General features: G+C 41.9%; 3 protein-coding genes across 4 annotated transcripts; 2 read left to right on the forward strand and 1 right to left on the reverse strand.

The window, feature by feature from the left end:
- Positions 1-2192: 2192 nt before the first annotated feature.
- On the forward strand, positions 2193-26890 carry tubgcp6 (tubulin, gamma complex associated protein 6). Of its 2 annotated transcripts, XM_035642714.2 has the most exons (25): positions 2200-2513; positions 2831-3648; positions 3804-3967; positions 4351-4564; positions 5367-5525; positions 6266-6387; positions 6543-6606; positions 6708-6817; positions 7009-7100; positions 8877-9016; positions 11581-11730; positions 12299-12380; positions 13026-13114; positions 13427-13542; positions 14517-14655; positions 14760-14846; positions 14948-17066; positions 17546-17692; positions 19270-19438; positions 20378-20519; positions 22211-22405; positions 22983-23115; positions 23993-24206; positions 25714-25907; positions 26309-26890. In XM_035642714.2, exons 2-25 carry the CDS (start codon positions 2851-2853, stop codon positions 26398-26400), a joined length of 5931 nt encoding a protein of 1976 aa, XP_035498607.2. In that variant the 5' UTR covers positions 2200-2513; positions 2831-2850; the 3' UTR covers positions 26401-26890. The 2 variants fall into 2 exon arrangements, with proteins under 2 accessions (XP_035498609.2, XP_035498607.2); XM_035642716.2 differs by lacking the exons at positions 22211-22405; positions 22983-23115; positions 23993-24206; positions 25714-25907; positions 26309-26890 and adding an exon at positions 21931-22204 and having other exon boundaries at positions 2193-2513.
- A 1027-nt stretch (positions 26891-27917) lies between these two features.
- On the reverse strand, positions 27918-42194 carry appl2 (adaptor protein, phosphotyrosine interaction, PH domain and leucine zipper containing 2). The gene is made up of 21 exons (XM_035642626.2): positions 42049-42194; positions 40246-40344; positions 39427-39486; positions 38052-38123; positions 37066-37153; positions 36780-36821; positions 36614-36672; positions 36093-36239; positions 35445-35527; positions 35048-35200; positions 33429-33617; positions 33283-33325; positions 32961-33017; positions 32206-32300; positions 31209-31364; positions 30952-31004; positions 30603-30777; positions 29790-29826; positions 29541-29696; positions 29391-29438; positions 27918-29056 (listed from the first exon to the last, which is right to left on the reverse strand). Exons 1-21 carry the CDS (start codon positions 42103-42105, stop codon positions 28925-28927), a joined length of 2001 nt encoding a protein of 666 aa, XP_035498519.1. The 5' UTR covers positions 42106-42194; the 3' UTR covers positions 27918-28924.
- On the forward strand, positions 42172-54490 carry LOC118315377 (overexpressed in colon carcinoma 1 protein homolog). The gene is made up of 8 exons (XM_035642627.2): positions 42172-42307; positions 43157-43224; positions 46037-46337; positions 49757-49781; positions 51738-51773; positions 52619-52698; positions 53475-53505; positions 53594-54490. Exons 3-7 carry the CDS (start codon positions 46295-46297, stop codon positions 53477-53479), a joined length of 189 nt encoding a protein of 62 aa, XP_035498520.2. The 5' UTR covers positions 42172-42307; positions 43157-43224; positions 46037-46294; the 3' UTR covers positions 53480-53505; positions 53594-54490.
- Positions 54491-56072: the final 1582 nt, after the last annotated feature.

Raw genomic sequence — 56072 nt, forward strand, 5'->3', positions numbered from 1 at the left:
TACATTATTTTCTGTGCAATGCACAGTGCTTTATAAATTGCCGTGGCCTTCAGTGACTAGAAATCAATGATACTGCACAAGAAGAGTAATTGTTTAATGTCGGCCTCTTTGCAGCGATCTCAGAATAAATTGCGTTAAAATCTGCATGTTGCTGGCTCCTGTTCTCCTGCCTGTGATGTTTCACACACAGCAGCCAGCCTGTCCTTCAGAGGGAGATGGTTGTGTTTACCAGCAGGTTGTGTTGCACCTCCACGTGTTGCAAACCCTCTAATGAGATTTGGCTTTGATTTCCTCTGCCTTGGGGAGAGAGAGGGGGAGGAGGAGGAGAACTTGGTGAGCGTAAAAACAATGATGGTGTTGTGTCATTTTAAACAGTTGTTCTGATGAATAATTGAAAACCCCGCCAACAACTGACTCCAGGGCTCTCTAGGCTCAGTGATCACCTGAGAGCCAATTAAAGTAGGCTAACATGCATTTTAACACACTTAGACCCGCATGATTTTGGAGTGGTTTGAATTTAAACTCTTTTAAATTAGAGCGATTCAAGTAAAAATCAGCAGGCAGTTAAATTAATGGGCGAGTTCCAGCTGACTTGTTTTAAGTCAACTGTTCTTTGGGCGGTGCAGACTTACATGCCACAAATATACAAGCACAAATACCAAAAGGATAGAATAGCACACAATCTTATGTTAAATTGGAGGAAAATGACTGAAATGTACATGCACAATGACTCCAAACTGAAGATAATTATTAAGCAGACTTCAAAATACCTGATGCGTAATGTTTTACAATATTTAAAAGAAGTTAGATATATTAATTGCTAGGTTTTTATTACTTATTCTCAAGGAGAACATAGGCCTCAAGGAAAACATAGGCCCATGGTATTTGAGGTCATTTCTTCTAAGCTAATTCTGAGCAAAAGGTAGAACGCCAGCAAATCCAATATGGGTAGAGGTCTTATCAGTTTCAGAAGTCCAGATGAAGACTAAAGAGGGCCGAGCGTTTGCAGGCAGGGCCCCGAGGCTCTGGAACAATCTGCGAGTGGGAAATCAGGTCAGCTCACTCAGTAAATTCCCATTTTATATCACACTTTCATCTGAGAGCCTTTCTGGGTTGGCCTTTCATTTTATTTATTTCTTTTTTTGTCTCCATAATAAAAAACCCATTTGCGCTGCCTTCTCTGCATTGTTGTTTTTCACCAAGTTGATTAAATTTATGTTTTTTCTTTATGACATGATAAATGGGGACACACCATTTTCAATTACTAGTCACAGACCATATTCCCCATAGTAATAGCATACCCAGAGGAAACGGGCATTTGATGAATGGCAAAGGTAAAACATGTACTTTTGGTCTAGAGTATTACACATCCTCTGGATGTCTTTCTATGATTTCAATATATAAGAGAGCAGTAGGTTGTGCAGCCGGTGGGATGATACTGTACAAATAAAGGACTTCGCCGATGACCTTTTTACAACAAGAAGAGGGAATTTTATACTGAATTGCACAAAATTAAGACTGCTGATTTTGTCAGCTTTCACGTCAGTTTAACCTGAAAAAACTCGAACCTATCATTTGGATCAAACCAGTGTGTGTTTACGCAAAGTGCAATGCAAATGGAATGGAGAGGCGTCATCCCTCCCTCCATGAACAGGATTTGTAAATCCCGCGTTTCTCAATACTCTGCTGCTGCTGCATTCACTGTCCATGGGAGTGACGTCACAATCTGTCGAAAGCAACGGCGTTCAGCAAATTCTGTCGTTTTTATCGATTTGCCTGCTCACTGCGAACGTGTCAACAGTTAGAGAGTGATATATTTCATTTAATACCTCCCCCCGAAAAAAGCCAATAGTGACAGTGTCAACCATAAATTAAAATTCCAACAAATAGTTCTGTTATTTAAGATTTATTATAATCAAATACTGCAAAATCTCTGTTTGCTTATTTAGACTGATGTTGGTACAGAATACCATCATGTGACCCCCGCAAGTAAAATGTGTACATTAAAAACTTGTAGGAAGCTTGTATTTCCTTTTTTTTCTTGATCATCTGAATGCAGCAAGGCGCGGTGTCAAATAACAGGATGACCATGCTGCGATTGACAAAGACGACTGACCAATCACTGTGGTTGCTACAACATTTTAGAACCAATCGCCGCAGGTTCTGAATACTCTATTGTCCAATCAGATGCAATGGGGCCGGATACAATTTTTGTTGTAGCTCCGCGGCTGTTCACGGGAGATGAATGAAGCGACTAGCTAGTCTCAAATTAGCGACAACAACACCGCAACATGTAAACCAGATACGGGATAATAATAAAAAACACTCCCGGAGCTGCTCACAGTTCCAGCCCCCTCGACTCTGAATGTGTGGCGCATGAACTAAACGGGAAAACCTATTGCTCCAGCGACAGCCTGCTAATAACAGACGTTAGCATGTGTGGGAAGGAGCGGGTGGATGCAGAACCGCAGCTGTCGTAGCTGAATCGACTGACAACACCCCACCACCAGAGGGTAAACCATATTCAGGGACGTTGTTTTTAGGGAAATGCGAATTAAATGAGGCAGTGCGACATTGTGGACGTTAGCTAGCGTAGCTGAAAGTTAGCTTTGCCATTGACATGTAGCCGTCTCCGGTGCAGCGCGTCTACCCAAACTAATGACACGAGGTAAACGTTGTCCTGGATGATGAGCACGTCCGGAATCCCAGAGCTGATACTGTATACAGTCTAGCTAGACGTTAAGTATGATATTCATACACTACTCTGTGTCCTTGTCCTGTGCTTCTTGTACAAACCAACTAACACCATTGTGTTGACCTACTACTACAGGCTGAGGCCACAGTGGCACCATGAACCCGGGCCCGACACACCCCATGAAGCCCAGCTGCGGCGGCAGCAGCAGCAGCATCACCGAGCTGCTGTGTGCCCTGTGCGACAGCAGCCTGTCCGGGGTGTCGTGGAAGCGCCGAGCCCTGGGAGGAGTCTCACGAGAAGGTTTCCGCAGATCTCTGAAGAGGCGCGCCTACGGTGCCCTGCTGTCCAAACTGTTCCAAGACGGCACCAAAGGGTCGTCGTCTTCGTCGGGGCCAAGCGCCACAGCTCGTACGCCGCCCAGGAACAGAGTCCTGATGATAAGTTTTGACCTGCGGGTGGCAGGGTGCAGAGAGGAAGCAGAGAGGTTGGAGGAGCAGCTGGGGCGGCTGCAGGGGGACGTCTCCTCCGGCCTCAGTGAAGTGGACGCAGTCCTGGAGCTCCTTGTGCACCTGGCTGGTTCGGCGCCTCCGACCGCGACGTCTTTCAGCAGGGACTACATGAGGAGAGAGCGGGCCGTGCTGCGGAGGCCTCCACCCTGGGGCTACCAGAGCGAGGAGCTGCAGAGGCTCGAGGCCAGGGCGTGGGGGCTGATTTGTGGGGAGGAATGGGGGGCTTTGGAGAGATCGTACGGAAGTCAGAGGTTGATGGATGCGCCGCCGGGCACAGGGCTGCTGGCTCTGAGGACTAAGTTGGAAGCGGAAGAAAGATTTGAGAGGGAGACCAGGATGACTCTGTTTGGAGCAATGCAGCACACTCGCACTGCAGACATCGACATAAGACTGGACCTGCCTCCTATTCCCAGTAACATTGATGTCACTGGGTTGGCTATCAGGGTAGGACACTGTGGCTTACTATAGTATCAAAGCCAATACACATAGTTTATCTGTATATTTTGTTGTCGTATGGCTAGATAACCATTGCTTGATTGAAATAGAACCTCAGTGTTGTGCAGTGATGTCACAATCAGTTTTATTGGCTGCCCCTGCAGGTCCCCCCCTGTTTAGATCAGTCTGAGGATGAGGGCTTCCAATCAGCCTCCAACTTGACCCCAGACTCTCAGTCCGAGCCCAGCCCCGTTCCAGACATCGATGTATGGGAAGCTGTCCGCACTTTTGAGCCTGGAAGACGCCGCTGTTGGGAGTCTGTTGGATGGTAAGTGGAATGTTGCTTGTGCTGCTGGAGGAAGTTTAAACGCACCTTTATCACAAAGATGTCAAATAACTTCCCAGTGAAGATTTGACCTTAATGTAACCAATTATGTCATCTGCGAAAGGACTGCAACAATTTTCATCACCGGTCAACCTATTATTGATTTAAATGGATGAAGTACATGCTTTATCAATTATCATAATATCAAAAAGAAGTTGGCAATACATTTTCTGTTGAAGCCTAGTAAATATGCTACTATACAAAAACACGGGTATTTTAAAAAACAGTTTAGCAGTTTAGATGTAACATGCAGATACAGAAAAACATTGTGTTGTATCAGAGAGCTCCTCTTGTTGTCACAAACGCCCCTGTGTTTCTACCAAAAGCCCACCAGGGAAAAGCGAGTCTCTCTATCTAACGGAGCGAGGCAGGGAGGCCTTCGACCAGCTCTATCGTCTCTGGGAGGGGGAGATGAGGGTGGTGAGCACTGGTATGCCCTCGCCTGTCCTCCCACTGCCCCTGGACTCTCAGTCACAACTGGTGTCTGACCTCCTCAATGTCCTGATCGGAGTGGCTTCCACAACATTCCCTCTTAACCAGGTGCATTCCATTATCATCGTTTCTCAGGCTCTAATATGCAATAAAAAGAAAAACGATTTGTTTCTTCTACGGCTCCGTCAGACAGAGGAGATACAGTGAATGAAGTCATAAAAGCTCTGATGATAGCATATACTTTTAAAAAAGAGACAATGAGAATCAATGGACACTTCATGCATGTGTGATCATCAAACAAACCCAGATGATTTATAATCAAGTGTTTTTACTTTGTCACAATAAAAATAAGACGTACAAAGTGATCGTGTCAAGCATGTACTCAACTCAGTGGCCATACTGAAATGGATAAAAGATTCTCAGTGACAAAAAAAACAAGAGATGGACACAATACCATGAACACCTTCACAACACAATTTGATACATAGGTCCTTCATCAAGTTGATTTTGTCAGAACTTTCTTCAGATGAACACAGACGTGTTTATTAAACCAAAAGGTGATCTTTGAGACTGTGGATTGTGGTGGTGCGTCATACTGTCTGTGTTGTCTTTGTCCTCCCAGATGGTTTCTGTCTAGGAAGTTCATATCCAGTTCTAATTAAAAAACAATAGGAAGGACAAAAATAACAAACACCTGGTTATGTAATACAGTCTGATATAATACCACCACCATGCCTTCGGGAATCACCAGGGAGGCGACTCTGTGACAGCCTCAACAAAAATTTGATTTATATGAGCTTTACTATGACGGTCTTCACCGCAAGGCTATTTTTATTGGATGTTATTAGCCAGTACGGTTATTCGCCTTTTTTTGTCCACCGTCTGTAAATGTACATAATCTCGTCCCCAGAGTGTGCAGTTTGATGTGAGGCCCGGTGTGTGCGTGTCGGGAGCCTCTCCAGAGAGCGTGTCCCGTCTCTTGGGGGAGCTGGCCCAATACGGCACCTACTACCTGAGGCTCAGTCGCTTCTCTCTGCAGAGTGCCGAAAAGAAGGGCCTAGTTTTCCAGGTTGGTTTGTCTGATCATCATTAACGGCACAGAGGCAGCACATTGTACACCTCCCTGTCTCCATGTGTGTTCTGCATGGAATAGTCGCTACTGGTGTTCTGCTCTGTTCACTTGAATTCAAGATTCTTTGTTTGCAACCAAAGATGCACATAAGCAATTAATTAAACATCTAATATAAATTTAAAAAATAATGCATTATTCAATTCATAAACAATATCCCAAATAATGAAGGTACATTGATATCATTAAAGTCTGCCCATATGCACACTGGAACAGATTTTGCTCTCTGGAATCATTCCTGTGAATACTAGCCATAAAAAGATCCCCCATAAAGTGATGTAATTTATTGGAAACGTTTAAAACAAAAAAGGCCTCGTTCTTTTCACAAAAATATTCTGAATGGGCTTTCAGCAGTCTCATGTAGACCATTTATAAAGCCCAGTTTCCTCAGCTGTTTCTTTTTGAGCAGAACACTCTCCACTTTACTTGACTAATTCAGACTGATTACCTTATAAACTGGAACGAAGACTGCCCCCCTACACTTAAATTGGAAGCATATTAAGACGGCATCACTTCATGGCCTGTATGAACAGCAAGAATGTTGAAAAATCACCTTTCAAGTAAGAAAATGCACAATGTGTAATAAAAAAAAGGGCTTGTGCGTTTATCACACAAGGTAAACAGAGCTTTTCAGTGGTTTTACATCCTAATTGAATTCTTCACAAGTGTTTCTTTCAAAGGCTTTTACAGGTGGTCTGAGGAAGTATCTCCATTACTACAGAGCTTGTGTTCTCAGCACACCACCCACACTCAGCCTGTTGACTATAAGCTTCCTCTTTCGCAAAGTGGGCCGCCAGCTCAGGTGAGGTGAAATCCTTTTCTCTTGTTGGTGTCTCGCGTTCGTTTTCACACTTTTGATCCTCACCCAGTCAAACGCACAGTCGCTGTCCTGACAGCGAGGACCTTGATGCAAATATCATCGGATCAAATAGGATCTCTGCTTTCTTTTAATCTAAGGTACCTGTCAGAGCTGTGCTGTGAAGACGGGCCTTTGGGTGCAGGCCAGGCTACCTTCCCCGTGGTGAGTGCTCTTTTATCTGCTAACTGCAATATGTCATCCATCATTGCTGTGTTTAGCCTATCAGATGGGATGTCAGCTCAGTGCCATGTGGCTCTCCTCAGGGTGTTAAACTGCTGTCCTACCTGTACAATGAAGCGCAGAATAACTGCAGCAACGAGAACTATCCGGTCCTGCTGTCGCTGCTAAAGAACAGCTGTGAACCCTACACAAGGTCAGTCGGTCTCTGTTGCTCATACAGACGTGTCCTACACACAAAATGTATAACCCAATCATGACCTTACCCACTAATATAACCCAAGGACATGACTTTTCTTCACCGATTTGTGGAACTTGCAGCATATTGATCTCTTTTCAACAGACTGTCAGGACTGTGTCTGACTGTTTTCACTGTGCGTCACTTAGGTTTGTGTCTGACTGGGTGTATAACGGCGTGTTCCGAGATGTTCATGGAGAATTCATGATCCAGGTCAACGAAGACTACCTCAGTTTCAGAGGTGAGACAACACACACACACGGCAAAGCATTAACACTTTGGCTACAGTCAGCAGGTTCTGAAAAGGAAAAGCCTGGCCGACAGATTGTCTAGCAGGAAAAAAATAGATTTCATTACAGACACTATTGCCCAGTTGAAGTCGTCCTTGTGTCTATAAAGGACGTCATGAAGTTATTGGATGATAATCAGTGGGATACAGAATCAGCTACCAGAGCCATCTCCACTCAGCAAGCCACGGGGACGAACGCAAATTAATACGGTTCAGTTGGTACACCACGCTGAGTAAAAACAAAACATCTCACGACATAAATGAGTTTTTCCTACATTTCTTCTCTTGTAATTGTCCTTGACAAATCTAATCTGATTGAATATATTTTTAGTCCAATTAATGACTTGACTCCTTGCGGAGTTCATAGGGAAGCGTTGAGACAGGAGATGAGGCTTACAGGGCAGATAAATCCAGACTCGTCTGCTCTCTGCAGGAGCTGCCTGGTTATGTTGCCTTGGTCTCACTGCTCCTCAATGCCACGTCCTGTTTCCTGTCTAGAATAGTTTTTCATTATGAAGACCAGATATTATGGATTTTAATATTTACTGCTTGATATGAAGACATAAATTTGGAAGAGCTAAAGTTAAAACGTATTGAATGTTATGATTAAAGCGGCAACTATTCACTATTTTTTATGCTCAGTTAAACTGATGATTCCTTTTTTTTGAGTTAACAGATTCATAATTTGGTCTAAATACAGCAGAAAAGGGGGGGGTCCCATGATGATATAGGTATAGATATAGATATAAGTGTCTTGTTTTGTCTGACAACAGTCCAAAACTCAAAATAATTGAATTACTATAATGAAACGCCAAGATAAGCAGTTTATTCTGGAAACGTTTGTCATTTTTTGCTTGAATAATTAGTTAAATGATTATTCAATTATTAAGATGGTTAAACTTGTTGCAGCTCTAGTTGCAAAAATAAAACCGTATTGTATAAACATTCTGTCCTAGGAAAAAAACAAGTTTTGTTTGGTAACATTCGTATATCTCATATCGTCTGTTGATTGAACAAAACAATATTTTAGAGGGATGCAGAATAATTGATGATGAAAATATCTTTTAGCTGCAGCTTTAAATGAGTAAATTGCTTATTAGTATAGAATCATTTTATTTGAACCCTGTTACCCAAAAAAGTGATCGCTTTGTTTTGACAGGACTCAATAAATATGGTTTTATATGAATTATTATAGCCTGTCCAAATACTGTGTGTCACGCAACACCCCATTCAAGGTCAGACCATCACCTCGGCTTTGTCTGGCTAAGAGGTTCATTTGCTCATCGGTTACACCTCATCAACTCCTGCAGTGAACCTCTGCACTTCTCGCGCCTGCTTTTTGGAGGACACACAAATGTCATTGTTCTGCTCGAAGTCCGACGGCCAGGGAGGCAATCAGCGGCTAAGCTTCCTTGGCAAGCCGCAGGCTTTCTGTAAAGAGCTCTGGAAGCTCGGTGCATTCATGTTCTCTTATGCTTTTTGCCCAGGATCACTGAGCTAAGCACTAACAATTTCCAAGTGTTAATTCAAGCAGCCAGAGTTTTGCCATCGGCCCGTAAGTCATACTAATAAGGAAAAGTTTTAGGCCCGGTGCGGGCTTGCTATTACTCCACTACTGTTCCATTTTGTGAGAGAGTTGTAATGTTGTCGGAGGCAGAGTGGGCCGGCAAAGAGCTTTGGTCTAATTTCTAGAACAGCATGTAACGGGGCCTCTTCAAATTCCTGCAGACAAACACTTCTGGGTCCAAGGCTACACTCTAATCTCAAAGGATGTGGAGGATTGTGTTCCCATCTTCCTGAAACACATCGCCAATGATGTGTACGTCTGCGGAAAGACCATCAACCTCCTCAAGATCTGCTGCCCACAGGTTTGTTGTGCACATGGCATATAGATACATGAGGTAAATAGGGTGTAAATGGTATTTTATATTTATTCAGTACAAAGAGAATTAAAACTGTTCTTTGTATTGAATAATGCAGCACATCAAGTGAAGTGGTAATCCTTAAAATTACCTTCTTTTTTTTGTCATCTACTGATTCTATTGTACACATGCACATGCAGTTTGGCTCTGACATCAGCAAAATCCACATGTACTCCACCAATGATCCACCTGCCACAACAGTGATTCTACATATTTGGAATTCCATACTGCCTGTAAGGGGTGGGACAAATAATTAATACTGACACATGGCAGATGGGCTCCTGCGTTTTATGTCAATGTAAACTGAATATTTTTGGGTTGTGGACGGTTGTTCAATTTAAGACACCACCTCTGACTTTTTAAAATGTACAAAATGTTGTGTTATAGACAGGTTGAATAATAGATGAATCAAGAAAATGATATCTAGATTTAAGACTCAATTATGAAATGCGTCATTAGCTGCTGCAGTATTGTCTTCAGTGCAATTCAATTTATTTGGATAGCGGCAAATCACAACAGGCATTATATCAAAGCTCTTTGCAGAGGAAGGTCGAGACCTTACAATTTCATAGAGAGAAACCCAAAGGTTCCCATAATGAGGAAGCACTTGGCCACAATGAAGAAAGAAAAAAACTCCCCTTTAACAGGAAGAAACCTCGAGTACAATCAGATTCAGGGGGAGTTAGAAACAGTGGAGAGTGGAGAAAAGGGGGAGGAGTAGAGGGTAGAGAGGGGAGAAAATTATTAATTTCTTATCATGTAAGACGAGGAAGAATTGTCATATAGCCAATAGCCAGGATCATTATTTTTTGGGGCATTCTTTAAAAATTAGATAATCTAATTTACTTAAATGATTAATTGGTCATCAAAATAGTCGCTTAAGAATTTTCTGTCAATTTACTAATTATTCAATTGACAATTCTTTTCAGATCTAGGTATGTTTTTCCAATAAGTAACACAAATTTTAATTGCCTGTGTGACAATGCCATTTGTATTGTGCACAATATATTATTAGTGTATCATTATGAGTCCCCCTGTGATTAAAAAACCCCAAAACAAAACCCTGAAGCATTGGAGTTATAAGCATACGAGCATACAAGTTCTAATGTATGGGAATGGACCCCTCACTGTGGCAGTAGACTTTGCAAATGGAAGTTGGGAGTTTTTATCTAATCTAATTGTGTTCAATTTTCTCACTTCACTCGACTCACCTGCTCTTTTACGGCACGTTTTTCATGCCTCGACCTACCTGACCTGAACCGCAGGGCCCATGCTCCTACATAATTGCCATTGTGTAACTACAGCACTGCTTCTCTGTCTGCTCATTTCCATTATCGCCGTGCGTTATTCTTGGAGAAACTGCTGGATGGCTATGAATACATGTGAAATTATGGATGGAAATATGTGAAGTGAGAAGATGGTCACTAATGTGATGTCTATTGGATAATATAGCAATATGATATGGGTAGTGATATTGTATTTATCTTTTTCAAAATTGAACATTTACAAAATAAAACAACACTTAAATAAAGAGACCCTAACTAATGTAGACGAAATAGGATGAGTGAACAATTAAAATGTTTTAATTAGAATAATACAAAAAATAATTCAAGGGTATTTCACTTATATTGTAAAATGATAAACCATACTGACAAAATCAGACTTACACAGAGGTCCAGTGAGTGTTGGTAAAATGAATGGTTCTCATACAAATTGATATCCAATCACTCATTGGTGGTCACATCTTTTTGTAGTGTGTCCTATGTTCCTGTGACGAAATACGTACTTATTCACACTCAAATCCTGTAAGATGGCTTTGTCCACAACATCTGAAACCCCCATAGAGATTCAATCACCTCACACTATTGGGACGTCAAGGCCAATCCATTTGTTTTTGCTGTTAACTTAAGACATTTTGGTTTAAAATCAAAAGGTTCAGAATTGAGACAAGATTTCAGAATTTCATCTTTTATTTTCTGGTGTTGAAGACCTTTGGACATAGCAACTTTTGTATCAGACCGCCCAATTTTTAGGTAAGCAAAAGTCAAAGATTTATTTCGCTCTGTAGTGCCAGTTGTTTATTTCATTTTAAGGATGTTCCAAATTGTTGTACGCCCAATGTTTGTGCAATGGCTCTGATTCATTTCCCTTCTCTTCTCAGCTTCTGAATGGCTTGTTTGTTTCCCCACAGACAGCTCTCTGGTCTTCGTGTTGGCTCATTGTAACAATAAATGCAGTCTTCACCGGTGAAAGCCAAGGCTGAAACCAAGAGTAACTTGAGGTTACTGTTATCAAAAGAAGTTTGATTACTTATTAAATTGCACAAGAGCATTATAAATGTTTGTGTGTTATTAGCTCAAACACATTGTGCTTGTCTTTACTTGTGATCAGATCACATCTTATGAACAATTTTAATACAAACAAAAAAACAGGTAGTTGCAAAATGTTCACAAACTTTTTGTCTTTCCTGCCTTCATGCTACTGACTTTCTGTTACATCTGTGTCCGCAGCACTACATCTGCTGGTCGGAGCTGCCGGTGCCTCCCATTGCTGTCACGTTCTCCCTTCAGGAGGTGGAGGAGATTGAGAGGGACTGTGCGGTGTACCGCGGACGCATGGAGAGGATCGCCAAGCATAGCGCCATCAGCAGGGAGGAGCAGGTACAGGCAATCTGACATTTCTTTGATGCATTTCTCTTTTTTTTTCTTCGGAAGCCTGAGCTTATGTTAAAATTGCTGCTCCTCCATTTTGTTAGTGAAGACCTTTGCTCACATGTACATAAAGATATAAGAATTTGATTAATGTGCATGTAATGTTAGCAGACATGGCAATCAACATGGTGTATTACCTCAATAAAGACACAACGATGTCTCAGCTTGCTGCTTTAATTTGATTTTTTTTTTTAAATCAAGGGGAAAACTGCAGTAAGAAAAGTCATTACACAGGAATTGTCTCTTATGACAGAGAGATAGGAGTACCTTTTTTAAATTTTTTTTACATAACATGATTCATGATTGTGACATCACCCCTCGAGCACGGAGAATTTCACCAGCAAGTCATTAAAATGATTCAGCTGAAGTGTGAGGCTCTCAGATGCATGATTTGTGTGGCCCTGTGTGGTGTGTGTGCTTTTCGCTGTGCAAGCTGACAAAGGTGAGGAAGGAAAGATGAGCTACAAGGCAGGTGGATGTATTTGTTAATGATGATTTCTTGTCTGTCTATTATTAGGCCCTGCGCACAGAGCAGGCACGCCAGGAGCTGATCAATCAGGTCAGGGAGTCCAAAGCCAAAACTCTGGAAAGCATCCGAGGTTAGTACACACACACACACACACACACACACACACACACACACGTTGCATAAATCATATTTGCCTGTCGACTCTTGACCACGAGAGCTTCCATTTCCGCTTCATTCATTCCTCTCAGGAAATCAGAAGACATTCACTGGAGCAATTGCAAATAGCTTCCAGTACTACAGAATGTAGTCATTGTTGGTACAGCTTTGCAAACGCCTCACCTCATCAAAAGATGTTTAGCAAAGTTGGTCTACATGGGGAAGCTGTGGCTTGGGAGATAGAGTGAGTAATTGGACCAGAGACCCAATAAATGAAAGGTCTGGGGTTCGATCCCAGGCTCTACTTGCTGATATGTCCTTAGGCAAGACGCTGAACCCCTAAATGCCCCCGACAGCCCTAAAGATCTTTGAGTCGTTTATAAGACCAGAAAAAGACTATTCACATGCAGACCTTTCACCAGCACAACTGTGAAGTGATGATATATGAAAATAAATTCTTAGTTTTATTGGAAATTGTCTTAAATTAATGGGTTCTTTGTCCCTTGAATTTGGGAAAAATGAAAAAAACTTGAATTTGATGTTTAAGAAGGTGGGTGGTGGGGGTGGTGATTTGGGGAGGGGGTAAGATGTCCATTGTAATCTCTCTTGCCTTGTGTAGGGCGCCAGGTGTCACAACGTCTGGCTGAAGAGGCCAAGAAGAGGGAGCGTTTTGAGGAGCTGAAACAACACCTGGAGCAGGAGCAAGAGGTAGGAGAATGTGTTTTAAAACTGTATATGCGTTTACAAGAGTCTCATATTCTATATATTGAAAGCAGTTAGATATTAAATCTTTTTTTTTTTAAATCAAAGCAAATTTGGCTTTGTTTTAGAAGCTTAAAGGAGTTTATGTTTTTCTGTGTGTGTGTGTGTGTGTGTGTGTGTGTGTGTGTGTGTGTGTGTGTGTGTGTGTGTGTGTGTGTGTGTGTGTGTGTGTGTGTGTGTGTGTGTGTGTGTGTGTGTGTGTGTGTGTGTGTGTGTGTGTGTGTGTGTGTGTGTGTGTGTGTGTGTGTTTGGCACCAGTGGCGAAGCTCAGCCAAGAAGAAGCAGGTGGATGACGATTTCAGCTTTGCCAGAGAGCTGAGGGACAGAGAGAAGCGGCTACAAGCCCTGGAGGAGCAGCTGGAGCAGAGAGCCAGGTCCAACTGCCTTTACAGCCCCCGACAGAGATGATAATGTTTTATTGATGACTGATTAATCTCTGTTTAGATTTTATTTCATACTTGAATATATTGGCTATTTGCACATAGCATGACGGGACATCATTTCTGCCTTTTGGGGATATTTCATTGGGTGGACCTTTGCCAAATGTCCATGCAGTTGGGATAACTGGGATGCCACCACCCCCACCCCACCCCACCACCATGAGCTAATGTTATCAGAGCCTGTAATGCAAACACTACATTACTATGCATGTGGGACTTTCCATACGAAGGCTCAGAGCTTCTGTTTAGGTTTAAGTAAACATCTGTCATCTGCAGGTTTTCATCCAGCCCGTTGCCGCCCCTCCACCATTATTTACACTCGTAAAGATTCAACATTTAAATACCAAGTGTATTTGAGAAATGCTGAGTAAATATTTCATGTTTGGTGTAAAAATGAAACGTTTGTAAAGGAAGTGCTTAGATTTCATGTTTGACAGACCTCTGCTGGTTAACTGATCATAGATCACCAAAGTGGCTGACAATAGGTTGCTCAAAGCAGAGTCATACATATTCACACACTGACATATGGCAGGTCAGTATGCAGGAATCCCCCATAAAGCACATGCTCAAGTATGAACTGATTCCCGAGAATATTCACTGAGATTTTAATATAAGTTATTCAGTATTCAGAAAACACCTACAATTTTTGTTGGCAAAATTTAAGAACATAATCTGTGCTAAAGAGAATAATCTTCGTGATTTTGAATGGATACTAATATTTTTTTTATATTTAGTCTTTATCTGAGTATGAAGGTAACAAGAGCAAAGCCACCCAATGGCTGAATGGTGTTGTTTGGGGTAAAAAAGGGGGAACAAACCCATGAATTGGAAACTCAATTTACATAAATCTGAAAAAGAGCTCAATTATTGACTTGTCGCTTGTGTGTGTTTCTTCTCTCAAATTGTAGGAAAGAGCTGATTGCTCAGTACAGCCGCCTTTCAGAGGAAGCAGCCCACAGAGAGAGGCGGGCCATGTGGAGGGTGCAGCGAATGAGACTTGACGAAGCCCGTGCTCAGTTCTTCATTCACGACAGACAGCGCATCGAGGTCTGAAGATCACACACACAGAAGAAAAAATTTTGAGGTGACTGAATAGATAATGTGGTTATGGTAAGTCAGGTGATTTTAACTAAAGCTCTTGTGACTTGCAGGGAATGCTAGAGAAATATCCCTTAGGCCAGGAGAGACCTCCTGTGGAAGTATTGCCACCTGTTCCCTCAACACAACAACCAACACTGGTATAACTACACTTTGGTTCTTGGACATTTTTCTCCACATTTCTACGCACTTCTAAAGTCCATCCTTTACGCATCCTTAAGTTATTTTCTATTCTTAACAGGTATCTTCCAGTCAGGAGCTGCCAGAGCAGCAGCCAGCTGAGACCCAAGAAGCTGACGCTATACCATCACCACCACCTGACCCATCCTCATGTGACCCTGCCCTCATCTCTGACGACGTCGATATCAACGATTTTCTCCCCAAGTCACCAAATCCTGACAGTCAGCAAGTGGATACGGCCCTACAGGAGATTGGGTCTGACCTACCTGAAGTGTGCCCTACAGCACAACTAGTTGACTATGACTTCTGCGCCCCCTTTAGTCCACTTGAGGGTATCGCTGCCCAGGCCCCAGTTCAGCCCCGGCCTCGCTGGGGACCTGCTGTCCAGCCTGACCTGATCCAAAACCACCCCTCTTTTTCTCACATCCCCATTGGAGAGAATATATCTCAAGTCCAGGAGAATGTCCCCAAAACCAGTCCCTTTGGTCAAGCTTCTAAATCCAGCTTTCCTCTGGGCCAGTATACCCCAGAGGAGACCCAAAACACATCTAAAGCCAGTGTTTACAGACGTCCTTCTCGAGCTGCCGCACATGAAGTAGACGGTACCGGGTCAACCACAGACGACAAGCAAAAAGAAGTTGCCCCTGTGGCAGAACAGGACACTGAAATGGGCCCTTTGGAAAGGAGAGTAGGCATAAAAGAAGTTGAAACTGTTGAGCCTAAAAAAGAAGATGATGTGGTTGTTACTGCGCTCTCCACCACACCAGGGCAAGACAAAAGTGAGCACAAAGTAGTGACAAATATTTCTGACTGTGGTGATGGGCTGAAATCACTTGAGGCAAACACTCAGAACAGATTAGATGCTCAAGACAATGTTGATAAAAATATGACTTTGCCAAACATTCAGGGTCATGTCTCCAGTGCACACCTAAAGGTTGGAGAGCTGGTTTCTGATGTTGTTGCCCCTCAACCATCAGCCAGTGTCCACGGACACTCATCTGATGCTCACATAAAGGTTGGACAGTTTGCGTCAGAGGTGACTGCTCCTCTTTTGTCTCCTCACATCCATGGTCATGCCACAGATTCCCACATCGAGATTAGACAACACGTTTCAGAAGTCGGTGCTCCTCTGCCCTCCCCCAGTGTTCACGGCCAGTCTTCTGATGCTCACATAAAAGTTGGGGAAAATGTCTCAGAATTTATCGCTCCTCTTCCTACTCCGAACATCCACGGCCATGCCTCAGATGCCCACCTCAAAGTCGGGGGCCTTATTTCAACCGTAGTCGCCCCACTGCCCTCGCCTAATGTCCATGGTCACAGTTCAGATGCTCACATCAAAGTTGGGGAAAATGTTTCAGACGTTGTTGCACCACTTCCTACTCCGAGTATCCACGGTCACTCTTCTGATGCCAATATTAAAGTGGGTGAATTTGTTTCCAACATATCTGAAGCAAGACCTCTAGGCAGTAAGCATGGGCACGCCTCAGACTGCGCGCTTCAGTCCGGCTGTGTGGTGTCTGGCGTTGAGCCGACCGTGTCCCCTCTGCCTGGAAGCTCTTATGGTCACTCCTCTGACTCAGCGTTAGGTACTGGATGTGCAGTTTCAGGGGTTGAACCCAAACGTCTCCCTCTACCTGGCAGTGCCCATGGCCACTCCTCCGACTCAGCGTTAGGTACTGGATGTGCAGTTACAGGAGTTGAACCCAAACGTCTCCCTCTACCTGGCAGTGCCCATGGCCACTCCTCCGACTCAGCGTTAGGTACTGGATGTGCAGTTACAGGAGTTGAACCCAAACGTCTCCCTCTACCTGGCAGTGCCCATGGTCACTCCTCCGACTCAGCGTTAGGTACTGGATGTGCAGTTTCAGGAGTTGAACCCAAACGTCTCCCTCTACCTGGCAGTGCCCATGGTCACTCCTCCGACTCAGCGTTAGGTACTGGATGTGCAGTTACAGGAGTTGAACCCAAACGTCTCCCTCTACCTGGCAGTGCCCATGGTCACTCCTCCGACTCAGCGTTAGGTACTGGATGTGCAGTTTCAGGAGTTGAACCCAAACGTTCCCCACTACCGGGCAGCGCCTACGGCCACTCCTCAGATTCTTCACTCGGAGTGGGATGTGTGGTGAAGAGCAAAGATTGTGGAGATCAGCAGAAAATGGAGGACAATGATGGTGGTAAAGGTATTGAATAATACTATGTGATGTACAACACCTTCTGCAGTTGTAAGGTTGACTGAAGTGATGCTGAAGATCATATTGCTTTATTACCCATTACCTTTATCTAGCCCTAATGGTTATTGTCAGTAAATCTGTTGATTATTATTTGATTAATCGTTAAATGGCTTCAATAGAAAATGTCAGAGGATACAGAAGAACAAAGGTGTTTTGTTTCCAGTACAGTTTATAACGATGCAAAAATCCTCACGTTAAAGAACCTTTACCCCCCCAAAAATTGTGATTTTTGCTTCATGACTGAATTAATTACCAAAATAGTTGCCAATTAATTTTCTGTCCATGCAATAACTAATAAATCAGCAAATCGTTTCAGCTTTTGATATTTGCTCTGTAATCTAACCAAAATCAAACGCCTTTTCAAGACTTAGGAGACTTTAGTCCCTAACAAATACGACGTCACTGTCTATGTCTCTCGCTCTCTTTAGGTCCTGGTGAGCAGCTGGTCGAGGGCCTGGGGTCCTGGGCTGCTGGCTTCGGTCTGTCGCCTGGAGAACAGTCTGAGCAGGAATACCTCTTGGCTTTGTCTGCTCAGTACGAGGTGGACCTCTATGAAGACTGCTACAACCTAATGGGTGAGTTTAAATCATATGACTGGCTCAAACTTAATAGTGTACGTGGGTAAACAACCCGAGAACTGTAGTGCCCATAAAGGACAACTTATAGTTTACAGCCATGATGCTGGACAGTTGGGTCCGGACATTTTCTGTAATTTGCCATTCACATATGAGGAACGCAGCAGGAGATTGTCCGAGTCTGATGTGTTCATAACAGCAGGAACATTCAGGCAAGAGGGGCACCTGGGTAGAGCGCCTACTCGCTTGCCATGGATCTTATGGAGATTTTCCTGCTGTATTCTATTATGTTTTATGAGTTATTATTGATAAAAAGAATACAATTAAATAATTTTCCCTCTTCAAAAAATGTCATCTTGCTCATCCTGTCTGCATTATTTAATGAAAGACTTAAAAATAAAGCATGAAATAGAAAATAATAATTCAGATAAAACTAAATTAGATGCGGAGCACTGAACGCCTAAGCAACACGGCAATATACAGTAAATGTCTGTTAGTTTACGTCTGGTATGAAAAATAATATGGTGCCCTGATCTTATTAAAGTAATTGAAAATATTTATGTGGTCAGGCAGAAATAACTTAGTGAGAAATTACATCTTCTGAAATACAAAATATCAGGTCATATTGCAGAGAATTAAAAATGATTCATCTCAACAGCGCAGGAGCGTACTTTGTGTAAATGTAAAAAAAAAAGAAGCATTTTTTTTACATGCCCGGGAGTGATGCTTTTCTAGAGGCTGTTAAATATTCACTTCATCAGCAGGTACAGGCGTTGCATAAAAAGCAGTGATATTTCATAAAGGTATTAAGTCTGGCTCATGTTAGAATGCATCATGCTTCGCTGAAGTAATATTCTGTCTGTTTGTAGTTCAGTCATGCTGCTATTATTCATGTCTGTTTCCAAGGTCTCTGTGAAATCAATCAGAATCTACTTAGCCAAATACATCTTCCACATCGCTGATCAAAGTCGAAGCCCTAATTATTTAGGGAGTTTTGCTATAAATATAAAAAAGTCAAGACAAAAATAACTGTAACAACTTGTGTATCTAATGCTGTTCAGTGAAATCACCTCCTGGTAAATACTTTTGTATCGTATTTGTCTTGATGGTGTCAGATCAATCTTGATTCAAATCTAAGCTCATTTTAAGTTCTTAGTTTTATGGTTGTAACTAATGGCTATTTTCATGATAAATTAATTGGTTGTGTCTATTTTTTTAATTCAGTATTTCTGACCTGGAAATATTGAGTTCAATGTTACAGAAAACAACAAATATCAGCATTTGAGGAAATTACATTTTTTGGCATTTTCACTTAAAATAAATTAAATTATCAATAAATGAGTTACAGTGTTTACAGATTAATAGTTTTAGCTCTGTATCTGTAATCATTTAATAAATGTTTCTAAAATCCACCATCTATTCTGGAAAAATAAATGACTTACTCATTTCAAGTCTTCTTTTTCGTTCGGCTACGCGAGACCATATTTTCTTTGTGGGATTATAAACCAGCAGAGTTTTCCACAGTCGTGAAAGTGATATGTATTCAGCAACATACCTGTCATCTCCCTCTCACACAGCCTCGTCTCCCGAGTGTCAGCTGCTGAAGCAGGTGACTCGGGGCCCCTGGGGCCTTCCGATGGACCCCACACTCCGCAGAGCTACAGACACCACCGCGGTCCAACTCAGCGAGATGGTGTCCCTGCCAGTTCTGATAAAACACTCTGTCACCGCACCGCTCATCACACAGTGAGTGTCTGTCTGACAGAAAGCAGCAGGAGGAGAGAGCTGGTTTAAACACATTGTATTTGTAAGTGTTGAGCAATTTGAAACAGAGACCCCGCTACATTGCCCCTCAGAAGACCCCTCCATTGTGCCAGCTTACACTGCGACAGACAGAAGAAACCACACTGCTTTTTCGGACGGCATGCCGACATTCTGGAATTAGAGGCACGATTTGAAATACAACAGCGTCATCGCGCTTTTACACAGACACCAATTTGGCTCTGTGACTACCTCCGCTGCCGGCTTGACGGCAGATTTAAACATGGCCCTCACCTCCCCAGCGTCATCGATTTGACACAGAATTTAACTTAAACTGTAGCTAAGTGCATATTGTGCAGTGTGGAAATAATTTAAATTCTTATTACATCCCATCATTGCAGGATCCTTGTTCTGTTTGAAATTCCATCAGAAGTCCAGATAAGCTTGTCAGTCCTCCTTACCCATAATGTTTCTGCACACTATGCAGTTTAGTGTGAGTGTGTGTGCCCGTGTGTGTGTGTGTGTGTGTTTGTGTAAAAAAAAAAGAAGCCTTCTCATCCCTTTCTTCACACTATATTGTACTATATTGTATACTGTATATTTAGCATTGGAATTCATAACTCTAAATTGTTGTTAAAACCATTTTATCCTATGCCCCAACTCTATTTTTTATCTCTTTCCCGCTGACTGGTCAGTGAAAAATGAACATTCCGTAAACCCATCCTCTTATAGAAATGTAAATTGCGAAGGAATAATTTAAAGTAATGGGATGGAGGAGGTCATGCTTAAAGTAGAATAAGAATATTCCCTGAGCTTCCTACGGATCTGATGGCTATCATTCCCACAACCTGTATCAAATTTTGTGAGTCAGCATCATTTTCATTTCTAATCTTGGTCATTTTCTCCTCCACCTTCCTTCTCCAGTGTGTCTTTGGTGAACAAAGCGGTGGTGGACTACTTCTTTGTGGAGCTGGGAGTGGAAAGACACTTTGAAGCGCTGCGTCACTTCCTGCTGATGGAGGACGGCGAGTTCGCGCAGTCCCTCAGTGACCTGCTCTTTGAAAAGGTGAGGTTCTTTCGGAATGAGGTGACGTGGTATTTTTCTTAAGTTTATCGCATTCTAGGAGAGGACAAGAAATTATGTCTTTGAATACAACACCTGGAGAATATTTACAAACTGTAATACCTTTTTCTAGAGTCCAGGAGCATTGTGGTTATACTGCAACCACAAGCTTAAGAACTAGCTATACTAGCTTAAGAAAAGGATGGCCATTTTTAGAGCCGTTTAATCAGTATATTCTTGTTAATGATAAATAATAATGTCTGAGAGGTGTCACTTACAAACCACAGAGTTATCACCCCCAACTCTGCAGTTCTCCCCAGCAACAAGAAGCATTTCACTTCATCGTCTTCGCTTTGCCACCTGCAAAGCTCTAAAAACCAACAGTTTATCTGAGTGCAGCACATTTCACATGAGCAGGGGAAGGGGGTTAAAGGAAATATCTGAACTAGTTGGTGAACATAGTATAGTGTTTAAGCCCCAGTGTGTAATTTTCTGGCGGCATCTGGTGGTAAAGTTGCAAACCGCAACCAACTGAGCGACCGACATGGGACACTTTATGGTGGCCCACCGTTGATTTAATTTCCGGTTTTCGGCAGAGCTGGAAATCCAACGAGAATGCAACGTATTGTGCAACAACCGTATTCAACGCGACGTAGCAATGGAGACTTAAACATAGGTTGGGTCCACGTCATGTAACTATATTTAACCCGTCCAAGTCAAAGAAAAAACATTTCTTTCTTGCAGGTGATTATACATGTATGAACACGTAGTTATGGACCAATATATTCAATTTCTGTGAACAAGTTCTTCTAAATATTACACACTGTAGCCAAAACGGAGCCAAAATGAGATTGAGGAGTGTATATACTATTGTTGGATGGATGTAAACAGACTCCAAATTAATGCTAATGTTGATCGGTATCTGCCAGATGAGCATGACATTAACCATATGAATTTTACACAAATGGCCAAAAACTCAAGTAGTGCAGGTTTAATCCTTATCGATGCTCAGACGTGTTCATAGTTATTGTATTTTTGTGTCTCTCGCGCATGTGTGGACAAAACTATGAAGTCAGAAAATGGTGTCAAACAGTGTAGTGCTGCGTTAACTTATGCAACTAATGAGGGTAGAGACACACTCTGCGACTTATTTTGACAAACCGAGAATTCATCATCACATGGAATAAACAATGTAATGAGATGTTATTATGACGATACAAAAGCAGTTGGCATTGCCTTGTATACAGTGTGCAGGGCATCGCCCCTTTTCTTTTATGTACGACTTCTGTTTTTTTTCTTTTGCGTCATGTGATGCGTCGCTGCCAGATTTCTCGACTAGGTACGTCACCTGCCAAGCTTCCTGGCTTGAAGTAACAATCGCAGCTTTTGCTCCCACCTTGTTGCCGCTCTGCAGAAACATTCATGTACATCTGTCTCGAGAGGCCCAGAGAAAACAGAGACAGCTTTTGTTGCAGCCAAAGACCACAGCAGCCGATTTCACTGATTGGCACGCCATCAGTCGGAAAGGGAAGTAATCATTTGCAATCAGCGGCCTGCTGTGTTTGTTTTCAAATGATTACTTGCCAAGTTGAATGTGCCGATCGCACATTTTGAAACTACAGGTGTGCAGAGGTACGGGCTGTTATCCTTGTTTGACTTTGTGTTTTTATCTGACGCGTCTCCTTCCCAACCAGCTGGGCAGTGGGCAGACTCCCGGTGAGCTGCTGACCCCCTTGGTCCTGAACTCCATCCTCAGCAAGGCCCTGCAGTACAGCTTACACGGGGACACGCCCTTGGCCGGCAACTTCACCTTCGCCCTGCGCTTCTTCCCCGAGACCTTTCACCCACATGCCCCCGACTCTCTCAACTGTCTCGAGCTACGCTACAAGGTGAGCCGTGTGTTTTACAGTGAGTAAGAGTGTGTGTGTGTGTGTGTGTCTGAGAGTGTGTGTTTGTGCTTCAAGAGCGCCATCTTGAACGTGACAAGCTGTCATCTTTTGACAAACTGCTCTGGAAATGGAGAATTAGCTTATCGCGCTCTTAAAACAGTTGAACCCAATAGATTGATCGGCGCTGGGTCTGTTGGATGACATGCAAAGTGACTAATGCTGCACACATTGTCCTTGTCCCTCCCTGTGTTCGAACCCCTGCCCTCTCTCTCTCATGACTGTTCTCTTACCCTCCTGAATCTCTCCCTCCTCTCTCCCATCTTTCTCTCATGTGTTTTGCGTCACTCTTTCTCGCCCCATATGTTTGCCCCCCCCCATTCCTCTTCACTTCTACCCACATCTCACCAATCCTCTCACCTCCTATAACAACATCTCTACTTTCACACCTCTCCATCGCCTCCTCCGTCACTCTCCCTTTACCTGTGTCCCCCTCCCCCCTTCCCAACTCACACTCAATCGCTCTCACACCTTCACAAACTATTTTGTTTTTCTTTCTTTCCGTCCCGTCATCTCCCAGGTGGACTGGCCGCTGAACATCATCATCACGGACAGCTGCATGAACAAGTACAACCGCCTGTTCTCGTTCCTGCTGCAGCTCAAACACATGGTGTGGAGCCTCCGCGACGTGTGGTTCCACCTCAAGAGAACAGGTGAGGCGATGGGAGCAGTCGATCCAGGCTCGGCTCAGACTCCGCCATACCTCCTGAGAAGGACGAGTTCCGATTGGTTCTTTCGGGGCCTCAACTGTTTATGAAATATTCATAGAGGGGGATTTAGCAATTCCTTTGTTTTATTTATACGAGGCAACTCTCACACCAGTGGGACAGTTGTAAAACGGTGCACTTCAGTGGGTTACATAATATTGATCAGCAAAACGCTGTGTACAAACTCAATAAATATGTGTCCTCGTGTGTAAAAACATTTCAAGTATTTACAGGTTTAGAAGGATGTAAACCTCACCGATTATAGCATTAACATTTCTGATCATATGGGGCAAATGTGGTCGATTCTTTTTCTATAAACTCAGAATCTATAAGGAGAACTAACATGACCACACTAGGAAACAAAAGTGCATGAAAACACGATTAACGAATGTCTGACTGTATCTCAACTATAGCCTAAACTATCGCTTTCATTACTTATTCATTTTTTATTGATTTTAGCCTTAAAGTAAAAATAAATGCTACATGAATGTTTATAAAAGAAAAGGAAATGAATCATAGTCAGCAAAACATTTTGATTAATGATAAATTAGTGGATAAAAGAAACAAGAGTAACAGATAAAATCCGTTATTGTTAGAAAATAATTAATGGATAGTCATGCAAGCTTTTAGAAATGATGTAAAAGTGGACTGAGTTCTCTAGTAAGTACTAAATGTCTGTTATGCCAACACAAACCCTTTTTAAGAAGAGCCCAGAGATATTTCATTTACAACGGTACGAAAGGGAAACGCAGTGAATCATCACATTTCTGTTTGTCACGGAGAACCGACCGTGACTCGCTCCCGTGTTCGCCTCCTCCCTCAGCGCTGGTGAAAGGTGCCGGTCGCTCAGTGCAGTTCCATCAGCTACAGCTCTACAGACACGAGATGCAGCACTTTGTCAAGGTGATCCAGGGATACATCGCCAACCAGATCCTGCAAGTGTCGTGGAGCGAGTTCACCGCCAAGCTGGCCGGCGCCAGCGACCTGGACGCCATCCACCGCACACACGCCGACTACCTCAACAGAGCCATCTTCAGGTTAGGTTCGGGACTGCGCAGGTTACAGTATTCATTGCAGTACAATGCTTGCTGTCATCGCTGGGCACACGTGATTTATTGCATTCAACAAGAAGACAATTTGGAACAGGACTGAGTGTCCTTGTCTCCCCTTGAAGTCGATGCATTTTAAACTGTTGAGCATTTTAAATAATTGCACATGCATGTATTTTCAAATTATCAGCTTTTAGCCTGTGTACCCCATGTGAGAGAACAGACTGTATGTACAAACAGCATTTAAAAGTACACGCTGTATTCTGTACAACAAAACTCATCACAAAGCTTGGGCCGTTCACTTCGGGGAGTCGCACCACACTCATGACTCATGTATTTGGCCCCTTTTTAAATTGTATTTCCCTAGAATTGTGTTACTTTTATGGGATTTTGCAGTAACACATCAAACATCTCATGTTAGTGTATGACGATCTGTTGAATGAACGTTGTGACACATGACCATCAAAAACCTCTGGTGTTGTCATCAAGTTAATTGTTTTGTTTTCCATCAACCAAATCTGAACATGGTCACAAAATGACATTTTTACCTTAAAGTTGGCTAAGTTGATTAAACCATGAGTTAACTAAAAGAAAACATCTACTAGCCACAGCTCTTGACTAATCGATAAATCAAGATAGTTATCAATAATTGCAGACCCAGACCCTCCGCATGCAGAGGGAGTCAAATGTCTTCACAGGGTTTTGTGAAGAAGTGTTGTTAACAAGACAATCCAGTCCAATATCGGTATTGGTAGCTGATACTCACATAAAACTGATGTTTGTGATGAATTATAAATATGTATTAATGTAATATTTTAAGCCCATAGCCGACATGCTGTTGCACAAATGAGTGAAATAATGAATTATGATTCAAACAGCTATCTCCCTCCATTCTCTTGTACTTTTGAACTCGTGTATAGCAATCCACTTTCTAGCAGTTGGTCAACTGCTTAGAGATTTAAATCTAATGCATTTTTCTATGGATTCTTTTCTCCCCTTCTGATAAAAGGTGTTGTGTGGTTTTCTACAGCCTCATGTAAACTCATAATACCACCAGTGATAATCATGATAATAATTATCATGAAAAAAAGCTTTAGTACCAGCATTGGCAGATGCTATTGAATCAGAACTGGAATAAACCGTATCGCTGAATCTATACCTGGTTTTACATCAGGAAGCAAATTTAAATCAGCAGGAGTTTTAAGGTGAACAACGCAGGAGAGTGAAACGGTTTCTTCAGGCTCTGCACGTGAACAGCAAGTCGAAGAGGCACGATGTGCACCCGCCATTTCACATTGAATTGATTCCGCCTCATCTTAACAAGTCGATCAGAATTCCAGTGGGATCTCGGTGGGAAACTTTTGAACCCGATGAACGATTCAATCTCATTAAGGAGACGTTGTCACGATCACACCCTTCTGTGTGTAATGTCAGGACGCCTGAAGAGTCATTTCAAAGCCCTCGACTCTCTCTCGCTCTCTCTTCGCTTCACCAGGGGTTTGCTGACGGAGAAAGCGGCTCCGGTCATGAACATCATCCACAGCATCTTCAGCCTGATCCTCAAGTTCCGGGCGCAGCTGATCGCGCAGGCCTGGGACAGCCAGCACGGCGAGGCGGTGCACCCCAGCTTCGTCGCCATGCAGCAGTCATACAACACCTTCAAGTATTACTCGCACTTCCTTTTCAAAGGTGAGGACGCCGAAAAACTGTTTCACATCTGGTTTAATGGCTATTTAGTCACGTGTTTTATTTGCATTCGCCCACTTAAGTTCTAGTGGGAAGCGGTTTCGTCAGATATATTTTAATTGAGCAGCTTTAATAACAATCAGACATTAATGACTTTAGAAATAACTGCAGCTGCAGCTTTGAGGAGCTCCTACAGACTTGAGGCAGAAACATTGAAGTAGATTGTGTAGTTTTATTTTTGTAATGTTTTAAACAATGGCTTTCGTTGTTTGAACCGTGTACATTAAAGCCCTTCCTCTCTGTTCTGTTTTTTTTGATAAGTCACCTTTTGTTCTCGTTTGCGATATCATTTTTTTGTATGTGAGGAAAAACTGATTCAACCACCGTCTCTTTTCTTCCCTCAGTGGTGACCAAGCTGGTTAACCGAGGCTACCAGCCCCATCTGGAGGATTTCCTCCTTCGCATCAACTTCAACAACTACTACAAAGACTCCTGATCTCTGTGCTGGTGTGTGTGTGAATAAGTTTCACATGAGCTTAATGTCACAATTTCACCTAAATTTGATTTCTGTTAAATACCTATCCAATGCACGTCAATACAGATAATCTGACGTATGTGATGAATGGAGTTATTCTGGCCATCATCCGTCTGCAGGATACATTAAAACCCACCTGGATGGTGTGTGTTGAGGAAGGGTTTGACATTGAGAGCACATTATGTAATCACCTCACATCGCCGTGCATGATGTGAACTCCAGGCCCGCTGCTTGATTAATTAGACTGCTTCTAAAATTTGTATGCTGCCAAAGTTTTGTAATTGCGACGAAGGTAACGCCTGTAATGAACCGTAATGCCTCCCGTGCTCAGGTGCGTCTCCAGCTGTGCAGATTTAAGTTGCGTTAAAAAAGAAACATTTGTATGTATGCAAGTATATGTAAATAGTGAAGGCAAATGCTTTGTTTAATAAATGCTCTATTCTTTGCCGTTGATCTTTTAAGTTCTTTTGTGATGTAAAGGAAAGAATTCCATTTGGAAAACTATGACAATATGAAGTGCGTGGCCTCATAGGCAGTGGATCTATCAACTAATACTATTTACAAAAAGACAGAGGTCGAGGAGAACATGTATTCTTTGCTATTTTTTCCATAATGACTCCCAGATTTTTTTCTGCATAACTTACAAAGACAAACTGCATGAAGACTGTGCAGCACCGGGCCACATCCAGAGGGTTCACCACCTCAAACACCAGTCAAAGGGACAACACAAGCTCCAGCTTGTGCTAAACCATCAGACTGGAGGAAAACAAACAAACAAGATTTCTGTAGGATGATTCTCTGAGCATGTGCTGTAATTTAATTTGGGTTATTGAAAAATCTAAGCTACGCTACAAGGTGAGGCCGCGTGTTTTACAGTGAGTAAGAGTGTGTGCGTGTCTGTCTGTCCGTCCTTCCTACTGGGCACTTTGTGTTTATCTGTCAATCTGTGGTAAGATTTTGTCAAAACTTTACTGCTTTGTAGAGAACATCTAGATAAAAGATGGTGTGGTCAGACCCATTAGTGCTCTTGACAGGCAAACTGTTCCAGTGGTAATCAGATACTCATCCGTTACATCTAGTAGCCATAATTTAGGTGCTGTTCAACACAATGTGACTTTCACGGTCAACGTCAAGTTTGTGGCTTTCACCTCGTCTGTATCACATTTACTCAGAGCACCATGGGCCCATTGCGATGATGAGCGTTACAGCTCAAATGGTTTGAAAAACTCCAAACTCCTCTGGGATCCGGAAGATAAATTTACCAGACCAGTAACTTCCCCATGTGATTTTTGCTCATATTAGTATTGATATATTTTTATGAACAAAGAGAGGATTTTCTTTTTCAGTGAGAACATAATATGCGGCCGTGGTTTCCAGACGTTACTGTAACATTTATTTAGTATTACTCAGTCCAGGGTAGGTTTTAATACTCTGCAAAGGGAAAGAAAGAGAGACACTCATTTAATCAAACCAGTACATTGACTCTCAAAGTTTTTTTAATGCAGCCGACTGATTAAACACCAGAGACACTCGGACAGATCATATTTACACAGGCTTTCTAGAGACGGAGTGCAAAGAAGTATTTTAATTGTACAAAAGAATATGTGGGCTGCTCAGGGAGGATGTGAAACACGGATCATCTTAACTGAACTTCACTTGGGCGAGAATCTTGTAAAACATTACATTGATTCAGTTTCAGTGGGAAAACCTTCAGATATGTCAGTATGCCAGGTCTGAGTGACCTCAATCGCCCCTACTGTCTCCACTGCTTCAAGACACATGCGCTCATACGAGTCATAATAATTATCACAAGCAATTACGAGCAACGCAACAGTCGCTGCTCTGCAGAGAAAACAGATCCTTCAGACGTCTCCATTAGTGCATTCTGCGGTCTCAAAGTGTTGTTGTTAAACACATACAACTCTTGGAAGTGCAATAACGTTTTTGTACATGACAATTAAAAAGTAGTTGCAGTGAGAGCTTTACGTACAAGTTAAACTAGGAATGGAAGTAAAGAAATAAACTCTCAAAAACAAAGTATGTAAACCTACAAAATAAATGTAAACCTAAACTGAACAAAATTATTTCACCACCTCGTGTCGGGTTGCCGGAGTATTAGTAGACGGTGAAACACAATCAGTACCTACACAGTCCCTTTTGATGCGAGTACCAGCCACAGTGGGTTAAAAAACAAGACTCCAGAAGACTCACGCTGCAGTTTGAGCGTAGAAAAGCAGATCCCACGGAGCGTCCACGAGATCTGCTTTTAGGTGCAAATAACCCGCCCTGCCTATGTCGTCTTCTTTCATCACAGCAAAAGAGACGGATATCTAGTAACACAGGGTCAGTGGAGGTGAACTACTCTCTCTAATATGGCTGTTACAGTCGCAGAGTTGGGGCTTAAGGGGTCGTGATGACACGTTCACCTAGGGAAAGGCTTCTCTCTCTCTCTCGTTTCTTTTTTTTTTTTGTGTTTGTTGTTTTACTAGGCCTCAGACTCCAGGTCTTCTTGTCCCGCTCCGTTGGTCATGTCGTCCGTCTCAGGCTCCAGCAGCAGGAACTTGCCATCATTGGTAAGCGGCATGTTCTTCATCAGCTCCGCCAGAGCCTCGGGGTCCTGGGAGGGAAGAAAGGAAAGATGAAGGACTGAGTTGCAGATGCAAGTGGGTGTTTAAATTCCTCCCTGCCACCGTCAATCTAAATGTACCTGCTTAGTCACCTTTCTGCAGTTAAGGCTACTGGAAGCTAAGTGTTGAACACTGCCCTCTGGTGGTTACATTCCTAATTATCTTCATTAATACATCAGATTTATGTTTTCACTTTAAATGATTTTTTTGTTCTTGTCCCCTTAAAAAAAAACCCTGTTGTGCAACTTTTTAAAAAACAACAACTCTGAATGGGTTTTTGACTTTAAATGTGATGTGTAACATGTCACCACATGGTGCCGTTACCTTCTTGGCCTCTGTAATGTCCTTGGCCAGGCTGATGGTGTAACATATCTGCGAATAAAGACCAAAAGATGAACACGTCAGTAAAACGTCCGTGCGACAGTCAACAGGGTTCCCCCTCCTTAACGAAGCGTCGTTTTTAAGGGCGTCAACCTTCTCGCCCTCAGTGTTGCTCTCGAACACGAAGGCGCTGAACGAGGGCTCTCCCTCCTCATCTCCGTCACTCCAGTCTCTGCCCTCGACCAAGAATCCCATCAGCCTGCCGTTCTCCTGGTGGGCAGCAAACTGGCACACCTCTCCGAGCTGGAACTGAGGAATACAGAGTTTAAGGATGTTGAATTACAGTGAACACGACTGAGATTCTTTAAGTAAAATGCTGATTTGTTCTTTTTTGATACTCACGCTTATTCTTGTAACTTGAGTCTGAGGGTCAATCAGCCTGTTGTGAGGACAAAACAGAGACTTAAAAAAACTACTGCAATGATACTTTGAACAATCTTTGTTGTGCTCGTGTCTCTTTCTGATCACCTTCAATTTTAGCACAACCTCTTTCTGGAACTCAATCTCAAACATTGAGACGTGTCCTTATTGTCTGAGTGAATGTGTCTCATTCTCTCTGAGGACATAGCTTACACAAGGACAAACTTTTTTGCCAATGGGAAAATCAGTCACAGGTTATACAACAACTCAACATCACGTGTTTGTTGGATAATGAGAGTGGCGTTCAAGCGCTCTTTATTTTTCTCTACAGGGTCCTTCCTCACTGTAGTCTTCATAATGTACAGCCAACTTTTAGCATCAGCTACTAATGATGGAGCCCGGTCACCTTGAGACCATATTACAGACCTGCTGGATTTGAATCAAAAGTCAGCATTACCATTTCATTTAGATGAACTGTGATACTGTGAATACTTGAGTTTATTCAGCTGTACAGTAAAACATTCTTTTGAACATTGTGTTTCTCTGTGGCACTGATCGGTTATCCACTTATCATGGACCGAAAAAGGTTTAAATGTAGAATGTATAATTGTAAAGGCAGAGGTTAAACCAGAATGAAACTAATTTTTTTATAGTTTATAATATTGTGAGGCTGGGTGGCAGACAATGTCAATGTCATCTTTTGTTTGTTTGACCCATATTGCTGGGAGATTTCTGAATATATCGCCATCTTCATACACTAAGCTCCGATCAGTCTGTTCTCGTGATGAGTTCTACCTGAGGCTGCTGCTGGTGACCATGAGGTGGGACTCTGTGGTCCTGAAGATGTTGTGGATGGCTCGGGCAGCCAGCACCTGCCTCATGGCCTCGTAGATCACCTCCTGGTTGTCGCCGCAGCGAACCGCCATGGAGCCGAGGAAGCGCACGGCAAACACCTGCTGCAGGAGGGAGTCTGCAGAAATAACCTTCAAACGTCACACGTACGAACACACAAGGACAGTAAAACAAAGAGGGAGAGTGTGTTCTCAAGGTACCCAGAGACAAAAGGTTTACGTTTAACTCAAACTGTGCTCGGGGTGAGAGAAAGTGGACCGTTGTGTAACAGACGGACGCGAAAAATGCTCACCGTCACTTCCGGTTGAACAGTCATCGTCCGTTTCTCCAAACGGATTTGTGCGTCTGTCAGGGAGGGAGCACAACAGCAGAAAAATAAATAATTGAAGCTCTGCACTGAGCCATTAGGAATAATTAATCTTCCTGGAAATAACATAATAACCACTAGGCCAACTTTCAGGAAATCTGCGTCATCGCCCAGCGGTGCCTTGTCCCCGTTTCTCACAAACATGCACCTGCACAAACCCCCTGCCCCAGTGAGCCGCTCACCTCCCCCCTGCTCTGTTCTGGTCCTGGAACTCAGAAGCTGGCAGCATGATGTCAAACTGAATGGGAGTACCGGGAGCTATCAGGTCCTCGGGTTCTGGAGCAGCCCCCGTCTTCTGCGAGCCGCTGCTGGCAGCATGTGTACCCCCCGGCTTCGCTCTGCAGGAATAAGACGGCCCGAATGAAAACCATTTAAACATCAAAACCACAACTGCTGAGTTTGCTTGGAAATGTCTTTAACAACTGAATGGATCTCCGTTAGGCTGAAGGCTGTGTTTCTCACATCCCCTCTCACCCAACATTAGATTCTGATTATACCGGTGCCCCCCCCCCGTGAAAGCTTTCACAGACACTAGTAATAATGTGCTTCACAATCAACACAAGGCACCAGATAAAATATAATAGGGGGAGCAGATATAAGACATATGACATATAACACATAAAATACTACATGTTACATTAATGCCAGTCTGAACAGGGTTTTTTACCTAAACTTTGTAAGCACAATCTCCCTGAGTCTTAAAACGCAATTGAAGTACACTGGTACAAGGTCCTTAAAAGCTTGGCTCGTATGACTTTGTAAATATATTAAATAATAGACAGTATAGTATAAGATAAGGCACTGGTGTAGATTAATGTACATATACATATCACCTAAAGATTGGCTAACAAATAACCAAGTCTGCCGAAAAACTTGATATGGTCTTTCACAGTGGCGGTGAGGAACTCTGGAAAAGCAAGATGTGGAAGAGCAGTAACCAATATCAGAGAGACATCATCTTTTCAGTTAACTGATCATCATCATCGTCATCAATAGTGATCATAGGTTGACATTTTCCTCCTCATTCCCTCCTGGAGCAAACTGACGTCATCTTGTCAAATCGCACTGCAGAAAAATACGCGTCGACAGTTTGTCGGAGACGTGACGGAAAACTCACAAACGATAAACCTCGAAGAAAAGACACAGTAGTGTACAGTAGTGTGGTGAATGTGGTCTGACCTGTCAGGGTTGGGGGAGCCTTCTTGCCTCTTCTCAAAGCTGGTGATGGGGGTGACGGCCTGGATGGCGCTTTGGTTGAGTCGAATGGCCACAGCCTAGACGACGACAAGAAACATTTTATAACAAGTTATAACAGTTCTCTTGTTTTTTATTTATTAAAAAAACTAACTGTATTGTAGAGGAGCTTATATATGTTATATATGAAGGATTTACTAGAGTGCAAGATTTCTCATTATGCCGAATTGTTTTAATCTATTTAGTAGAAAAAAATCTCCAGGGTTCGATTCCTTAAAATCAAACCGTCAACTCAGGTCACGAACTGACAAAATGAGACAAAGGAGTGGCCACAGAATACAGATAACTTACTAGTTTGTTTGCATTTTTTGCACAAAATATTCTGCCATGATAAACTAGCAAATGATGATGATGATGCAGGGAGAATAAAGAGAGAGAGACCAGGTGTGGATGCAGCTACAGTCAGTTTGTCTATAGACAAATAGTCCCAACAACTCTGGGACTGAAGCTTTTCAGTCAAGGCAACAAAAGCTGAGAGACACTTCAGAAACAGAAGGGAAGGCAGCCAACGTCACAGCAGTGGAGCAATGCCATCACCCTTTTATTCGTATTTCAGAATAAGAGTCTTATATTGTGTGTTAACAATTTAAATTGATCAATCAAAAATCGATGGGTGAAGGGTTTAACAAGGCCAATGAAAATGTTTTGGATTCAGAGTTTGGCTCGTACTGTAGATTTACCTCTGGGTTGTCGGTCAGGTAGATCTGTCTGGAGATGTTGTTCACGGTGCAAATCCACTGGGGAAAGAAACACAGTGGTCCACATTACGATTCCTTTTCCACCTCTGACACGAGCAGCCTGAAATCACTCGACTGATTCCAGCTGTTGCAGGCCAGTCGGACGTGTCCGAGCACAAAACCAAACATGATAACCACACAAATGAGTCTTGACAGCTCCTCCGTGGTTCCGTGACAGATACTTGTAGCGGAGGAAATCTTTGGTATGAAGATGTAAAACAATAAAAGGAGATGAAACGAAATGAGTTGCTCCTTTCACACTCACTTCTTCGTACTCCTTTTTGCTCTCGGCTTGCAGAATCATTGACCTGGAGGCATCAAATAAAGAGGATTAAATCAAATCCAATGCAATATATCATACATATTTCTGTACTGCTCTTATCGCTGGGTGTTTAGAGAAGGTGTACACACGTTTTGCCAGAGGGGGAGGTTATCTGGAAACAGTAGCGCCTGTCCTCGCACTCCACAGCCATGACGGAGCTGTTGTCCAGGTCCAGCACCATGCCCCCTGCTACTGCCCCACGTGGCTGGCACATGAGGTTCCCCCCCTGGGTGAAGAAGTACAGTCGATCCCAGGCTGTGGTCACCAGGCCTGTTTTACTGGAGCACAGAGAATATGAAGGGGTTATGGTTTGAGCTGCAGGATATGATTTCACAAAAATTCTGGCAATATTTTCTGAATCAAGTTGTTTCTTTCTTCAGGAAGAGCGTACCGTTTAAAAACAAACTCATCATTTGCGTTTATGCGCAGGACCCCTCTGCAGCAGGTTGTTACGATCTTCTCAAATCTATTTCCTTTTCTCTGGCGATGCTGCTGAAGTGCGTTTCATCTGAACGTCTGTTGCGATGTCATGTTCAAAGACTCTATGACTGCTAACAGAGCATCGTTCAAGTCAGTCCGTGATGACGGCACTTATCAGGCATTAGTGATGAATAATTTATCAGGTGCACTGAACTAAATTCCTCTGTGTAATAATTCATGAGAAGTTGAACCGGAAATATCACATACAGTTGCATTGTGGAAAAGTAACAGCCAGGTCAAAAGTATTACTTGTTTTTCCTCCTTTCCTCCTTATTTTGCACATTATTTTATTTTTCCACAATATTTAACATAGAGAGAATCTTTGCTTGAGGCGTCCTCAACTCTTTTTTATTTGTGATTTGATTATTATATTAATATATTAATAAATTAATGCTGAGTCACATAATTTCAGAACAAAGCTACCCGTGAATGACTCAGTATGACTCATACCTGGTAGCACAGTATGAGTCTACACCACTCATCTGTCGACCTTCTTTTCATACGTAGTGTTCAGACAATATTTCCAGATTAATTCCCTTTGATAAATATCAGCGTGTGTGGCCCGTGCTGTCGTCAGTGACTAGGATATATTTGTATATTGTATAATAATATTTGCGAAACCATTGGAAAAAGTAAATGTTCTCTGGTCTCAGCTCCATTTGACAGGCGTTGGTGGCTGGTTGCTGAGTGCGTGTCACAAAAAACCTTTTCTCTAGCTTCACAGACATTTGTCAGAGACTTTGGATCTATATGAGCGAGAGACAAAGTTTGACAGCTCTGACATTTCACTGAATCACATTGCAGGCTACGCTGCAGTTCTACTCCCTGCAGCCATTAAGGAAGTTTCCCTTTCTCATATATCCGCTCTGCAATGAGCTGACAGCGCACACTGTCGACACACCATACCTGACCCACCTCGTCTGCCATGACAGACTCATTGTTTACCGTGTTCAGGCGTATTTCTGAGAAGCAAAACAATATTTTATTTGTTGTGTTTGGTTATCGAGACATTCTAAATCATCCGCTGCTGCTGTGTATTCTTTGCACCAGACGCTTTTCTCTAAGGCCGAGCCATTTGTAAAATGAGGGTAGAGTCAAAATGTGTTCCTTAGCTGTTAAAAGTTTTTCCAAGACTCCCCTTGACGCACTGACAAGCTGGGAGCGCTACACGAATAGGAAATATCCTTGGATTTTAGATAAGGGCCATAATGAGTGCAATTAATCTTACTTCCTAATGTTGAGATAGCCGGCCTTCTGGATAAGTGTGCGATTGACAGGCTCAGTGTCCTTATCTGGCATATAGACCGTGTCCTCCACAGAGAGGAGCTCCCTCTGGGACGCACGCATGGCCTCCGCCTCCGTGTCCAGCTGGGCCTGGATACTAGACAGAAGGAAAAGTTTTAATTTAGGCAGAATCGGTCTGAACTGACTTTATTAATATTAATATGAAAAGACATACATGTGTGCAGAGCATCACAGTAAATTTATATCTGTTTAGGATCAGACACAACAACCCACAGTACTTAATATTGTTCAAACCAAAACTATGCTTCATCTAATATTTATGTGATGAACCATGGAGACGAGGTAAACATGGAGATTTCTGTTAATGACACGGTCGTTACCTTTGTGTCATGTTGGAGACAGAGGACAGGAAGTTGTCCATCTTCTTTGACACCAGCTCGATGCCTTTCTTGAAGAAGCTGATCTAAGAGTTGGGACATACAGTGGTAGAGGGTCATTCATTTGATATTTAAATTTTTACAGTTGCACTTTTAATACAATATAAGTTTCAAGACACCAATTCTAATTACTTGATAATGTAAAACTGAAACTAACGCTTTTCGTTTACATTATCAATGAATCTGCCCTTTATTTTTTCAAATAACCGTTTTGCGTGTAAAATGTCAGAAATGTTTTCATTATCCACAGTCCAAAATTTAGCAGCTTGTTCAGCTATTTTATTATCATTATTATTATCATTATTTATACCTCACATTTGAGAAGCTTGAGCCAGACAATGCTAGGCTTTTCCAGACAATGCTCGACTAAAACAATCAATCAATTTAAAAGAAATGACAGCAGATTCATAATCTGACAATCAACTAACTTAATAGTCAATTCATTGTTATAAAATGGATGAATGTTTTTTTTCACATAGTAGTTGATATTGCATTGCACATAAGTATTTTTACAAACTAAACCTGTTCCAGTGAGGAAGTCACTTCTCTTCTTTAAACCATGAGTTTGAATACTGAACTGCAGCTCAGTACCTGTGCTTGTGTGTAGCCCAACATGGGTTCCAGCATCGCGACTCTCTTGCGATACTGCAGGGCATTGAGGGCACAGTAATACTGCAGTGAGGCCTGGTGCTGCTTCCTCCTGGTATAAGCCACCTCCTTCACCAAGTCCGTCTTCAGCTGCCCAAACATACAAAAAATACAATGGCATCCATGATAAACTGACACACACATGAACATATGTATGTTTGCATATGAAAAAAGTTGCATTATTTTGAAGATCCAAGAAGACACAACGACGCATGCAGCAGAAGCAAATAACAGGGGAGTCTTATCTTTGCAGCCGTTACAGTACATAGTGTTGCCACAGTCTTACTACAACAATGAGGCCTGGCAGTAGAGCAAGATTTAAATCCACCTCTTTGCATTTCAAGTGCGTATAAAACACTCCTACATATCCAGAGCATTACTGCAACATAAGGCCTTTCACAGCCTTAGATCAATGGGAGAGCAGCTCCATTAGTAGAGCTGAGCGACCTGCCCAGTCACACTACCTTCTCATTCTCCTTCTTCTTGGGCAGTCGGCTGTACTTGACCATAGCTGCCTCATGCTCTGCACGAGAGTAGAGGAAGGACAGGCAGATCAGATATTAACTACTTACTACAAACAGTTTCCTGATATTTGTAAAAAAGACAAACAAAGAAAACGTATGTACTCACCATCAGTGGCGATGCCAAAGATTTCCTTCAGTGTGCTAATCTCTGCAAAATTAAGTGTTTATCCATTTTTGTTACAATATCAACAACAGATCCACATCTTAAACAGGCATAATTGTCTGGTTGTACAAAATGAATCCACTTCACTGTACTTTAGAGACATAAAATTATGAATTTCACATGTAGCTTTGTTCTTTTTATTTTTTCGACTCAAAAATACAAAGCTAATTTACGGACGTATTGACCATAGTGTGTGTTTGTGTGTATGTATGTATGTGTGTGGTCCTACCTGTGAGGTCCTTCTCTCGGAACTGGATCAAGGGGAAGACCATGCTGTCAGCCATCTGGTTGGCGAGCACAGAGTGGAGCGAGTTCAGCTGGATGAGACAAAAAATTATTGTACAAACATATCAAGTGCTGCACAAGGACACAAACAAAAGACGTACCTTCTCCAAACTACTTGAGGGGTTACAATTAATTTGATTATGTACAGTGACTTTTGCAGCCAGTTTTTCTTGCAGCAAGGTGGAAAATAACATCTCAGTGAAATGGGTTCACAGCTGCAGACAATATCTGGCCTACATCATGAGGAGCCCATATTGAGGAACAATATACATTTCATGTAGACAATAATAAAACCTTCTGTTTGCTCTGAATTTGGAAAAAAAGGACTAAATGTTGCATGAACAAGCAAACCCTGCTGTAATTCTCTATACTTATCAACAAGCTACACAAGCTGACACCCAATCAAATTTAAATTATGTCGCAAGTGCTAAAGTTCACAGGATTAGGTGCAGTAGTTGCCCTATTTCTCACTACCAAATGAGCTCTCCTCTTTACAAGGTAAAGTGTGTGTGTGTGTGTGTGTGTGTGTGTCTGTGTTGGTGTTCTGAATCTTGATGAGCGTTGACTAGGCCGGATTGTGAACCCCCATGGCTGTAAGTGACAGGCCCATCTGTTGTGTCTATATACTGTACCTGAGCCTGCACACCCCTCCATCATCCATCCGGTGCAATAGGCATCATACAATATCTCTCAGAATCGCTACTATTAGTTTGGTCTAACAGGGAGGACAATATCTTTTTTTTTTAATTGAGGCCATTTACTGCAGGTGAAGTATCTTCTGTAAAGTTTTGTAAAGAACCAACTACTGACTGTGCAGTGTTCTATCATTCCTCTCCTCTGCTGTGGGTGCACCGTGCTCACACAAACACACATTCATAAAAGAAACCACATAAATACACACACATAACACAACAAAAACACAGACCTCACCTCCCCTACAGTTTTGGCGAAGCTCTGCAGCGTGGTGATTACCTCTTCATCACCTTTTCCAAGGGCAAAATTCTAGACGGAAGGGAGGCAAAACAAGTTAGATCGTGAAGCTGCATAATGTTGCATGGAGCTTCCCTGTACAAGGCGCTTCAATGTTGAAAAAAACCAAAAACCTGTTGTGTTCTGCCAAGATTTCTGGCACATCACTTTCCCGGAACAAGACAAGAGATGCTAATAAGCCCCATGCTAAGATGCTGAGTTTTAAACCTTGTTAAGTATAAGTCATTGCAGATTTATTTAAATCAAACATCCACTTGTCCTGCAAACAGGAATGCGTTCCAACAGCCGACTGATACACAGGTTTCTTTTTCAGCACGTTTTAATGGACCTGCTGTTTTGAATCGGCCAACCTATTATAATTTCTTGTTTACATAGTAGCTGCTTTCAGACATGTACTGAGTCCGGACATTTTCCTGAAATTTTCCGGAGGGGCTGTATGTGAGAACAAAAATGTGGGGCACTGCAAGCTACCCCTCGTCTGAATGTTCAGAAAATGTTCCTACTGTTGCAAAATACGTCTGACCCAGACAATCTCCAGCAAAAATGTGTCATATGTCGACGGCAAAGACTCTCTGAGTTCATGCACTGATATTTATCAAAGACACGCATGCAAAGATGAGGTGTGGCAACAGTGACATGCAAACTCAAACGGAAGAAGTTCAGATGAAAATGATAACGCTAATGGGTGTGTCTTGATAAGCCACCCTGGCCATGGTTTCACTTTTAGTGAGTCACTCGTATTATTTCACCCAAACTACAAATAAGATTAAATCATGTTCATAGTGAAGAGTGCATGATTAGTTTCAGCAGTGAATACATTTTATTTATTCATACATACCTCAAATAAAATCATTTTAGTTGTTAATAATGCTTGAAGATGTTTTATTTGCACAACGAAGGACACTGTGCTTCACTTTCTTGTCATTGACGGATGTTTAATGCTGGCATTGTTTAGGAGAATACTATATAAAATATATTAAAAAAACAACATTCATCCCTGAGCAGTGTCTGCAGGTATTACTTTCAGGTTACATAGAGGTACAACAACCTCAGCAGGAAAGTAGGGCAGTTGCTGCTGTTTGTTAAGATCACTGCTTTGAATAAATGGGAACAACTGAATGCCACTCTGATAAGCATATCAATCATCATTTTTGTCACTTAGCTCATCACTTTCCTTATCTGAACAATAGTGGGTGGACAGTCAGAGAATGATGCTCAGAATCACTGCAGTAAGAAAGTTAATCTAAAGCAATACAAGATAAACGGGAGGGGAGAGGGCAGGGATTACACAGTTGGTAACGGTACCCATACTTACTTTCTTTTCATATTCCAGAAGTTGCCTTGAGAGCTGCTCTGTGGCCAATCCCATCTCACTCTGTAGGGGAACAGATTGAGAGGAAAATGCAAGTTCATCAGGCTGAGTTACTTAAGATTTGTCCCCATAGCTTCTATATCTCTCATTATCTTGTGAGACCTTGTATGTCACAAAGGAATAAAAGGAGGTGAAAGAACAACAGGTGAATCGGGGTTCAAACGAAAGGTCCTTTGAAAAAAAACAAAAAAACACAAGGTGATAAGTCAAATAAATACCAGCTCTGCAAGTGAACTAGTTCTGGTTCAGAAATGGTCTGAAGTCATGTTTCACAAATTGTTCATGTTCATGTACTCACTGCACACCATAATTACTGAGTGAATTCTACATTAAATCATTTTCTAAGGTGTGGCATTAATTAAGTCACAAAACTGCATAAAAAGTTTTGTCAGCAAACAGTTGAACCTTTGCCCTATTATTATGTAACACATTCTCTCAAAGGTCAAGAATAATCTCCACTGCTCAAAAGTTCCTCGGCTGTTTCTACAATAAGCCACAGTATTTGATGTTTCATTATTCAGTTTGCATTAGTGATGTTGCAAATAAAGAGTTTACAGTATAATATCCTAGTTTCACATTTGTCCAGATGAAACTTCCAGAGAGAAAAGGTCCCAAGTTTTTGGCTCAGTGCAAATCCCCCCCAAAATACTGTAGATCAACAATGCAAACGTTCATCTTAAAATCAACTTTGGTCAGGCAAATAAATTGACTCCTATACAAAGTTGCACATAGGAAAACATAACGTTTGTTTGTGTTTTGTACCTGAGCTCCAAAGACCCGCTGCATCGACTGTAGTAGCTGGTTGGTGTATTCTGTGAGCATCCCAGCATCTTCCTCAAACACACTGAGCAAGGAGCGAGTCTGTGAGACAAAACCGTTGAATGAAAACGATTAATGTATGTTCACATGGCTAAATACTACGATAAGTGTAAATACAGGTGTGGAACTATTAGAAAATAAATCCCAAACATTGCCAACTTCATGGCAATTAAACTGATTCTGATTCTGATCAAAAACGAAAATAACTTTTAGTTACAAACCATGAATTTCGAGGTAACGACAGACAAAAAACTACTTTTTGGTTTTGCGGTGTTGTAGAATTTTGTCTATCCTCCCCTGAGAAACTGTTAAGACGAGTCTTCTCAGGCACCAAGCGAGGTCAACCTGTCTGTGGCAAGTCACAACAATCATCGAGCAGCTGAAGTCTCTGTCAGGTGTCATAGTCGCGGGGAGATGACGACATTACCCTGAACTAAATACACCACAGGGAACAGGCAGATTGTCTTGGGGCGCCATACACTGACCACCTTGTTGATCTGTGTAAACGAACCAGAAATCTCCTTGATATATATTGAGCTCTTATAATAAATACTTCTGCTTAAGACATCCACGGTTCCCGTCTCCCTGAATCAGCATCCACTCCTTCAATTATTCCTCTTCAGGCGGTAACCTGAAACTCATAAAAAGCGGAGGGGAGGGGATCTGCATTACTGAAGTCCAGCTTTGGAGTGACACTGGAGGCACAATAAGGATGTTACTGCAGGCTGACTATGCGAACTGAGAAACACCGCGTCTGGGAGCAGGTTCATGTGCAGCGAGGCAGGGCAGACACAGAAGAGGGGAACACACCCACTGGCTGAGGTCTTTTGCTCCAGATGACTTTCACCACCACCACAGAGGGAACGACGGTCGTTTCCCACTGAACGGACAAACCACCCAGAACACCTTACGTTCCACTGCAGGACAGTGCAGCCAGGCATATCTCTTATTAAAAGAGCCCACATCGTTTGTCAGGATAGAAATAAGCCTCTGGGCTCGGGCTGCGCTTAAACGGCACCAGGGTTGTCAGGCCTGGCTCCAGGAAGGAGTGATGCAATAGACAACAGTAAGAAATACAGGCTGTGTTACACGTGCATGATAATAGCAAAGGCTGCCCTGCATTCCACTTGCGCGAGGCCTAGTCAACAACGTCAGACCTACAAGGCGTCAAAAAGCATATGGTGGTGCTCAGTGTAGTGACACTGCCATGTCGCAGGCTAATGACTGGGGAGTCCGATAATGGAAACACTCCCACATCCTGTCAATGAGGCCCAGGTTGACTCTGCCCCCCCGCCACAGAATTCTAACTTTAAACACGCCACCGGTCAGTAAATTGGTTGCAGGTGTGTTCTGGTTGCATGATATGGGCCGTGGCTTCTTCCGGAACGTGTGTTAGTTCAGAGGTAAACCGGGGAATATCTCCTGTGACACGGAGACAGGAGAAGACCTGTGACGCGCGCTGGTTCCGACAGAAGATTACAGGAGACGTCCCAAACTCAGCACTGTGGCAAAGTGCATTTAACGACCACGCTGTTCACGGCGGCGGAGCGCGGTCACTCCCGAGAGGAGGCTTATTACACCCCCATAACAATGTGTCAACACGGCTGTCATCGACCAGTGGCGACTGGACTACAGCGGGGACAGGATACCGTCTGCCTGGCGGAGCTCCCTTTCAGCCCTTCGTGCCGCCTCTGACGTGACGGCTGGGTCTCTTAAACGCGGCGGGCCCGCCGCACGGGGCCTTACCTGGGGACTGTCCTGCAGGGCGTCCTCCAGCAGCAGCTTGTGGTGTACGGCCGGCATCTTGTTCGCGTCGGAGGAGAAGGTGGGAGAACGGGGTGGCTCGAATTATTCAGGGCGTGGACTCGGTTTCCCAGAGTCCCGTGCGCGGGCGAAGAGGGAACACGTAGGAGTTTGGAGGCGGGGCCAAGTGTGACGTCATCCGGAGCCGTCCGCGACGAGTGACCTGTAAAAAACAGCCGCGGTTTTAAATCTAAATACTGCTGTGAGTTTTAATTTGACTTGTTTCAATTATGTAGATATTGATTGTGTTTTTAGGAGGAAAAAAAATGAATGGACAATTGTGTGCGGGTAGATAAGTGTTAACCTTTTTATTGTAAACAGCGACCTCGTGCGGTTACAAAAAGGAATTGCATAGTTTTGTGACAACCGACTATACTGTAAACATCAGGCCACACACACAATGTTATAAGATTAACTGTGTTCCTGCTGTCCAAAGTTTGAATGATCCCGTGGTGGAACAAGAAAGTGGCAAAACTACCAGATACTCAATTGCAAGTAAAGGTTCTGCATCCAAAATGGTAATCAAAATCACAGGAATATTATTTATTTGTACAGTATTCTCAAAGTATCATAAAAAATACAAATATAAACTATATGATTACATTTTGACTAGCGATAAGTACATTTTAAGATATAAGCAATACACTACAATATATACAATATATATATATATATATATATATATATATATATATATATATATATATATATATATATATATATATCAATATGCCAATCTTATATTTTGTTATATCAAATCAAATCAATGTTTTGAGACTACATGTGTCTATTTTGATTTCATGTATTTCCCTGTAGATAAAATCATTAAATTGTTTTGTCATAAAGCAATATTCTGATCTGAATGGATGTATGGATATACAGCATTAAATATAGCTGAATAGAACCACATTCCCTTTAATATCATAACTATTTATTTATAAACTCCTGTAAGTATTATTTAAGTATTGGTTGTAAAATTATAGATAGATCATGAGATATACTGGGTATTGTTGGAGCTACTGGCTCTCTAATTACTGCACCCTTTTTTCAGAAGCTGCACAAATCTGGAAGAAGAAGAAAAATCACTTCTGCCACTTTTCTCCCATCCTTGATGAAAAAGTAAGTGTAGTAACCATGCTGTCGTGCTCTCCAAATGTCATATACTCTTACTGACCACATTCTCTAATGTCATGCCATGTCATCTTTTATTTTCATGCTGCAGAAAAGCACTTTTATCTATTCTCACTGCTATATAAATAAACTTGGCTTGACTTGACTTGACTCACTTATTTGTTGGGTAAAGCCCGATCTCTAAAGCAAAGTTTATACTTTGTCTCATTGTGTTAACTTCTATGAAAGGTTAAAGTGCAAGTGGTTAATGGCCTAGTGAGGGGTAGGTAAAAGACAATCCCAAAAACGTTTAGAGAACAGCAGCAATATCTATTTGTTACCAAGATAACTTTAAAATCACAGGATAATGTCCCTTAAAAAATCTTGAAAGTGGATAAAACACAAAATGTCAATCTGAAATAGTCTCTCTCTTTTTTTACTTGATCCAAGGCTTTTTAGGTGTCAACAATAGTCTAAGTGACTTAAGATCAATGGTCCTGTCTTGTTGTGTAGTATCTAATGTAGGCAAGCAATGACAAGCATCTGAGCAGGAGAACATTCTTTCCTCCCCAATGGACTGGGACTTTTTAATTGGTTAAGTCGAGGCTGTAAATCAAACAAGGCATTTCTTTGCCGAGTTCGATAATTAATTGTGTTTGCTGGCTCGGCTAAGTCTGGTCTATAAAAAGAGATGCTCAATGTCAGTGGAATTACTGTAACTGGGATTAAACAAAGCAGTGATTCAGCTGACCAAAGAAGCACTCTCTCAGGAGAATATATATCTGCTGGAGAGCAAATGCTTGTGACTGGGACATAACAGTTAGGCCAATGAGAGGAGAAGCAATGCACACAGGAAAAAAGTTTCTTCAAACAAAACATGTTGTGTCAGTATCAGGAAGTAGAAGTCTGCAGCCACATTAGCAGCTAATGATTAGAAATTATAACCCTTTCCAAATTAGCAAATGCGATCAGGTGTAGTTGGTGACGATAAAATGTAATTGATTTCAAAGTGATTACAATTCCTCCTGATTGAGATATGAATGTGCGCACCAAATTTCATGCAAATCCATCCAATAGTTGCCAAGAGATTTCACAAATATGAACCAAAGTCAGTGGGGTTTGTTCCAATTCTTCCAGTAGCTGTTGAGATATTTCAGTGTGGACCAGACTCATGGACTGACCAACAGACTTTTATTGCATGGAGCCAAAAGCTTGAATAAAAAAGGCCTGCTACCTATTTAAATGTACTTCTTTCTTTCAACTTTGCAATGGACACTTCCTCCTTTACCCCTAACCTATGCTTTTTGATGCTAATGTCTTTTAAACAGGAGACAGAAAGACCAAACAGCAATCATGCTTCTCGCCCTCCCCCAAAAATGTTTTAACTGATTGAAATTATCACAATTTTATTAAACATACTTAGAATTTGCTTTCTGCCTTTCTTCTTGTGGTGAGAAAAATAATGTAAATCCGCATGCTAAGCTACATCCTCCAGTTAGCTTAATTAGCTAAGCACAAAATTGCAATTTTGAAAACTATATTTTTTTATACAGATGTAGGGATACAGCATATTTATTCGCGGCATTACAAGGGGCTAATGGGCAGAATTTATATCATTTGAGAGTCAGGCTAGCTGTTTTTCTAGCTCTTGCCCCTCTTTGTCCTACGCTAAGCTAAGCTTAGCAGTGGCTGCCTGTACAGATTGGTATTGATCTTCTCATCTATCTCACTGCCAGACAGGTATATTTGCAAAAATGGGAAACTATTCCTTTAAATCTCTTAATAATCTCTATTCTCAAATATCCGTGGAAGTCCAACTTCTCTGTACAAAACATGCTCCTACATCCTGCAGCGCTATATCAGAGTGTATGAGACGACACTATGCTACACGATTTAATACACCAGCAGGTGGCTTCTTGTACGGGAGCCTGTTTATGACCCTGAACAAACCACAATTAGCCTGTAGCACAACATGTAAAGGAAAAACATCTGCTGCTCTGTTTGCAGGCTTTTCCAGAAACGGAGCAGTCGTTACTGAAAACTTCTCATTGGAATTTGAATCATCTTGACTCAGACATCTTAGCATCATAACACCCCGGAGTGAATGTGAGAATTAGTTCCGCTGGTGGAGTGTGCAAATGTAATGCGTCCTGCTCTCGAAACTCAAACTCGCACAGTCTTGTCAGAGCACACAACCAAATGTGACGAGATTGAATGGGTGCTATAAACCGATCCTAAGCATGACCCTTGTTGTTTCATGAAACGACTGTGAAGGGCTTTTCTAGCTTCTCGCTCTTATTGATTGTCATCAGCTTAAACAAGTGATATGTGTGTCTGTGTGTGTGTGTCTGTGTGTGTGTGTGTGTGTGTGTGTCTGTGCGTGTGTGCGTGCGTGCGTGCGTGCGTGCGTGCGTGCGTGTGTATTCACATGTTCCACCCATGGAAAGGCACGAATAAAGGTCCTATATGTTTTAGCACACAAAGACAAGTTGGGTTTTACAGGATGTCACACTGATAAACCGATGCCCCTAAATGCATTTAGTTTTTTTCACCTTTATATCAAAAAGAGGCTCCCTATTGGTTTAGTCTCACCACACCCTCCGCCTCCTTTCCCCCGGTTTCCCGGGCAACCATGTCAGGGTGGAGGAAAAGAGCAAATCATGTGAGGGCATAGCATCTCTCTCTCTCCCGCCCCCCCCTCCCTCTCTCTCTCTCTCTCTCTCTCTGTTTCTGTGTTTCTGTGTTTTTGTGTGTGTGTGAGTGTATAAAAGCTTCTCTCTCCATGCTTTCACTTCACTCTCAGCTCTCCATTGCATTGCAGAGAGGAGAGAAGCCAGACTGAAGAGAGGGGAGGGGGACACGAGTAAAGGAGATCCCTGTGAGACGTTTCTTTGACCTTCCCTTTCTTGCTCACCTTCTTTCTTTCTTTCTTTCTTTCTTTCTCTATTCTTTCTTTATTCTTTCTTTATTTCTTCCCCTCCGCAAATGTGTTTTGGGTGTATTCTCTCCTTTCCTCCTCATTCTTCTTCTTGTTAAGCATATCTCTTCTCTGCTTGGACGGTGGCTGCATCGATGCGAAATGGGTTGTGGCAATTCCTCAGTCACCAGCAGCACAGGAGGGGGTGAGTAGCGTTTAAGGCATCTGTGTATATACATCTGTTTGTGTGTGTGTGTGTGTGTGTGTGTGTGTGTGTGTGTGTGTGTGTGTGTGTGTGTGTGTGTGTGTGTGTGTGTGTGTGTGTGTGTGTGTGTGTGTGTGTGTGTGTGTGTGTGTGTGTGTGTGTGTGTGTGTGTGTGTGTGTGTGTGTGTGTGCGTGTGTGTGTGTTGAGAGAGAGAGAGAGATAGCGTTATAATAGGTGAGAGTGAGTGGGAGAGAGTTGTCAATGTATCTGCATATAAATGAAGTGTGTCAGGGTTACCCTTGCATTCTGTGTGTGTGTGTGTGTGTATGTGTGCGTGTGCATGGGGGGTCTCAGTGTCTTCACTTCATTCGTGCCTCAAAATGTAAAATCATTCGCTTTTTTCTTGTATATGTTAAGCACTTTGCAGTGTTCAGGCTGCCCCTCATGTGTGTATGTTTGTGTAAGTTACGTGCATGTGTACACGTGCGGGGGTCTCCTCAGCCACAAGTGATGGGTCGATCACAAAGGGTTTCCCATGTTCTAGAACAAGACAGCAGCGCACCCTCAGGAATGTTTAGCCTCAATAATGATGGTGACACTGATACTGTAATTACAAAATCAACATCTACATTAATACAAAACAGAGTCCTCCATTGTTTTTTTTTCTACATTCACGTTCATTTCTATTTCGCTCGGTGTGTTTGCGTCGGTTTCTAAGGATTTTGTGGATATAAGACTAATGCTTGTTGTGCCTGAAAGCAGGCGGCTATGAAATACTCCATCAATGGCCAGCTTTCATTCATAAAGCCAACAGAACACAAATGAATGGAGGAAATACATTATCGCATGGTTATACTAATGCTCATCCAGATATCCTACTTAATTGCAACTTGTCCAAAAATAACGCATCACCAGGCTGATACAAAAGGTTACCTGTTTTATGGCACCACGGTTCAATTTAGGTCATAATTAGATTTAAGTATCTGCAGGACTATCTCGCCACCACTTAGTCAGTATGATGTGTATTTGCCTGCAGGTCCAGAATCAGTACTTACCACACATGTTAACAGACCGGCTCATTGTCGCCTTTTGCTTAAAATTTGATCTACTAACACTTCTTGCGGTAAACATCTACTTGTGTGTCTGAGTTTGTTGTGAGTGTGGCTTGTTTATGAAGGTCAGCAGCTGTGTTTATGTCTGGGTTGCGGGCCTTATCCATTTTCTGCTCCTTCGTAGAGGTCAGCGTTCAGCACAATGTCAAGGACGTGTGACATCCTGTCATTTTGACAAACACAGACAAGTGGCTGCTCTCATTTGTCCGTGCCAGCTGACACAAGGCCACAGTCGGCGGCCGCCCACTCACCGTTATTTTCTGTAGAATTATATTATTTCAACCAAACGTGTAATTCTCACTACACATTTGTATTTATTTTGATTTAACGCACTCTATTCCACATTTATTTGCAGGATATAAAGATTCAATTCATTTTTTTTAGGTTTATAACACACTCTTAGTGTTTACTATTGATATGACCCCTGCTGTTGGCACCAAAGAGGAGGCTGTTGCCTAATACAGTTGTGAAGTGTTTATTAATGTATAGAATTTGTAAACAGTGTAACTTTTCTAACTGTGTGAAGACATTTTATATAATGACAATCATTCATTATTTGTTTAGACACTATTTGTGGTTACACTTTACATTAACCTCTCCCATTTAGCATTGAACAGCAGTATATGAATATTTAATACGTGGTTTATAACACAATATAGTGTCATTGTAAGCAGATATAATATATATGTTTTCACTGATTAAATAATAATTGTTTAAATACTGAACATCATAAACACTTTGTATGTGCTTATAAGTCATAGTGGTGGTGGTGGTGGTGTGTGTGGGGGGTCTGTGGCACGTTACCTTTTTATTAAAAGGTTTTTTGTTCCCAGGCTTTGTCTGAATGGTAACCGCAACCAGAGTCTTTCAGGAAGCTTTAAAGTGGAGTCATACATGTTCCAATTTTAAGCTGTGATCTGATCAAACTCTTAATGACCGCCTCTGTGCACTGTATATCGCATTGCTCATCCCCAGTCTTATGCAGCCAGATGTGCTCCCTCGGATATGAATGAGCTTTTGTTGAGCTGCTGAATGGTCCCTGTGTCATGTCAGCAGACTCAAACCTTTCCCGTGAACCCCCCCACCCCCCCTTCCTTTTACAAATAACTGAGTACTGAAGATTCTCCAGTTTTGTAAATAGGCATGGTGTTCTTGTAGGGATCTCTTCAAGGTATATTTCCATACTGATACAATGAGGTATAGCATGACAAACTGATTGAAGAGCAGAACTAAGGCTTTTGTTACCCTAATATTGTCAATGTTATACTGTATTTTAAAGTAGGAAGTTGTATTTATTTTCATTCAGCTCAATCTATTATGGTTTAATTTTGATTTGATCTAGTTCAGTGGACTCTGGTCTTTGGCATTTGGCATTCTGTGTACTTGCCCCTTCAAACCTAAACAGGAAATGAAGTATAAATAAAAACAACATTAGCATTATAATGAACTAAGAATATCTACTATAAATCTGCTTATTCTGAAGAATAGTACTGTGCATCCATAAAATCTTTGGAGGTGGTGTGTAATAGTAATTTGCACAGAAAGACGAATTCATCTTTTATTCAGTAAGGACATCATACATTTAGACCTCAAATTGCCCTCCTCAGTAGATCTTTCAAGTGAGGAAGACCCTTTGTGGTTGAACTTCTGTTAGGTACAACTTCAATATCGGACTGATTACCAGTTTAAACCGTAGCCATGCAGTGTATTTGACAATCTTGAATATTATCTGCAAAATATAAGCCACAAATATTGAGTGAAATGTACAATACATCCCTGAAATATAATGGAGGATAAGTAAAACATCTCACAAATGAAGTTACCTTAACACTGGAGTTGAGTACTTAGTAAACATCATTTTATATCTTCAACTTTTAAAGCAATAGTTGTTCTGCAGGTAGGCTTTAGGCGGCAGACAGTTAGTCTAGCTTAGCATAAAGACTGCAAAGGAGTACTCATGGATTACTTTCCGGTGTTGCCACACCTTCCTGAATCACCTTCACCTGTGTCGCTCTGAGCAATTACCACGAGTATTACCATGAGCAGTTAGCTGTTAAACCAGTTTGATTGCTGCAGACAGAGAGCTGTTAAGTGTACTGTATATTATATAGTTGTGGGTGGCTGTCTTTATTTGTATGTATAAGTATGTGGTTCACACCCAGTGGATGCTAAATGATAGTCTTGGGAAGAAACAGCTGCATGGTCCATCACTTGTTAACGCACAGGGATTAATTATTAGTGAGGTTACACCTCAAATTTAATGAAATCTTTAATCGAGTAAATCCTGTCTTTTCATCTATTTCCAGGACCAGCAGAAGCCTCCAAAGATGTGTAAGTACATCAGTCATTTTCTAATGATTTCAAGTAGGTGCTCAAATGGCCTTTAGGCTTCAAGTCTTACACCACATAGTACAAAAACAGGTCATTCGCTTTTAATATTCTGCTGTTTTTGAAGTGTTCATTATGAATCATTAGTCGTGTGATTTCAAACATTTGAATGTCAAAAGATGCACAAATCAGCCACCACATTAAAACAGGTTGTGGCTGATTGGTGTACTGTATATACACAGGGTTTATACACATGCCATGGACACCATGCTCCAATGCAGCCATGCATGAACAGAGATGTTAACCAGCTCCAGTGACTCTTTAAAGCCTTTCATTTTACTGATCCCAGGCTCTTGTAGGAGGGGGTCGAGCTAAATTGTCTCCTTTAATGACAGTTAACTGTTTAACTGTGTCCTGATGAATATTTATAAAACTCTTTGAAATCACTTTGTAACCGTTTCCACTGCGTTATGCAAAAATTCTTGATCGCAAGTCTTCTGAGATCACTTTTTTGCGAGGCATGTTTCCCGTCAGCACGTGCTTCTTGTGAACAACAAACTCAAACTGTAGGTCTATAACCACACCTCCATTCTGGTTTCATTGATTGGACTCAAGATTTGATCACGCCTCACTCCAGAGGGCCGAGGGTTTCACATTCTTTCTGCAAACTACAGGGTTCATTATTATTTTATGTTTTTCTTTTTTATACATTATTCACCTTGCTTTGGTCACAATTTTAAGCAGGGATGTAACAACTATAAAATGCTGATCTCTTGCAAACTTTAAGAATATATTATTATAAAAACATGTATCATGTATGATTTTGTTAGTATAACAAATGCTGAACACATTGGCCCATTTTTCTAACAATTGATATTGAGATATATACAATATAAAATTGTGTGTACAGTGATATTTTAAGATATTGATGTATTGGATATTGAAGATGGACTGTTAATAAAAACTTGGAGGAGGCACAGTAGTTTATAATCCAAAAAGTAAAGCACTGTTTACTGTAATTAGTGTTCTTCACCTGATGATAAATTATATATATTATTTTTTTTTTCATGCCCAGAATACAAATCTGATTTGGTGAATTAATCACATTTGAGTGTGTGTGAGTAAAAAGATGCTGTTGAGATATTGTATGTGGGTACAAAAGAAGGAAGACTTCTGGACATCCATAGTTTGACAAATGTAGTCAAAAATAGTAATCCACTATAAGGCGTTCTTATTCCCTGTTTAAAAAAATACCCATCAATACTGAAAAACACCACGTTCAGTGCAAACAAATGCGAAACAGAAGAAATTACTTGATATTTGAACATGAAACCATGTCTTAAACAAAGTATTAAACCACTATTTGAGTTTAAGCAAGTTCAGAAAGTGTCACGTCAGACTGTTTTTCTGTCCTTCAGACATTCTACTTTGTCATCTGCAGTTAGTTCCGGGAGGAGCAGAATTTCCAAAGCATTTCCTGGAATAATTTTTGCAAACTGTGTTTTGTGTGTGTGGCGCTGTGTGCATGCATGCTCCTTGATATGCATCTGAACAGCCAGCACAGGACCCATGAGAGCTGACAGCAGTATTCTACTGACTCACTGAGCCTAATCACAGCTTCCTAGGACTGTTGTTCACAGCAGAATGTGTGTGTGGGCACATGCGCACACACACACACACACACACACACACACACAGGTGGGCCAGCTTAATGTAAGCTCTTGAAAGACAACAAAGCATGAGGTCAATGGAAACTGGTTGTTCAGTCGTCCAATTTGAAACCTAAAATGAAATTTTGCAATCCCGTCTGATGATGCTGAGAACTGAGAAAAGGGAATTAGCTGCACTCCCTACAGGGCTGATGAAGAGTTACTAGTGCTTACTGCTTCTTGTGAGTTACTTTGTGAGTTTGTGTGTCCTCTGTCCTCCTAAGCCTGACCTGTGCTTCTTCTCAATCAGGACAGAAGATCCCTTAGTAGACGATGAGAAAAGAAGGTACTTTGTTGAATTTTCTTCCAAATCATTAACATTCTAGTTTTCTATTGGATTTTAGATAATTGGTTAACTTCTTGCAATATGTTATTGCTCTTTACTTTGTACTTTTACAGATTATGGCATGTTAATATATGTATGCCTTTTCATTGGAGACATTTTAATACATCACAGAAGGAAAAGCAAAAGTGTAAATAGTAAAATAAATGATGGCTGAATTCCATTTACTATCGACTAACTGGGTTATGTTACTGGCAACACCGACAGTGATAAGTCAAAGAGGCCTGTATTTGTTACATTAGACATCTATGTCTCTTCCACCCTACAAATTTCAGAGATTTAGATATTCGAAATGACCATTATTATCACCACTGTTACCAACTCACTTTAAATTGGCAGTGACTGGTTATGAAGCAGTGTAATTATCTGTTTTGAAGTTTACTCTCAAAGAAAATGAATAGTCTGTGAAACCATCTTATCCCCATTCTTTTTAAATCGGTGTATACCAAGCTCAGTGTTAACATGGCCGATACGTTGCACCAAAGGTAGCTAAAAAAATTGCTTTGTGCATAGATCATAGCCAAATAATCCTTTTCATCCATAGAATACATCAAATGCATTTTAATGTCAGGACTTTTGAAAAGCCCTCAAAGACAATAAATCCTGACATGCCTAATTATCAACATATAACATCTCATAAAGCCTAGTATGATTAGAATAAAGGACTGATACCTTTCAAATATAGTTGGAAAGATATAAATAATATACATTGCCAACAGACAAAATCATATTCAACTGAGAACCACCATGACATTATTCATAGTTCCTCTCCTCTCCTCTCTTCTCAGGAACTATGGCGGTGTTTACGTAGGTCTACCATCAGACATGACCACTGTGGCTGCTAGTCAGTCCAAGTCCACACACAAAGGTAACGGATCTCTTAACACTGTAACTCCCGTAGTCTGTCATCTGAACATCTTTGCACATTTGAAACCAAGGACATCGTGGGGGCGGTAAAACCGTGGGCTTGTTTGGCCGGTACCTCTGATAGTGATGAGCCTCTTGTGGTGAGGCAGCTCGAGGCGTATGGAGACAGATGATCCCTGGTGGTCGAGCCGGCACAACATGAAATCACATGTCTGTCGCCCGCAGCGCCTTTGCTTTTCTCTGACCTTTATTTTGACTAAATCTTAATGAGAAGCGTTCCCTTTGCTATTACTGTGGGTTGCTTCATTGACCATGATAAAGAACAATAAAGATTTGATTTGACTATTTTTTAAAAATAAATGTGCTTCACAAAGGGTTGTTCATGTCTTATTGAGTTAGTTTGAAATGTTGCGTGTTCGCTGATTTCCACGATAGTCCCTTTATTTTTCTTTGTGAACAAATGCAGTGTACGGTGGCGCTGCATTACTATTTTATGTAACTGACATGTTGTTATAATAAAGGGAAATTCCTGCACTCCTGAAAGCCTTTCTCCTTGCCATGTTTGCCCTTGTGCACTTCAAGGTTGAATTGAATAATGGCTTGATTTGTTTTCATATCCTCGTGTTTTCATAGGTCTTTCAATTCACTGTGCTTAGAGGAGTGTGTGGGTGTTTTTGAGTAGTGCTGACAATGAAACAGATGCACAATAGGTAGACATTTTTCAAATAATTGTCCCTATACATATCTTGGTACTGATTGTGTTCCTCCCTCTTGCAGACTAGCAGCCATCGAATGAAACTCAACACAGGTACTGGAATACAACAAGGCTGCTTGTTCAGCTCAGGCTGGTGCAAAGACTCATACAAAGCAAATGACTTTATTCTTTGTCTCGGCAGGATCCTGCATATTCATTCACCTAGAGACACTCACATTACAAGCGGAGGGCATGTACGTGCTGCGATTCTGGCTCACCACTCACTGGCTGAAGTCTCAGGCCTTAGCACCTTCACTGAGCAAAGATGTGGACAGCTTGCTTTGGCTCGGAGGACGCTGCCACACGGAGTCACGGGTGGCACAGTGACGCAGGGATGCTGCACAGTGGAGGTCTGCACACACGGCATCCATCTGCATCGACTTTCACTTTGCAAAAAAAAAGGAAAAAAGATGGGCATCGCAGCACCCTAGGACTGGCAGCCATGGTCGTCGGGCTTTGCGACGACCATCTTGGCTTCTCGGTCACGGCACTTGGAGTGCTGTCTCTCTTTCTCGGGAGAAGACAGGGAACGCAGCCAACTCACTCACTTGACTGACTGTCTGGGACTCACCCACATTCCCAGTAGCCCTCTGCAATAATAATCACTGCTCCGTTATTTCTCGAAAAACGCCATGAATGATTCATTGTGCGACAGAGAGAGGGACAGAGGGAGATCGGCAGCACACACATTCCTGCTGATGCATTAGAGAACATTGCAGTGTTCTTGCAAAATAACTTTGATTTCAATCAGAAGAAATTACCCACTGCATGACAACAGTCTGACAACGACACGGGTCCAAATGCTAATAACAGCCGAGGGGTTAAGTCAGGGGGGATATGAACCTGAATGTCCTGAGTTTGTCTCACCTTTTGTTGTCACTGTACTTGTGCTCCAGACTGATGATGTAACTTCAGCATATGACTCATGGTATTTAGAGCCTGGATTTCACTCTGACTGTCTCTTTTCTCTCGTTATCTCTCTATGCCTCTTTCTTTTGCTGCAAACAGCAAAAACATGTGTTTATGGTATCTTCAGCTGTTTATTGAATTTCTTTGTAACACCTGCACTGATTTTATTCGACTATTTCGTACATTTTAAGTCAATTTGTTTTTGAATGTTGTTTTACTGTTTTTTATCTTTAAATTATGAGGCTGTTTTTATTCCATATTTTCCTTATTGTCAACAAATCTCATGGTTACAAGACCATCTTACATGTTTTGTGTTGTGACTCTTCAAACACAACAATATGTTACTCCATCTCTTAATTATTACTTTGCCATTCTGTATGTGGCACTCAACAACCATTTGTGCCTGCGAGGTAAGCGAGGTAAATGCTGTTAAACAGGCCCCAAATATAAAATGTATTTGTTTAAAGAAGCTCAGTAATTAGATATTAGTTTTTAACTAATGTCACTGAGAAAGGAGCATAATTGCATTCTTTTGGCATTCTATTTTCAGTGGGGGATTAATACAAATGTGGTTCTTTATTGCGTAATGTTGGAAGCAGAGTGGTGTATGTGGGACTGGCAGTAAATGGCAGAACCCAGGCTCATCATAATGAAGGAACATATTGTTTGGACAACAATGGAGGAATAAGATATATTGTGCCCCCCCCCAAACATTGACACATTGACACGTTTTGACAGGAGGGGGAGCCGGGCCCTTGTGTAACTCTTTTGGGCCCGACTCCATGTATTTAGGGAGCCCGGCTCACATCGGATGAGAACCCTGCTTGAGATGTTACATACCTACTCTCCCTTCAGTTTGAGTCAGAGGCCGTCGTCTTTTACACAGTGTCATGTCGCCTGTCTCTCCCTCTTTTATCAGCCCCTCTTTGCCCTTTATGGTTGTTCCTCCTGAATATGATGAATGTCATTGCCTTTGCCCTGTTCAATTAACATGGACAAGGCGGCAGGATGTGAGTGAATAACACAGTCTGAGGTCCTCTACATTTACTGTAAAGGCTACTGTGGCACAGAGTGGAATAGCTGCAAGGCCGTGCAGCTCAGCGTGTTGTTGGAATGTCGTAAGGATGGGGACGTGCTTGAGGAGTAAGAGACTTTGTTTAAGAGATAGTTTGACCACTCATGTACATGTATATGTACATGAGGCCCTCCGCCAGCAGTCAGTTCTAAAAATCACGGATTATCACATCATACACTTGTTTTTGGTGAACGTTACACAAACCAGATTCATAGTGTTATTTAGTGAGCTTTATAGGTGTAAGCAGGCAAATTATTTTTTTAGGTTTTGGACTGACCCAGGCTAGCTGTTAACCCCTGTTTCCAGTCTTTATGTTAAGCTATTCTAACTGGCTGCTGATTGTACCTCGATGTTTACTGGGGAGACATAAGAACGATCGCCCAACTCCAAGCTAGAACACAAATAAGCACATTTCTCGGAACCATGTCTTTAATGTTTGGAAATATGAGTTCGAAATTTGTAGCACAGGACGCTTAAAAATTACAGGAAACATTTGTCGTCAGCGCAGCTGCAAATTGTGGACACACTGAAGAAGACCTGTATGTGGTTGAAGCTGCTGGAAGAAGGTCCAGGAGACCCAAGTGTCTTCGGCAGAGGCAGTTAATTGATGCTCGATGCGTCGAGGAGAAAACAGCGA

This window comes from Scophthalmus maximus, chromosome 7 (assembly GCF_022379125.1).
Source record: "Scophthalmus maximus strain ysfricsl-2021 chromosome 7, ASM2237912v1, whole genome shotgun sequence".
Taxonomy (NCBI): Eukaryota; Metazoa; Chordata; class Actinopteri; order Pleuronectiformes; family Scophthalmidae; genus Scophthalmus; species Scophthalmus maximus.

Bases quoted from the DNA above. Each gene is read 5' to 3' on its own strand.
- LOC118315377 (XM_035642627.2), top strand. From the start codon at position 46,295: ATGGGTTGTGGCAATTCCTCAGTCACCAGCAGCACAGGAGGGG. The intron at 49,782-51,737 runs GTAAGTACATCA...CTTCTCAATCAG, and splicing joins GCAGAAGCCTCCAAAGATGT to GACAGAAGATCCCTTAGTAG. The intron at 51,774-52,618 runs GTACTTTGTTGA...CTCTCTTCTCAG, and splicing joins GTAGACGATGAGAAAAGAAG to GAACTATGGCGGTGTTTACG.
- tubgcp6 (XM_035642714.2), top strand. From the start codon at position 2,851: ATGAACCCGGGCCCGACACACCCCATGAAGCCCAGCTGCGGCGGCAGC. The intron at 3,968-4,350 runs GTAAGTGGAATG...TTCTACCAAAAG, and splicing joins TGTTGGGAGTCTGTTGGATG to CCCACCAGGGAAAAGCGAGT. The intron at 23,116-23,992 runs GTGAGGCGATGG...CTCCTCCCTCAG, and splicing joins GTTCCACCTCAAGAGAACAG to CGCTGGTGAAAGGTGCCGGT.
- appl2 (XM_035642626.2), bottom strand. From the start codon at position 42,105: ATGCCGGCCGTACACCACAAGCTGCTGCTGGAGGACGCCCTGCAGGAC. The intron at 31,005-31,208 runs GTGAGCGGCTCA...CCTCCCTGACAG, and splicing joins CAGAACAGAGCAGGGGGGAG to ACGCACAAATCCGTTTGGAG. The intron at 29,057-29,390 runs GTAACGGCACCA...CTTCCCTCCCAG, and splicing joins ACATTACAGAGGCCAAGAAG to GACCCCGAGGCTCTGGCGGA.